This window comes from Grampus griseus (genome assembly GCF_964374135.1).
Source record: "Grampus griseus genome assembly, chromosome: 4".
NCBI classification, from domain to species: Eukaryota; Metazoa; Chordata; class Mammalia; order Artiodactyla; family Delphinidae; genus Grampus; species Grampus griseus.
This window is the reverse complement of record NC_138997.1, coordinates 109,434,069-109,506,157: the sequence shown is the minus strand read 5'-3', so window position 1 is coordinate 109,506,157 and position 72,089 is coordinate 109,434,069. Positions and strand designations below refer to the sequence as shown.

The 72,089-nt window shown below is 37.4% G+C and overlaps 1 protein-coding gene across 1 annotated transcript; it reads left to right on the top strand.

The window, feature by feature from the left end:
- Window positions 1-34,414: 34,414 nt before the first annotated feature.
- CXXC4 (CXXC finger protein 4) lies at window positions 34,415-53,927 on the top strand (the record flags this gene model as incomplete). Its single annotated transcript, XM_082653155.1, has 2 exons — window positions 34,415-35,488; window positions 53,413-53,927. 2 exons carry the CDS (start codon window positions 34,415-34,417, stop codon window positions 53,455-53,457), a joined length of 1,119 nt encoding a protein of 372 aa, XP_082509281.1. The 3' UTR covers window positions 53,458-53,927.
- Window positions 53,928-72,089: the final 18,162 nt, after the last annotated feature.

Sequence of the window (72,089 nt, the reverse complement as noted above, 5' to 3'; positions counted from 1 at the left end):
TAAACTTCCCTCTTAGAACTGCATTTGCTACATTCCATAGATTTTGGGTCATCGTGTTTTAATTGTCATTAGCTTCCAGATACTTTTTGATTTCTCTTTGATTTCTTCAGTGATCTCTTGGTTATTTTGTATCATATTGTTTAGCATCCATGTGTTTCTATTTTTTACAGATTTTTTCCTGTAATTGATATTGAGTCTCATAGCATTGTTTTCAGGAAAGATACTTGATAGGATTTCAATTTTCTTAAATTTACCAAGGCTTGATTTGTGACCCAAGATATGATGTATCCTGGAGAATGTTCCATGAGCACTTGAGAAGAAAGTGTATTCTGTTGTTTTTGGATCAAATGTCCTATAAATATCAATTAAGTCCATCTTGTTATGTGTCACTTAAAGCTTGTGTTTCCTTATTTATTTTCATTTTGGATGATCTGTCTATTGGTGAAAGTGAGGTGTTAAAATCCCCGACTATGATTGCATTACTGTTGATTTCCCCTTTTATGGCTGTTAGCATTTGCCTTAGGTATTGTGGTGCTCCTTTGTTGGGTGTGTAAATATTTATAATTATTATGTATTCTTGGATTGATCTCTTGAGCATTATGTAGTGTCCTTCTTTGTCTTTTGTATTAGTCTTTGTTTTAAAGTCTATTTTGTCTGATATGAGAATTGCTACTCCATTTTCGTTTTGATTTCCATTTGCATGGAATATCCTTTTCCATCCTCTCACTTTCAGTCTCTATGTGTCCCTAGGTCAGAAGTGGGTGTCTTGTAGACAGCATTTGTATAGGTCTTGTTTTTGTATCCATTCAGCCAGTCAATGTGTTTTGATTGGAGCCTTAAACCATTTATATTTAAGTTAGTTATCTCTATGTATGTTCCTATTACCATTTTCTTAATTTTTCTGGGTTTGTTATTGTAGGTCTTTTCCTTCTCTTGTGTTTCCTGCCTAGAGAAGTTTCTTTAGCATTTGTTGTAAAGCTGATTTTGTGGTGCTGAATTCTCTTAGCTTTTGCTTGTTTGTAAAGTTTTTAATTTCTCCGTCTAATATGAATGAGATTCTTGCTGGGTAGCATAATCTTGGTTGTAGTTTTTTCCCTTTCATCACTTTAAATATGTCATGCCACTCCATTCTGGCTTCCAGAGTTTCTCCTGAAAGATCAACTGTTAACCTTATGGGGATTTCCTTGTATGTTATTTGTTGTTTTCCCCTTGATGCTTTTAATACTTTTACTTTGTTGTTACTTTGTGATAGTTTGATTAATATGTAGTTACTTTGTGATAGTTTAATATGTGTCTTGGTGTGTTTCTACTTGGATTTATCCTGTATGGGACTCTCTGCACTTCCTGGACTTGATTGACTATTTCCTTTCCCATATTAAGGAAGTTTTCAACTATAATCTCTTCAAATATTTTCTCAGTGCCATTCTTTTTCTCTTCTTCTTCTCGGACCCCTATAATTTGAATGTTGGTATGTTTAATATTATCCCAGAGGTCTCTGAGACTGTCCTCATTTCTTTTCATTCTTTTTTCTTTTTTCTGCTCTGCAGTAGTTACTTTCACTACTTTATTTTCTAGGTCACTTATCGCTTCTTCTCCCTCAATTATTCTGTTCTTGATACCTTCTAGAGAATCTTTAATTTCATTTATTGTGTCATTCATCATTTTTGTTTGCTCTTTAGTTTTCTAGGTCCTTGTTAAATGTTTCTTATATTTTCTCCATTTTATTTCCAAGAGTTTGGATCATCTTTACTATCATTACTGTGAATTCTTTTTCAGGTAGACTGCCTATTTCCTCTTCGTTTGTTTGGTCTGGTGGGTTATTACCTTGCTCCTTCATCTGCTGCATATTTCTCTGCCTTCTCATTTTGCTTAACTTACTGTGTTTGGGGTCTCGTTTTCACAGGCTGCAGGTTTATAGTTCCCGTTGTTTTTTTTTTTTTTTTGTGCCCCCGGTGGGTAAGGTTGGTTCAGTGGGTTCTGTAGGCTTCCTGTTGGAGGAAACTGGTGCCTGTGTTCTTGTGGATGTGGCTGGATCTTTTCTTTCTTGTGGGCAGGACCGCATTCAGTGGTGTGTTTTGGGGTGTCTGTGATCTTATTATGATTTTAGGCACCCTCTCTGCTAATGGGTTGTGTTGTGTTCCTGTCTTGCTAGTTATTTGCCATAGTGTGTCTAGCACTGTAGCTTGCTGGCCGTTGAGTGAAGCTGGGTCTTAGCCTTGAGATGGAGATCTCTGGGAGAGCTTTTGCCATCTGATATTATGTGGAGCCAGGAGGTCTCTGGTGGACCAGTGTCCTGAACTCGGCTCTCCTACCTCAGAGGCTCAGGCCTGACACCCGGCTGGAGCTCCAAGACCCTGTCAGCCACACAGCTCAGAAGCAAAGGGAGAAGAAATAAGAAAGAAAGAAAGAAAGAAAGAAAGAAAGAAAGAAAGAAAGAAAGAAAGAAAGAAAGAAAGAAAGAAAGAAAGAAAGAAAGAAAGGAAGGAAGGAAGGAAGGAAGGAAGGAAGGAAGGAAGGAAGGAAGAAAAAAAGAAAGAAAGAAAGAAAGAAAGAAAGAAGAAAGAAGGAAGGAGAAAGAAAGAAAGAAAAAAGAAAGAGAAAGAAGGAAATAAGGAAAAGTTATTTAAATAAAAAATAAATTATTAAAAAAATTAAAATGTAATTTATAAAAAAGAAAGAGAGAAAGAGAGAGCAGCCAAACCTAAAAACAAATCCAACAGTGATAAGAAGCACTAAAAACTATACAAAAAAAAAAAAAAAACAGAAAAAACAGACAGAGAAAACCCTTGGACAAATGGTAAAAGCAAAGCTATACAGAAAAAAATCACACAAAGAAGCATACACACTCACAAAAAGAGAAAAAAGAAAAAGAAAATATATATCTATATATTACAAAAAAAAGGAAGAGAGCAAATCTACGGTTGCTTCCAAAGTCCACCCTCTCAATTTTGAGATGATTCGTTGTCTGTTCAGGTATTCCACAGACGCAGGGTACATCAAGTTGATTGTGGAGATTTAATCCGCTGCTCCTGAGGCTGCTGGGAGAAATTTCCCTTTCTCTTCTTTATTGGCACAGTTCCTGGGGTTCAGCTTTGGATTTGGCCCCACCTCTGCATGTAGGTTGCCTGAGGGCATCTGTTCCTGCCCAGACAGGATAGGATTAAAGCAGCAGCTGATTAGGAGGCTCTGGCTCACTCAGGTCAGGGGGAGGGTGGTGTACAGCATGTGGGGCTAGCACCGCATGTGATCACCACCTGTGATGGCAGAGGTTGATGTGACATTGCCACAGCCTGAGGAGCGCCGTGTGTTCTCCTGGGAAAGTTGTCCCTGGATCTCGGGACCCTGGCAGTGGCGGGCTGCACAGGCTCCCAGTGGAGTGTGGGTAGTGACACATACTTGCACACAGGATTCTTGGTGGCAGCGGCAGCAGCGTTAGCGCTTCATGCCCATCTCTGGGGTTTGAGCTGATAGCCATGGCTCACACCTGTCTCTGGAGCTCGCTTAGGCACTGCTCTGCCTTCTGTGGGCACACTGGGAAGGAATCCCATTTCTTTGCACCCCCAGAAACAATGGTCACTTGCCTCTTCAGCAGGTCCAGACACTTTCCCCAACTCCCTCACGGCTAGCTGTGGCACACTAGCCTCCTTCAGGCTGTGTTCACACAGCCAACCCCAGTCCTCTCCCTGGGATCCACCCTCTGAAGCCCGAGCCTCAGATCCCAGCCCCCACCCACCCGGGCTGGTGAGCAGACAAGCCTCTCAGGCTGTTGAGTGCTGGTCAGCACTGATCCTCTGTGAGGGAATCTCTCCTCTTTGCCCTCTGCAACCCTGTTGCTGTGCTCTCCTCTGTGGCTACCAAACTTCCCCCCACCCACCCAACCCCCATCTCCACCAGTGAAGGGGCTTCCTAGTGTATGGAAACTTTTCTTCCTTCACAGCTCCCTCCCAAAGGTGCAGGTCCCATCTCTATTGTTTTGTCTCTGTTTTTTTCTTTTTTCTTTTGCCCTAACCAGGTACATGGGGAGTTTCTTGCCTTTTGGGAAGTCTGAGGTCTTCTGCCAGCATTCAGTAGGTGTTCTGTAGGAGTTGTTCAGTTGTTGGAAGGAAGGTGATCTCCACATCATACTCCTCCGCCATCTTGATGATCCCTCTAATCCTCTCCAGAACACTCTTTGACATAAATCACAGCAAGACCCCTTTTGACCCACCTCCTAGAGTAATGGAAATAAAAACAAAACAAAAAAATGGGACCTAATGAAACTTAAAAGTTTTTGCACAGCAAAGGAAACTATAAACAAGACAAAAAGACAAGCCTCAGAATGGGAGAAAATATTTTCAAATGAATCAATGGACAAAGGATTAATCTCCAAAACATATAAATAGCTCATGCAGCTCAATATTAAAAAAACAAAAACCCAATCCCAAAATGGGCAGAAGACCTAAATAGACATTTCTCCAAAGAAGACATACAGATGGCCAAGTGGCACATGAAAAGCTGCTCAACATCACTAATTACTAAAGAAATGCAAATCAAAACTACATTGAGGTATCACCTCACATGGGTCAGAATGGGCATTATCAGAAAATCTACAAACAGTAAATGCTGGAGAGGGTATGGAGAAAAAGGGACTCTCTTGCACTGTTAGGGGGAATGTAAATTGATATAGCCACTATGGAGAACAGTATGAAGGTTCCTCAAATAACTAAAAATCGAATTACCATATGACTCAGCAATCCCACTCTTGGGCATATACCCAGAGAAAACCATAATTCAAACAGATACATGCACCCCAATGTTCATTGCAGCACTATTTATAATAGCCAGGTCATGGAAGCAACCAATATGCCCCCCAACAGACTAATGTATAAAGAAGATGAGGTACATGGGCTTCCCTGGTGGCACAGTGGTTGAGAGTCTGCCTGCTGATGCAGGGGACACAGGTTCATGCCCCAGTCCGGGAAGATCCCACATGCCACGGGGCGGCTGGGCCCATGAGCCATGGCCGCTGAGCCTGCGCGTCCGGAGCCTGTGCTCCGCAGCAGTACATATATACAATGGAATATTACTCAGTCATAAAAAAGAACGAAATTGGCTCATTTGTAGAGACATGGATGGACCTAGAGACTCTCATACAGAGTGAAGTAAGAAAGAGAAAAACAAATATCATATATTAACACATATATGTGGAATATAGAAAAATGGTACAGATGAACCGGTTTGCAAGGCAGAAATAGAGACAAAGATATAGAAAACAAAATATGGACACAAAGGAGGGAAAGTGGGGGGAGGGTTGTTGGTGGTGATGGGATGAATTGGGAGACTGGGAATGACATATATATACTTATATGTATAAAATAGATAACTAATAAGAACCTGCTGTATAAAAAGTAAATTAATTAAATTACATTAAAAAAGAAAAATTGGGTTTTCTTTTTTAACTTTTAATTTTATATTGGAGTATAGTTGATTAACAATGTTGCATTAGTTTCAGGTGTACAACAAAGTGATTCAGTTACAAATATACATGTACTATTCTTTTTCAAATTCTTTTCCCAGTCAGGTAGTTACATAATATTGAGCAGGGTTCCCTGTGCTATACAGGTGGTCCTTGTTGGTTATCCATTTTAAATATAGATCAATGAATTCTTTTTCAGTAAGATCATCTCCCTATTGCAGGGTGAGCTAATGTATGGGTTAATCCACCCATGAGCTCTGTGAATAGGCAGCACACCCTAAGGGGCTTTGTTCACCTGGATGTTCTTAACGATTAGAGAATCTACATCTAAACCATTAAATTCAGTATTATTCTGCGTTTTTAAGCAAGTGCAGCAAAAAGTCAGCACTCTTTTGGGGCCACGGATCCTGTGTCCAGACCCACTGTTTTGTCTGAGCAAACCTACCAACTCCACCACTGTAGTAATGGAATGGTGCACGCTTGCTTTTGTAAAGTGTCATCTTTCAGATACTTGGTGGCTATTCAGATACACATACGCTTGATGGCCTGCGTAGTTTCACAGGTGTTCTTAAAGTGCACACAAAGATTTAAAACTCTTGAAATGCATGATTTTGTGGGATTTTCTCAGTCAAGTGCATAGCAAACAGTTTTCAGATATCACCTTAGTCTACTTGCAGAAAGAGCAGGATGAAATATTTTTGAAAAATATACTTGTAGTATGTCATCAGAAAACTAAAGAAATGGTGTTCTGTTGAGAAGTCTTGGATAAAAATATGTTTGGTTGCCAGATCCTTGTGAGTCAAAATCCACAGATAATAATTGAGGACTAAAACTTCCTTTAGATCAAATGAGTATTGGGTATAGAATTTCTCAGACTTGTCTGTAAGCATGCTGAGGTGGGATCTCTTTGTTGTGGTCTCTTTTCCTCTCCTCTGGGTCTCACACATATTTCATGGTTGGCTCCATACTTCCTGCTCAAATCTGTTCTCTCACCTATTTTTCCACTTTCATTGAAGTACATCAATCCATTCAATCCATTCAGCTAGGAAATTCTGTCATCCATCTCTCCCCATCCAACTGGCCAAGTCCTAGTGATTTTGCTTCTTTTTTAAATTTATTATTTTTAAAATTATTTTTATTTATTTATTTTTATTGAAGTATAGTTGATTTACAATGTTGTGTTAGTTTCAGGTGTATAGCAAAGTGATTCAGTTATGCACATATATATCTATCCTTTTTCAGATTCTTTCCTCTTACAGGCCATTACAGAATATTGAGTAGAGTTCCCTGTGCTATACAGCAGATCCTTGTTGGTTATCTATTTTATACATAGTGGTGTGGATTCTGCTTCTTAAACCTCCCTCAACTCTTTCCTTTCATTTTTAGCCTCTCTATGATAGCTTTAGTTAGGCCCTCATTTCTCTCACTTAGATTTAGAAATTATGTTAGTTTATCTCTCTGCTTCAGTCTCTTTCTTTCCAATTCACCTTCCCTATTAGCATAAGTGTTTTCTTTCTCAACTACCTAAGTGATATGTCATTCCCTGCTTAAAGACTCAAATACTTGTATGGCTCCTTATTGCCTGTGAGAGTGCTGTTTATATTTTTTAATGTTACAATATGCTGTAATAAGGGCTAGAGTTGACACATGCAAGATATATCAGTGTTGCAAAAGTGGGTAAGATCAACACTAATCTGTTATGATGCAAAACTTCCTTTATCTTCTCCACTACTCAAAGGAGGGATCACACCCTTGGAATAGGGGATGATTTACAAAAAAACTGGATATTTTTGTAAAATTAAGATACTTAATTTACTTTTCAGTAAATTAAGCTGAACCTAGAACACAGGTTTTGGAGTCAAATAGTCATAAATTCAATTTTCTGATATACCATATAGGAGATGTGTATTTGGGCAGGTCATTATACCTTTCTAAGTCCGGTTTTTAACCTGTGATTTGAGGATAATTATGCCTGTATGAGAGTTTCTGTGACAGTTCATTAAGGCAATTGATTTAATGCCCTGGACACAGTGCCTAGTACATAGTATGTAACCATAAGTGTTAGTTCTCATCCCTGTAAAGACATGTAGGGATACAAGAGAATGCCTCACTGTGAAAAGTTATTTCAAGCAGGAAAAAGCACACAAAATGGCCTGTCCATGGGGAACAGTGTGGCCTATTTGAGGAACTCTAAGTGACAAAGAGGCTTGAAAAGGAAAAAAAACAGAAGATGAGAATTGAGATAAAGTAGTGGCTTGTTCATAGAGGGCCTTATGTTCTATTTTACCTTCTGTGCTTTCTTCTCTTTGATCTCTTCAATCAAGCCTCTTCAGTTTTCTTGTCATTTTCATTACCTTCATAACTAAGCTTATGAACTTCGTAGACCATATTCACTGCTTCTTCTTCCTCAACCTACTTCAGTCTAGAATCTAGCCCTATCACTCCACTGACATTATCATCATCAATGTCACCAACAAATTCTTAATGGTCACATCAAATGGACACTTGTCAGTCCACAGTTTTCTTGAACTCTTGGCAAGATTTTGATATATTATTCGCCTTTTGGAAGGTCACTTCCTTCTTGACTTTGATTATTTTTTTCACTCTCATGGTTTTATTTTGATCTCTCTGTACCTTCCTTTTCCACCTCTTTCAAGAGATCTTAATCCTTTGCTATCTCTTAAATATGTGATTCTGTCCTTGGATCTTTTCTTTCTTCATTCTGGATTCTCTCATCCTCAAAAGTGACATCAGGTATCCACTAAGTACTTATTATTCTCAAATCTAAAATATATCTGTCATCCACACCTCTCTACTTATAACTTCCATCTCCCTACTAGACTAAGTTTTATAACAGCCAAAACCATATTTTCCTTGTTCACTCCTTTGAACAACTATCTGACTGTGGTAGACTGTACTTCTCTTCTCAGTTCTTTGTCCCTTGCTGTATTCACATCTATGTGCCTTTACATTCCCTCCTTTAGAGACAGCATACTTTCCCCCAACAAACTGATATAAGACTTGGCCAAATGACTTGCTTTGGTCAATGCAGTATGGGCAAAGTGACACTATGTCAGTTCCAAACCTACTCATAAGAAATGTCATGTCCATCATTAAAAAGTCCACAAACAATAAATGCTGGCGATGGTGTAGAAAAGGGAACGCTCTTACACTGCTGATAGAAATGTAAATTGCTTCAGCCACTATGGAGAACAGTATGGAGGTTTCTCAAAAAACTAAAAACAGAGCTACAATATGATCCTGCAATCCCATTCCTGGGCATATATCCAGAAAAAAACTATAATTTGAAGAGATACATGCACCCCTATGTTCATAGCAGCACTATTTACAATAGCCAAGACATGGAAACAACCTAAATGTCCCTCGACAGATGAATGGATAAAGAAAATGTACATATGTACAACGGAATATTACTCAGCCATTAAAAAGAATGAAATAATGCCATTTGCAGCAACATGGGTGGACCTAGAGATTATCATACAAAGAGAAGTAGGTCAGAAAGAGAAAGACAAATACCATATGATATCACATATGTGAAATCTGCAATATGACACAAGTGAATTTATCTATGAAACTGAAACAGACTCACAGAGAACAGACTTGTGGTTGCCAAGTGGGAGAGAAAGATTGGGAATTTGGGATTAGTAGATGTGAACTATTATATATAGGAGGTATAAACAACAAGGTCCTACTGTATAGCACAGGGAACTATATTCAATATACTGTAATAAACCATAGCGGAAAAGAATATGAAAAAGAATATATATATAACAGAATCACTTTGCTGTACACCAGAAACAAACTCAACATTGTAAATCAACTATACTTCAATAAAATAAAGTTAAAAAGAAGTGTCATGTGTTCCCACCCTCCCTTCTGGGAGTTTTCAGACTCTGTCATGAGAAGAGCTTTCTCTGGGAAACTGGTGCCCCTTCAGCCTGAAGCCCAGAGTGATTCTGATGGAACAGAACCATCCCAGCAATCCTTCAGGTGTGCAGAGTGAAGCAGAGCAGCTCCAACCAACCCACAGTTTTGTGAATGAGATAATAAAGGAGTATTTTTTAAGCTGCTGAAATTGAGTGATTTGTTATGCAGTATCTTTGTAACTATAGCCAACAGAGACACTAGCTGCATTTCAACCCTTGTGATGGAAAGATAGGGAATATAGGAATAAATCAGATGGATTTATAGATTTAATGCTGTGGCATTGGAGTTTTTGCCTGATTACTTCTATTTCCTCCATGTAGAATGAGAAGACTCAGTTACTTGAGAAGTGGACTGGGTGCAGAAGGAAGGGTGAGAAGAAATTGAAATTATAAAATAAAAGTCTTAAAGCATGTGGAAATGGAGTATGGGAAAAGGAAAACTGTTGGTTCTTCAGGCAGTCTAATACTTTTATTCCTAAGTTTACTAGCTATACGAATTTTGACTTTTGTGACTCATTTTTTATGTTTTCTACTTATTTTTCAAAATCTGAGTCATAATTTTCTTTTGAATTTGTGTGAGTTTCTTCATGTACCAAGGTATTACGCTTTGGCATGTTTTTTATGTGTCTTTTTCCATTTGGGAGGTCGCCTTATATTTTTGCTCATAATTTGGGGCATAGAGAATATTTTATTTTATTTATATGGCCTAGAGAATGTTTTATTTTATTTGAGTGGTAAAATCTATCAGTCACTTCCTTTGTTTTATTTTCCATGCTTCTAACGAAACTTCTATAAAAAGTTCAGGAAAATAAAGATTTTTTTTTTTTTTAGCACTACAGAATTTTAGAGCTAGACGTCATCATTTTCACATGAGAATTTCATTGAGAAAGATGTGGTTTAGAGAGGTTAGAAGACCTCTAAGCAGTACAGCCTAGGGCAGAAAGCAGTTCTGCCTAACTCCTGGGCAGTTTATGATACTAACCGATGGTCCCAATCCCATCTCTTTTGATAATATCTAATATTCCAAAGCTAGGAAGCCTCAAATTTCACTTATGCTCATATGGCATAGAGATGATAACAGAAAGCTACTTTGTTCTCTGGATGGTCTAGAGCAGGGGTCCCCAACCCCTGGGCCATGGACTGCTACCGGTCCCCGGCCTGTTAGGACCCTGGCCGCAGAGCAGGAAGTGAGCGGTGGGCGAGCAAGCCAAGCTTCATCTGCCGCTCCCCATCACTCCCCATCGTTCATATTACCACCTGAACCGTCCCCCACAAAAAAGTTTGGAGACCGCTGGTCTAGAGAATTAGGCTTTTTGGGCTGTGCCTCTTTCCTAGTGCTGCCAGACTGCAATTCTCGTTTATGACACCTGTGCCTTGTTACTTTTTGTGTCTCTACGAAAGTGTCTCACGGATTCTTTTTAAGTTGAACCTCAAACTGGATCAAAGATACTCGGCTTTTGTTTGAACATGGGATGGAATTCAAATATTATTAAAAGTTTAAAGCATAACAATAGAGTGGGGTTATCTGCTGTAAACACAATTTTAATATCTTTGGCTGTATTAATGAAATTCTATGCAGTTTGTGCTTTTGGAGGGCATCTCCCCTATATAATAGTATTTTCCATCAGTTGCTAGTGCAAAGAGGAAGAAAAAGGAAAATCATTTTTGAGAATTTCAGCATGTAAAAACTAGCACAGAGAGGTTGGAACATAGTCCTAGGAGCAAGGAGGCACTTTTATTTAGTTGTATGGATTTCAAAATAAGAATTTCCCCCCAAAATCTTTCCTAGATGAAAATTATTCAGATGTTAAGAAAATTTCTAATTAACTAGTCACTTTGCAATGCGATCTTTAAGAGAACTGTTGAATCCGATGTTGTAAAGAAAAACTTTTGTATTCAAATTGGCACATCGAAAAGAGGAGGGGATCATTCTAAATATTCTCAGTTGTTATTTTCCACAAATCCACTCAATGCTAGTCAGAAAAATTTTGTTACAGCTGTTAATCCAGGCAGGCATAACTTTCTCCACATGATTATGTGAATATTTAAGTCTCTGTCCCACTAACAAGAGCACAATAACACTTTTACAAATAGCTAAAAACATTTTCAGTTGGCAGAAGTTCTTACCAGGCATGAAATTTTTACTAGTCCTGCTATGTACATTGTGATAATGATGACACATCTCTTAGCCATCAGTATCTGTATCTTGAGCATGCCCAGTAACATTCCCGTAGATTATTATTTACATTTTTATTAATTCCCTTCTTGGAGAATTTGTCTTTTAGTAAAAGTAGCCTTAGTCTTTGCTAATTTGCATAACAAGTTGTGTGTGGGTATCTGTGTGTTTGTATGCATGTGTATATCTGTGTGTTTTACTTAAAAACCTTTGGCCTAGGTGAGCTTTGTTCTCTGAGTCTCTGAGCAGCTTGTTTTCTCAGTTGTGTACATTTTCTTGAAAACAAGAGCCCTCAGCTGATGAGAAATATACAATATCTTAGAAAGGAGCAAGTCCCCACCTGCTAGGCTTTGTATTTTTTCTGATTTTCCATAGCAAGGGAGTATTTTGACTTTCTACCCCTGATATTGAGTAGGCCAGCTTGAATGCTACGGAAATTACTTACGTAGCCAGTTAGAGGTGATGGGTGTAGGAGTAACTGCTACGTTGTGGATTGAGTCCTACCAGGTAACATGTAAAACAGTGAGTTTATGAATAGCTTAGCAGCATGTCTGCATCTATATTGTTGTATTTCTCAGTTGGAGTATCAATGACATTTCATGTAAACCAATTCTTTACTAGACTGGATTTCCAGGAATACACAAAGGATATTTACGTCCTTGGTCACTGCCAACATAATGCAAGTAACACACCGCAGTCATTCTGATGATCCGAAATGCCCTCACACATTTTCAGATGCTTCAAAGAGTGATAGGTGACACCCCAGCTTGAGAAACATTAAATGAAAGATTTCATAAAGATATTATAGACACATTTAATAAAATGTTCCTGGCACCCCCATCTAAGGAAACCAGCTCCTGAAACAGAGGAGAGAGAGGGGAAATGACACGGATTTATTCTATGCTGAGGCTTCTGCAATGGTTCTATTTTAGATCTGAACTGACTCCTTGAACCAGGAGTGGTTTTTGTTTTTGTTTCTGTTTTGAAACTAACTCAATGTATCAAGTCCATAAACTTGTTCTATCTACCTCTACTTTTTCATGTGGGCAATGAACTGTACTTGGGTGACTTGAGAAATATAGGGAACCTGAAATTTTAGAAGAATATAAATGCATCTAATTAGATATCACAAAGGCCACATGAGATAGTATTCTTTAGTTTTATTAAACAGAGCAAAGGTGGCTTTCTTTAGAAAGAAATAACTTTAAAAAATGTGAGTATAGACTTTCAATACACACACATGCATACACACACACACACACACACACCCCTGCATGGAAACCCAAGAATATGAAGAAAATAAGTATAATGATTCATAGACCATCTTCTCTATGCCAAGCACTTTGCTAGGCAATGAACCTATAGAATCTTTACTTCTGTAAAGGTTACAGATCACTAAAAGTAAGGCAAGTATATTTTACAAATGAGGAAACTGAAGTGGAGAGAGTTTGAATAACCTGGATATTGGACATGCAATATTTTATACAGCCAGGACTCCAACCTAGTGTGTGATTTCAAAATTTATAGATTTTAATATATTTTTCAGTGCATGTGGATTAGATTACAACAGGAGTAAAGGTGGCATTATTAATTTTATGGGAGTGATTTATCCCAGTTAAAGAAGAATGTTGATAGTACTGTTTTTAGATATTTCACAAAATTAAGAATGACTGAGAAATTGTGGAGGACTTTGATTCTATAGATATCAACCAAGAGTTCCTTAAATTATTGATAATATTGGAATGCTCAGAAGGTAGATGAAGACATAAGTGGACTACTGTGGACATCATTAAACAAATAAAGGACAGTTGATTAGTGAAAGAAAGTAATAGGAACTTTGCAAATAATCATGTAATTTTGAGTTTAAATTGGTAGGGACATTTATTTCAGAACTTTTCATGTGGTTAAAAATAAAAATTGGAAACTAGAATCTTCTCTTGTATGGAAAGTTGAACAAATTGTGATACATGAAAACCCTGGAAAATTACACAGTCATTCAAAAGAAAGCATTAGATCTATGTCAATTGTCTGGGACAGAGTCCATGATTATAGTGAGGGAGAAAAGCAAGATGCAGAGAGGAATACATAATGTGATCTGTAACTCAGGTTGGATTCTCCAGGAAGCAGAAACTGAGATGGAATTTAGACTGTAGGATAATTATTAGGAATATTTAAGAATCAACACCTATGAAAGGGAGGGGTAAAAAGCAAGACAGGGCAGAGGGTGAAACTGAACTGTGAAACAGGACTGATGAGAATCTTGGCTGACCCAGGGGGACGGTCTAGGACTAAAGTGGGCCATCAGAATAATGTCCCTGCACTGGGACAAAATGGCCAGGAAGTCATACTCTGATCTGTATGAGGCACTTACTTGATGTGGGCTGCTCAGAAAATTGTGTGATCTTGGGTGAAGCAGCTCTCTGCAGCCAAGGCAATCCCTGAAGGAAATGAGAGCTGAAGGCATCTGCTGACAGCACCCCCAGCTTCTAGTCCTTCATTGAGGGGAGATCTGGGTGGTGCCTCCACCCATCACAATACCTGAAGCAAATTATGCCCAAACTCAAAAGGTGCAAACATATTTGTAAGTGACCACATATGCACAGGGAGAAGTAGAATATAAACCTTGGTGATGGGGAAAACAATTGGGCTGAGGGTAGTACAAGTAATCAAAACAAAATAGAAGATAAAAATATTGATAACAAAAAAGATAAATCTTATTTAAGTAAAATTAAAAATGTATTTATGTAATGCTGAGAAAGAAATATTAAAGAATGGTCATCTGATAGTATTTCTCTGGGTTGTAACATTACCTGAGCATTGTACTTCTCTATGATATTTGAGTAAAAATTATTTAGATAATTTGAAAAATTATAAAGCTATTTAAAAATTAATAGCAAATTATGTAATCACTAGATATACTTAAAATACAGTCTTCAATAGATTTCAAGACATTAGGTCACATCGTAAGATGGTCTAAAAGCTTTATTCAAATATTTCTTAAGTGTTTTCAATGAACCGGGATCTGTTCTAGGATGTTGGGTTATATCTGAAAAGAAAGCAAACAAAAATTCCCACTCTTATGGATCTCACATTCTATAGGAAAGAAAGAGAAGATAAGTAAAAACAACAATAAACGAGTAAATTCTATGATAAGTTTAAAGTTGTTGAAGGCCAGCTGCCAGGGAAACAGACTATCAGATTCTGTAATTTGCATTCAGGAGTGTTTTGGAGAATGCTCTTGGGAAGAACAGCTAAGATGGGGGAAGGAAATAGGCACAAGTAGCCCCAAATGATCAATTGGTAGCCATAGTTTCAAGATGAAGGCACACTCACTGTGACTCCTGTTAGAAGTGTTCATCTGGGAACAAGTCCACTAGCCTAGCAGAAGCTATAGTTAAGGTACCTTCAGACTATATATCTGGATTCAGGGCAGGAGAGTTATCACAGTGCTGGATCAAGACTGTGAAACTATACTATAGTCCATTTGAAGTGAATACAAATATATTCATGCTCTCTGTCCTGAAGAGGTGGAGAAAAAGCACTCTGGCCAGATCACTTACTCTATACCATGTAACCTGAGGAATTGTTAACTAACTCGAGCAAAGATACCACATCTAGCAAAGCAACTGCACTTGGGATTTCTAGGTTGAGTTTTCAGTCGGCAGTCCACTGTAAACCCAGGATCCATCTGAATTTTGTACAGACATGACTAGTGAATTAAATGGAAATGTAAAATGGATCACTAATCCTGAATCCATTACGTCTTTAACAGAGGCCATAATATTTGCTCACTCCCTGGTTTCAATATAATATATCTGAAGGACAAGTTTCAGAGACTTTCCCACTTTGATGGTTCTTAACCTAAAAGCCAAGCAGCCGATATGGGGTATTTTCAAAAGCTAAATATGTCCATTTCAACTGTGCATTCAGAGACCAAGTAAGTCTGAAAACTCAGTGGTCCCAGTGAACACTCTGTGAGCCGCACCTGGGACTTGACTCCATTGATTAAGTACCCTGACTCCTGTGCCAAATAAAAGGATCATAATGATGCTTTGGTCCTCCAGGTAGCTATGTCAACTTGAACCCTGTGCAAGAGATCTTGAAAGGTTTGGACCTTCTCTCTGACTCTAGTGTAAAATAAGCCAAGTAAATGGCAAGGTCCACTTGGAAGGGACTGGGCTAATAATTACTGTGTGAGTACTGGGTACCCATTCCATGGTATTGCAGGTTTCTTCTTTCTAAAGTACAAGTCTCTCCTTCCATTAAAAATTTCTAGGTCTGAAAACTGGCTCATGTCTGGAATCTGGGTAAGAGATGGAAACATTTTTTTATTAGGGTAACTGCCTTTAGTCCCCTGATCATCCATCCTTTATTTTCGTTGTACAGCTTGAGCAGAACCTTTGTTGGCTGCCCACGTATCTTGCCCTTAGAACCATCTCTGTAGCTCTCTGGAGGTCCTCTCCTGACCTCCACTCCGATGTTTCTGTTCATTATAGTAATTGCCCTAACTGGTTTCTGACAGTTTGGCACTGTCACCTTGCCTCTATTAACTAGAGAGCCTATGAGTCCCATTGCTGTCAGTGAGCCCAGTTATTAACAGTTATCTCCTACTGTTATCTCTACCCTCTAGAGAACATCTCAGTAATGCTCACATTCCTCTCACCAACACGTTGCGTATTCCTTTGGTAAGTGGAATTTTCTCTCCTGGAACTTAGTGGTCTGGTAGGTTTTCTGACCTATTTAGTGTATTCATTCAGGCATGCCTACCTCTGTGAGCTCTTTGATCCCTCTACAACTGTAAGGTACAGCAGTTCTAGCACTTCTGCCTCACAGAGTATAGTCCATCACTTTCTCTAAGCTTCTGGGAGCCATCCCAGCACCCCGTTTGCCCCCCTCCCAGGACTTTGCATGGGTTTTAAATCTTATAACCTGAGAAAGTGCTCTCACATCAAAAAACCCTCTTTTATTCTACATCCTCAGAATGGAATCCCACATATAGTCTCCTGGATCTAGCCAGTATATATTGATCAGTTCTTCCTTCAGCTTACAATCCTTTTGCTACTTTAGAAGATTCAGCACTACCCTAGATGACTTAGTTTGTGACTTAACCATAGTTGTTGGCTTAGGGCCTAGAAGAGAGGGAGAGGGAGAAGTGGAGGCATATACTGAGAAGAGCATATTTGGTCTTGCAGAGAAGACACCTCAAGCAATGGTAGTCTAGTCTATTAATTAACAAGGAGGAGTGTATCACTTTGACAGTCTCAGAGGGTTCAGGAGTATCTGGATATTTAACATGTGAAAGTTCTGCAACCCAGACATCCACATCCCAGTTTTCAGGGCTCTACTCCTTCCCAGTCTGGGACCTGACTTTGCCATAACAGACCTCCTGGAGTAGAGCATTCTACTTTCTAAAGAGCTCTACTCCTCTTTAGATAAATACTGAGCTGCCAGCTTTCGTTCTTTGCTGACCACAGGGTCAATCATAGTGTTGATAATAGACTGTAGGAGAGAAGGAGGGAAGAAAAAGACCAGTCATGATGGTCTCTAGGTGAGAGATGCTGGCGGTATGAACCAGAGTGTTAGTAGTTGAGGTGGTAATATCTGATTCTTGATATATTTTGGTAATGGGGCAAATAGGATTTGCTAATGATTAGATGTGGACTGTGAAAGATAAAGAGTCAAGAATGACACCAACACTTCTGATATGAGTAAGTGGAGTGATGTAGTCGCCATTAATTTAGGGTCAGTTTTGGTGGCATTAGGAAGAGAAATGTTCAATTTTAAATAATTTAAATGGAATTTTCAAGTTGTTACATATAACAGTCCAGATAAGAGATCTACATATTGGAGTCTTTAGCATATAGGTGTAATTTAAAGCCATGAGATTGGATGAGAACTGCATGGGAGTGAGTGTAGACAGATAAGAAAAAGGTTCAATGTCTAAACCTTGGATCACTTCAGTGTTAAGAGGTTAGCAAGGCAGGAGGTAAACAAGGAACATGGTTTCCTAAAAGCCATGTGAAGAAAATGTCAAATGCTGCTGATGGGTCAAATAAAAGGGAGACTTCAAAAATTTGTATTTAGCAAGGTACAAGTCATTGGAAATCTTCACAAGAACCCAACTGGAGTCAGTTCAATAGATAAAAAGGACATTGTGACATTGCATACACACCATTCTTTCAAGAAATTTTTCTGTCAAAGGAGAGAATAACTCTAGGTTGGGGGTGGGGAATGGAGTTAACTATATATATATATATATATCTTTGTATACTGATGGTATGATGGTAATGGTACATTTGAGAGAAATGTTGATAATATGATGATGAAGAACACAGGAGAATTGCAGGAGTGAGGTTCCTGAGTGGGGACACAGCAAATGAGGTCTAGTGAAAATGTGGAGTTTGACTTTAAAAAGGAACATTTAGAGTCTATTCTAATAGGAGGAAAGGAAAAAAATGTCTGTACAGACTCTAGGAGACGAGTAGATATGATGATGGGAGTTTATAGAATTCTTATTCTCATGGTTTTCATGAATTCAGTGAAAGTAGAGAACTGAAATAACGAACAGGGAAGAGGTTTTGGAGGTTTGAGAAGAATATGAAATAGAGAGGGAAGAGGAAAAGTAAAAGTAATACAATTATTCTGTATCATTAAATGCTCACTTGAGTAAATGCCACAAAGTTAAAGTGAGAAAGAGATTTGTAAACTTTTTTTTCCAGCCACATTTAGCAATTTGGGTACAGGAATGAAGGAGATATAGAGCTGTTTTTAACCAGAGTGAGGGTTTTGCTTAGCAAGTTTAGCCAAGAGAAAGCCAAGTGAATTGAGATCTATGAAAGATGGTGTTCAAAATAATTGATCATGTAAAACTGAAAATGTTTGAAAGAGAATGTTTGTAATACTTGACTAAGGCGAGCATATAGGGAAGCAAAAGCATGACGGGTGAGGGGTGGTAGGATCGGTGGATTATAGATCTGGTGGGAGGGGGTGCGTTGAATGATATTTGAGAGCCGAGGATTTGAGAAAGTGATCTGGAAAGACAGGATGTGATGAGTATACAGTGGGTCTAGAGTGTGAACATAGAGTTTAGTGACTGAGTCAAGGTGGAAGAAACTATCATTGGAGGGAGATGGTCAAGGAGGCAAGACTACTGGAAGAATTTCATACCTAAATACTGAAATGACTCAGACTCAAGGAAAGAGTTGTGGTGGAGTGAGCTGGGAGCTAAAGCTAAATTTCAAAGATTGAGGAGAACCCCAAAGTCCTTGAGATGAATGAAACAAAAAACAGAAGTAGATGGTGTAGCGTGATGACATTTATGTTAGAGCAGGAAAGGCAGGTGTTGGGGAGCATAGAATAGTATGTAAGTGGCAATGAAGAGCAAGGATGAACCTTCCTTACCTTCACCATTTGAGATACAGGGCATGCAGGGCCTCTGAAGGAACCACATTTCAGCAAGAACAAGAAGATAAAGGGAACTTGCAGAGAAGTTGTTGAGGACAATGGGGGGGTTGCTAATGACAATCAGTTTCAGAATTCAGGGAGCTGGCTACTGAAAGGTAGAGAGCTGTATAGAGATGAGAATGCGGAAAATGAACTATGTTCTGGGAATCTAGGTTGTGACTGGCAAAAGTAGTGATAAAGTGAATAAATAGATGAGTCCTGATGAGGAGGTGAGTGTTTGGAAATACCCAAAGTTTAGAATCTATGGACCTCTCTTCATCATCTTAATGGAGGTGTGGGGACTTCAATCAAGGGATGATCTAACTGCATAGTTATCCATATAACCATAAAGTCTTTGACTTTTTTCTTTATGGCCAAAAGTCCTTACTGACAAATATGTTGGCTTCTCTAGGGGCAAGCTCAAATACATAGCAGGCACCTCTAAGTTTCCATTTCCCCACCTAAAATAAATAATAAATTCCCATAAAATAAATTATAAAATAACCATAGTTTTGGCACATGAATGAGCAGAAGCCAATTGTGGTGTTGTACTCAGAGCAGTAATAGTAGTGGAAGTCGGCCATCTCTTCCCAAACCAATTAGTGGTGAAAATAAAACTGCTCTGAATACAACCCTAGGATTGCCCCTGGCAGCTTCTTTCAGGCCTTTCTGGATCTCTCAGCATCAGTATTTCTTTGGACCACTCGGCAATTTAAGAATACCTTTCCTTTTGTGGGAATTTCTATCGCTATCTCCTTTTTTTTTTTTTTGCGGTACGCGGGCCTCTCACTGTTGTGGCCTCTCCCGTTGCGGAGCACAGGCTCCGGACGCACAGGCTCAGCGGCCATGGCTCACGGGCCCAGCCGCTCCGCAGCATGTGGGATCTTCCCTGACCGGGGCACGAACCCGCGTTCCCTGCATCGGCAGGCGGACTCTCAACCACTGCGCCACCAGGGAAGCCCGTGATGACTCTTTCTTGAGTCACCTTCCTTGTCTTCTGAACCTCATCTGTCCCTTAAATAAACTGTCGGCATTCCTAAAATTTTCTACTTGTTCTCCTTCCTATTTTATTCTGTGGCAGGGATCTGAATCTTAAATGCCCTCAAGGGACAAAATGTCTCTCCTTCCGCCAAATCATCCTCTCCAATGTAAATCAGAGCGACTTTTTCGAAAACCAAAAACTGATAGTAAACATCCAGTACTCAAAACATTTAATGGCCTCTATTTACTACTAAGCAAGTCTTTTTTCCTTAGCTTAATGTTGAAGGTTATATGCAAATTTGACTCTGTTCTTCCTGGGTCTCATTTTCCATCACTTTTTCTCTTCTTAGGGGTCCCTTAACTGTCACATTTATCAACACACAAATTGTGGGTTCTGCTATACACTTGTGTTCCTTCAGTTTTTCTTACACTATTTCCTTTACCCCCAATATTCTTTCCCCTCTTCTCCATTTGTCAGTCAATCCAGTTCAGAGAAGACTTCTTTTGTGAGGTCTTTCGGAGGAGCATCTCAACTTTCCAAATTGCCCAATACTTCCTGTTTGCTATCATGACACTCTACTTACACTTGCAATATAGATGTTTTCAGAGTCTGCTTTTTGTTACACTTTACCTATTCATTTAAATTCTTCTTGTTAAAAAGAAGTGAGATAATTGTCATTAAATCTGCGTGTGTGTGTGTGTGTTTGTGTGTGTGTGTGTGTGTGTGTGTGTGTTTTCTCCCAGTCTGAGTACTCTCTATTAGATTATTAGTTTCTCCAGGGCAGTTTCTCATTCCCTCAGTACTTTATACTGTGCTGTGCATATAACTGGTGTTAAAGAAATGTTTATTCAATTAAAATATGACAGGGAATAATCGAGGCTGGCAAGGAAGAGTGAATGGCCATCAGCTAAATAAGGAGATGTCAGTAGAATGTGAGTTCCACAAAGATAGGGATTTTAAACTGCTTTGTCTTTTGGGAGTGCTGTAAAAATTCATTGAATGAAAAAGACTAATACAGGAGATTTCACACTTATATCTCAACACTTAACCTTGAACAACATACAGGAGTTATATGAAGGGTGAGGTTTGCTACATCCCGATTCAAGTGCACTTTTCAGAAATGATGTCTACTTTTCTCACAGTCAACCTCAAAAAAAAAAAAATCTGAATATACATAAAGGAGAAAAATGTTTTCCCAAGCATAATATTACAATAAAAGAATTGTTCTTTTTACCAAACTTTTAGGTTTAAGGAATGCTCCTTAATTCTATTCAATTTTTTAAATCAATCACTCTTGTGCTGGATATTTTTAAATGAATATGGCACTTTTGCATGGATCCATAAATAAACAAAACGTGCACAGCTTTGTTTATGTTAGGAACCTTCTGCTAAGTGTTGCTTCTATTTATTTACTTTTAAATTATGCCAGATTTCTGCAAATTTGAGTCAGTTTGGGGATCAACTTGAAATTTTAAAGACTGGCTATGTACTTTGCTTCTGATACCTTGCAAATATATTAAAGTAACAGTTTTAAGGGCCAGCAGAAGTTATAAGAGGAAATTATTCATGATGGACTTAATTATGGAAATAGATGTGTCATACTACAAAATTTTTTACCATTCCTCTTAATTTAATTTATTTTAACTTCCTCCTTCTTTTTGTTTCCTCCTCTTATCCAGAGTTTTTAGCCCCATCTCTTATATCTTAAGGTCAGATGTTACCTGATTTGTGTAGCATAATATACAATTTTGAGAAGAACCTGAAGGATTCTATAAGGGTATGTTGATATATCAAAACTTTGCCCAGAAAGTCATGTTGCTAAAAACAAGCTCTACTTGCAGACATTCATGGTTGAAATTATAATTCACTAATTCGTTCATGATAAAGAGCTGGTGTCCATAAACTGACTTCCTCTTGTCATGTGTAATTTGGCATGAGTCATGAGATTTAGAGCTGGTTAGCTTTTCTCAGAGAGCAGAAATGAGAAGATGGAGTTGAATAAGGCAACAATAGACACTGATACTTGTCTCACAAACATCCATCTAATCCCCCTATCTGCTTCTTCCTCTCTCTTAACTGAACCACCATTATGTTCAGGTATTTCCTATCCTCCACACTGGCATGTGCTTTAAGATGATCTCATCTCTAGCTCCAGGGATAGTACATACTTATAAAACTAAGTCAATCTCATTCTCTTTGAGAGTGGTTGGTTTAGGTGTGGGCATGTGACCTAATTTTGGCTAATGAGATCTTCGTTGAAGCCAACCTTAGTGCTTCTAGGAAATTTTATCTCTAGAGATATAGACAAAAAAACGATAGTCACTTTCTTTCCTTGAATGCTTTTTGTGCCTGCATATGTTGGCTGGAACTGCTGCAACAGTACCTGTGAGGGAAACCTGCCTGAGGGAAGAGCCAAGATGATGGGGATGACAGAGCAAAAGAGTGGGAAGAACCTGCACCACCCATGACACATTGAAGATTCAGATTGTTCCTGCCTGGAGCCTGCCCTACCTGGGACCTCCTCATTTAAGCCAGTTTGAGTCATTTTATCTTACTTGTAGTTAGTAGAAATCAGACAACTTTCCTTCTCGTTATGGTTAAAGAATAAATTTATATTATGTTTTGTATAACAAAAAGATACAGATACCTGGATTTCTTTTGGAAGTACATTAGTGGCAGTAACATAGCTAGGGATTAGCTTTCAATGGACAATGTTCAAATTTTGGATGCTTGAAATTTGGTAAGGAAAGAAGTGTAAATCAATTAGTGCTGCCATTGGGTAACAGAATTGTTTCTTTTTCACTAATATAAGGTAGCCGAAATTAAAGGAATAGAATCGTTTTCAAAACAGAAACACTCAAAAGGACATGCTATCAAATCATCATGCATTCTAAAAGAGCCAAGTTACAAATAGGTAAAAACAACTGCTCTTTTAAGCAGTGCTACCACTATAAAATGTTAGCAGTTAGCAAGAGACTAGGGTGTGAACAGTGGCCTCCTCTTTTAAAGAGTGGTTTTTCCCAGACAAAGAAATATAACATTATTATGACTATCCAATATACATTACTGTTCTAGTCATTTTAATTTTCAATTAAATACAGCTCCGTTTCAGCTGCAATGAGTTAAAACAATTAAAATTTTCATATTATGTTCATCCTATTTGTAAAATAGTTCATACTGGAATGTGTTTTAGGTGAAAAAGGGTCCACGACAAAAAGTGGGTAAGGATAAACTTGAATATGACTTTTAAGCTCAGTCTAGATATAGTGTTGTAGGATACAATTTCAAAAATTGGATGCCAATTTTTCAATACTAATTAAGGTAGCTGTGACATTCACTGCTCTATTTAATTGACTTATAGCTGGGATACCGACCAGGCCATTTCTGGTCCCTAGAATGCCTTTATGCAAATGAGACCCACCAGAACATGGCTTGGCAAGCAGAGCAATAGGCTGGATTCCAGCCCCTTCTTGTCCATTTGGCCAGGCATTGTTGTGTGGTGAACAGCCAGCACAAATGTACTCAGAGGCCCTGGGTTGCAAATTCCAGTGTTTAGGTGGACAAGTGTTAGATAATAGGGAGCGCTGAGAACGGGCAAGCTAGAGACCCCATCTAATCATGGCTCCAGCTACTGTTTTCAGGAGGGAATGTAGACACAGTGTTTTCACATCTCCCAATTTTTGAAAGAGGCTGGAAGTCTAATGCACTTTATTTAACACCATGGACACAAGCGAAAGGAGTGTGAGGCCCAAATTTAAATTGTGGACTGGATGCTTGTGACTCGGGCTTAAAGGAAGTGCATAGCCATAGCTGCTTACTCAGATACCATGTTTATCCTGATCCTGTCGGGCTCAGGAATGTTTGAGCTCCTGGAGGTGATGGTGCAAGTGAGGGATGTGGGGCAGAAGCCATTTGTCATCCAAGGTAAGTCTCAAGTAGGAGAGACCATAGATATAGATATGGAGGGCAGGGGAAAAGGTAATAAATGTGATATTAACTGAAGAAGAAAGAAAAGGAGTGTATAAAATTAAGTACTATGTAGGGAGGAGGAAGTTGTGATTTTCAGGTAGTTTGCCTTTTATAGTACTATGCTACTAAATAGCTCCAACACTTTGCTAACATTAATTAAACCTCACAAACCCTTGAGATAGGTAATGACTATAATTAAACTGATATTCTGGATCCGTACAATGAGATTTAGAGTGCCCAAGGTCATAGCCAAGATTGTGTGGCCTAGTTTGGCAGACAAACTACATGTTCTTACAATGTATTACTCCTCTGGAGAGAGCTTTCTAGCTCTCTCTTTCAATCTCTCTCTCTCTCCATGTTTAGATTAAGAAGATATAATGATAGGATAAATAAACTTGATCACTGAGAAGTTAAACTGCAAGTTGATTAGGGAAGCTTAAAGACAATATGGAAATATAGCTAAACGAACAATCCATAGTTCTAAACATTTATAATATGCAAATTCCAATTAATTACATTTATTTAAAATATTTCCATTTAAATTGCTGGTTTAGCTAAATGCATCAAGAAATCAAGAAATCAGTGCATGTAAAGCTTTCTTTATACTATACAATAGTTTAGAAAAGACTGTCATTAGTTTGAAAAGAGAACACAACAGACAGACAGAAGGAACTCTTCTTGTTGCTATAACTACAGCATAACAAAGGTCAGCACTGGGGAAAATTAAAAAAAAAAAAAAAAAAAAACCTTCCTGGATTGAACGTTAACTACTGAGGGATATTATCCTGAATTTTTCCTCCCAATAGAGAAAGATAATAATCCTTTATACTGAGAACGGTTAATTGAAGATAAACCAAACAATGGTAACCTACATTTTTAAAAATCAAGCATAAAAAATTGGCTTTGATTTGAAATCTTGGGAGTAATATTAGAAAACTGTGCTCTTGCAAATAGGGGCATCCTGGTTACTTTGGAAATCAAAATCTAAGCACAGGAGAAAATAATAAAAATCACAAACATTTTATGAAAAATCTTTCTTGTATTTAAAATGGCAAATCAAAAAATTTCAATTAACATTATTTAATAGAAAATAGTTTATGATAAATTTAATTTCAGAGTTGTTTGACAGAGCTTAAAAAGTATGACTTTTATAAGCCAAATTTTATGTCTCTAAAAAGTAAATTTTAGAAATAACTTTATTATTAAAATTCTTTGAGTTTTTTTGTTTGTTTGTTTTGAATAATTGGGCAAGTTCTATCCGGTAATTTGAAGATTCAGTAGCCTATTTATAAAATGTCCAGCTTCTGCATATAGATTCAGTTTCCACCTTTGAGCTAAGGAGAACATTAGTTACTTGAGTTACTGGGTTTGAAGTTTTGACTGAAAATAAGGAGAGGGATTGAGAGGGGAGACTCTTGTCACTCGCTTTCCAGTGTTCTGTAAATCCTGTCAGATACAACTTGTGTGCAGGGAGAATGGCTGAAAGCACAAGGAATGATGCTGCCACATTCTGGACTGCTCTCTTGGAAACAGGGATGCTGTGACACTGAAAGCATGTTGACAGAGCTATAGGAAGTGTTTTCTGGTCAGCTCTTAATTGTCAATTTCATAAGATTCCCAAGCTTCGTATTACTTTATCATTATTGATCTATCTTAAGAGATATACTTTAAAGAAAGCATACAGGTGATTATATGCCTAAGGCAAATTTTCCTGTGAGAAAGGTCAATGAAGGGTGCCTTGATACTGTCAGGCAGAGGAAAGAGAGACCGAAAGGAACTTGGGGCTCAAACTGCAAATTTGTGTTTATATCTGTGAGTGTCTGGAAGCTACTCACCGTGACTTGGTGGTTTTGTTTTGTTTTGACCAAAATTGGCGCATTATTTCCTTCATGAGTAAATACTTTGAAAAAATCTGGAATGTTATTGCTCGGGTTTCCTAATAATCCAATGAACAAAATATACCGAATATTTATGGTAAAATACAAGGAAGCCCGTATCTTATCAAAATCAAGCCAAATTAGGGAGCCTATAGAAGAAGTGTTCTTCTGGAGGCTTTTCATTTCTAGCCTATTGTTATTTCATTTGTATGGATTTCCGCATTTGGGGACAACTCCTATTATACTGCCATGGAGTATTAAAGATGTAATTTTATAGAAACGAGAATTTGTATAATAAGAAGGAGTGCCGTGAAGAAATAAGAAATGGCCTAGACCAAATTAGATCTTCCAAAGAACAATTCTAAAAATTAATGCTCAGGTTAGCATTTGGTAAATAGCGGTCTAGTGTCCAAATTGTATGTAAAAACAGATGAACGTATGTACTTGGTTAGCGTAGTTGATTTGAATATGGTGCTAATGAGGCCAAGGTAATGGGTTTAACCCTGTGAACCTATTATTTTCATTATCCTCAACAGTTACAGATTTTATCCCTAAGAGTGGTCAGCCATCCCATAAACGCATCCTGCTAGTCATTAGAAAGTCAAGGCAAGAGAGTGTACTAGCTTAAGACAAATTTGTTGTTGCTAGAAAACAGCTCAAAGCACATGACCTGCTGTTGGCAGGTTAAGAGTACCAGCTTCGAATATGAAGGTCAACACTGTGATAATGATGTATCGATATTTAATTAAAAGTGAAAGAAAATAACGGGTGTGAAGAATATTGATTTTAAGGACTAATTTAATCAAATTTCACTTTGTTGAGTCACTAAGAAAATCTCTGAAAATTTCCCTAAAATGTTCACTTAAGGGATTTAAAAATATTATTACATTATAAAAGAATAATTCATTATAAGCAAAAAGTCTCTTTTATGTAAATAATAATACCTTCATCTTAGCTTATGGTTCTTTATTAATTACTTTTTTTTAATCTGGTGATGGTAAGGTGATGGACATTTTCTCAGTAAAGTGGATCTGCTGGAGTAGAGAGTTCTTGCCAGGTGTAATAGGAGACGAGATTCAAAACATGGGGCCAATTGGAGAAGAGCTTTGAATGACATTTTACGAATTTTCCATTTTTATCCTAGGGACAATGGGGAACTTACTTCTACATTTTGTATATGCTACTTTCTTCAATGAGCATGGCACAGAATGTTAGAACCTTCCACGTGTCAGGCAATGTATGAGGTGGGACACGAAGCTGAATAAGACACAATCCCTGATATCAAGGATCTCCAGTTCTGGTAAAGAAGACAAATAAAAAATCCCAGATAGCTATAGTTAGCGAAGAATTGAAGACATTATTCTGCATTTGTCTTATTGGCATATTCCTCCTGCGAAGAGGGTAGTTATTGTATTATTATCTACAGCATGAATTACTATGGAAAGAGGCAGTCCTCAGATAGTGTGAACAGGAATTGGGAAGCTGGATTCTAGGATGTTAGGTGAGAGAGCTTCACACACCTTTCCTAACCTGGACAGTGAGTAGTTTTTATGACTAACAGGGTACACATTATTGGTGGAGGGATTAAAGCTTACCTCTGGGTTTTGAAAACACCAGCAGACAAGCTGCTAATGCCTAAGATTTATCTCTAAGTCAGTTTATTTTAGATTTACGGTATTTCCTCTGCTTGTGTTACTTCTGCTTTCTTTATTCTTTAGTAAATTCTTGTTTGACTATTTTATCCATAGCTTGGCTGTCCTACAGGTATTTAAGGAAACATAGTTTGTTCAGAGTTGCCAAACTGTCCCCAAAGTCATTAAGACTGCTTTTAGTGGTAATCTCTAAGGGTGGTAATCAGCAAAAGTGTTCTCAAGGGAAGAGGACGCTTACAGTCGATTCATGGCTGTGTGGGCCAACTTAACCTCTCCAGCAGGTTATTCTCCTTCCAGTGTTACTCTTGGGGGAAAATGCCAGCTGTCCACCAAAACTCTCTACTACTCCACAGTAGTAGAGTTTGCATCTAGGAAGTAACTGCCCCGCCATCTTTGCAGCTAGTCATGGCATGTGACTGGTTCTTGACAATTGTCAGTGAGCCGTGGTGCTGTGGGTCACCTCGAGACCAAGTCTTTAAGAAGGGATCATGCCCCATTCATGCCCTTCTGGTCATTTGATGTAGTTGATGAGCAGTCCCTCAGGGATGGCAAGGTCCCAAAATGAATCCGTGGATCCATGAATGACTCATAGAGGAGAGCCATCCTCTGATCTGAAATTCCCACCCTGGACTGTGACATGAACAGCAAATATACTTCTATTTTTTGCACTGACACATTTTGAAGTCTATCTGTTACAACAGATAAACTACCTTTTTAGAGATTCTGGATAATGATGACAATATTGATCATGATCATGATGAAAGCAGCCATGCTTTAGAGATATTTCACAGCACAACACAAAATTTCTGCAGAGTGGGGACACTTCTTCAAGTGATACTCAAGTTGATCTTTTCCATGAAGGTATCAATGAAGCCCCTGTGCTCCTACTTCAGGTCACAAAATATACAGAGTAAAGCACAAACCATTTCCAGGGAATTGGAAGCTGTAGCAGGCATTTTGCAAAGAGAATGAACCTTAAGTTTTAGTACTTTGTAGAACTATGAATTCCGAAGTAGAGTTAATACAGGACTAAGTGTCCTCAACGATTTACCTAAAAAACCTGACACATCATTCTGGAGGACACAATGGAGAACGTGGAGTAATGTGAGACATGGTAGATATGCAAGTGGTAAAACTAGTATATATAAAAAAATAAAGGATATGAGGTATCCCAGACCAGAAGAGAGATGTTTCCCTTTATCACATTTGGCTAAGGATGTAATCAACTCCCTAGCAGAAAGGCAATGGACGTTATATCCGAGGTATGCAGTATATTGTCTAAAATATATTCTGTATGTCATATAAATGAGGGGCTTATGATCATAATTAAAGCTAAGGTTCTAGTATGCAGAGAGGGTTATTGATTAATTAATTGTTGATAGTAAGACTAGAGTAGAGGTTATAAGCATAAAGTTTTGGAGATGCTGGATTGGGTACAAACTTCAGCCCTATTACATACTAACTTTTTGACCCATCTAAGTTATCTGATATCTATGGACCTATTATTTCCAGTGGAAATAATACTAACTACTTCATAGGGTTATTTCAAGGACAAAATAAACTACCTGCAAATTACTTACTACAGTATCTGACACAGATGGGTCATTAATAGTTGCTCTTATTAATCATTAAGACTGAGTGTTCTGAGTTTTCCCTTTATCAACTGGAAAATAAAATTCTTTGGAATTTAGAGCTTATTTTCTCTCATTTGTTTAACGTTTCATCTTGAAAGTGAGCTTGAAGCATTCTGAAAAGAAAAGCAAGTTTGGCATAAGAAATCATGATATTTTTATTTGATTTTAAAAATTGTTTATTTACAAATTCAAAACCTCTAACATTGGACTACTTCAAATATTTTGAAAAGATGTTTAAGAATCTACCATCTTTCCAGTATAATGAGTGTAGGCGCTCATTAAAAGGTGCCTACATTTTGCTGATAAATTTCTTATGATGTTCAGCTCAAAAAAAAAAAAAATCCAATAGAAAATTCCTTTCTTTGCTTTCACAAAGCATTGACAAAAGTATAAACATATCTTACCAATGAACTTAAGTAATTATTAACCACCCAGTTTTTTGGCTATAAATGCCAAATAACTGATTTGATTGATTTTATAACCAACTTATTCTATTTTTTTTAATTACAAAACATGCATCTTAATCAATGAGTCACAAAACAATTTGCCCCCTATTTCAATAGTTGCCCACTCTTGGTAGAGCACCTGCATTTATGCACACCACGGTTCCTAACATCTTATCAATAATCAGTCCTCCAGAGTTGGCAGAATCTTGATATCGTCAAGGTCGGTCTTTTGAAATTCAAAAACAAAATGATTCAAAATGTCTTTTCAGCATGTTGTTATTATAAAAGAAACAACTCATTATTATACTTTTCTTCCCTCTCTGAAACTATATTATTGTATTATTCTAGAGTACAGTTTTAATTTTAATACAGAACTTTTACTTTGCTTTATAAGACCAATTTAAACAATCTGAATTTTTTTCCTTCCTACTTCTGTAGCTTATTATGAATCACTGTTTTTTCTTTAAAATTATCCAAAAGATTCATATTTTTAAATATTTCAGATAACTATGAGCACACTTCATTTCAATAGTAGGATAGCATGTAGCCAGGAATATCTCATTTTCTTTAAGGCAGCAGTGAAGAAGTTAATTCATAGCTGCATTTATGAGTGAGTTTTATTTATTTTTGACCTGTGGTAAAAAGATTTATCTTTCAATTATGAAACTATTTTTCCCAAGTGTCAAGAAGTCATACTAGTATAAAATAGATTAATGTAGCTATAAAAGTAGTTTTTGTTTAAGTAAGTTTGTAATTAAAAATAGGGTAGTAAGTTAAAAATTATATTTAATCACTGGAACTACCAGATGGAATAGTAAAAGAATGGGGTTGGGGAAGCGGGTGGAGGAGAGAGAGGAGAGAGATTGAGATTGATTTTGAGATCGGTCAGACTACACACATCACCAATTTTTTTTTTGCATTCTGGCATAATAATATTTAAAAGATCCGGAGAAGCAGAACACCAATCCGTTTTCCCTTACTTTAAAGATCTAAATGATCATAATTTTTAAAAGTCTTCCTGGGTACATCAGGAGTATTATTTAAAAGCCATGCGGTAGGGTGTGAAATAAGAGTATTCTTCAAACAAACACGACCTTTTCTGTTTCTTGTACTGCTCTTCTCAACCCAGCCAAAAAACCCAGACAAGTTTATTTACACACACACCCGCACACGCACACACACACACACACACCCCACACGTAGAGAGAGCAGAGAGAGAGAGAGAGAGAGAGGGAGAGAGAGGCGGAAACGCCCTCTTTCCATCCCTTCCAAACAATTATCTCCGAGAGCAAAAGAAAATAATCAACAGCCCTCTGTGCTGGGCTGGGCGGCTGAGCCGGAGAGCGGGGCGCCAGGAGGGAGGGCGATCGGCAGGCGAGCCGGGAAACGTGGCTCCTCCGGCGAGGAGAGGATTTGTGAAGGGGAGCGCCGGCCCGCGTGCGCCTCTTGTTCCCCGTGTAATTTGCAGCCAATCATCAGTAGGTGTCCGCGTCGCTGCGTCCTCCTCACCTCGGCGCCGATCACCCCCCCGCCCCCGCCCCCGCCCCCAGCCTCCCACCTCCTCCCTCGCCTTTCTGTCTCTCCCTCCCCTCCCCCCGCAGCCGCACACACGCACACACACAAACAGAGAGAGAGAGAGAGAGAGAGAGAAGGGGGGCAGAGGGAGAGAGAAGAGACCGAGAGAGAGAGAGGAGAGGAGAGGGGGAGAGAGAGAGAGAGGAGAGACTCCCCGACTCCCTCCCACCCTCGCACACAGCGACTGGAGACGGACGGAGAGCAACGCGCTGGGAGAGGAGAGACCACCGAGAACAGCCCCGCGCTCTCACACATACACTCACACTCGGCTCTTTCCTCTCCCCCCACCTCCTCCTCCTTCCACCCCCACCACTAACACCATCTCCTCCTCCTTCTCTCTGCAACAAGAAAAAAAAAAGCCATTTACAGGTATTTTTTTTTGATCCGCATATTTATTTATTCCCCCGTCCCCAACAGTTTGTTTACAAGTATTAAAGTTGTAATTGGGAGCTGCCAAGACACATCTGGATTTGTGTTTCTTTGTGTTAGGGGGTGATGTGCAACTAATTAAAGGCAGACTGGCAGCGTCTGCAAATTCTAAGGCTCCCCAAATAAAAAGAGACTGGTAAGTGATTGTTCTTTCTCTTTCTCTGGCTTTTTGCTCTTAAATGTTTGCTGTCCGTTGGGATTGTAAAAGTAGATTATTAATGCTGGACTCCAGCGATAAAAGGCGTCGCTGTATTAATTTATTAATTAATCTGCACCCGCCCCTCCTCCTGAATGTTAAATATGACCTTTGATCTCTATGTCTCTGGTAGACCAGACATACAATATTAGGCATGTACAGTCACATTGTTTAAAGGCAAAACAGGATCATGAAGTATGGATGTCTAATTTAGCTTTGGAATAGGACTATAGTTATTTGTGTGTGTTTTATTTCGTTTTTTAAAGAAAATCCAAACAATAGCTGTGGTTTAGTACCTTTTTCATGCTCCAAGATGCATTGATTAAACAATAATGACCTGGATGCTGGGCACAATCATTTTCTACAGTTTCTGGTGGCATTAAACCTTGAGGAGGGAAGGGGGAGGTGATGGTAATAAGGAAAGCTTCTTTTTGGAGACACCACTCTGATACTTGGAAAAAGGGACATTAAATTATTTCTTTATTTGGAACAAGGTCAAAAGACTAAAATGTTGACATTTTTCCCTCCAGTCAGTGTGCTGGTATCTAATGCATGGTTGGCATAACTAGTTTTTACTGAGTAGTAGTTATTATGGTCTTGCAGTTACAATGTGATTCGCAGAAACTGAAGCTATATGCATATTCTTGCTGTGTCTTCCCCCACCCCCTTCCCAGCATCAAGAATATTTAGCCAGGAGCATTTTGGGGGCACCCTTTGTATTGCCTTCAGACCTCTGAAGGGAGCAGTTTTCCCTAATGCGAAACCACAGAGGTGGTTCCTGAATGATTAGGGACTTGCTGTGATTGAAAGATGCCTGCTAGCTTCTAATCCAGCCTGGGGTGAGGTTCCTTATCTTGATTTACTTTGCTTAATAGGGATTTGTTTACATAAACCCCTCTTTTTAGGGTACCTCATCATCAGGTCTTGAAGTTTTTGCACTTGGAGTTTGGGCATAAATGGTTCATTAATCTAATTATAAGCATAATTGCTATAATTGATATCCATTTTGAACTGAATATTTGAGACAGACTACTGGGCCCCCATTTAAAATTCCCTGAACTCCACATTCTAGACCAATATGTGGGCTTCAGAAGATGTCACAAAAAGATATTCTGCCCCCCCCAAAAAATCTGGAAACAAAGAAACTGGTTTTTTAGGTTAATATACACTTTATGTTTTTGCTTTACTTCTCAAAAGGCTGTGATGTACCTCTCCCTCTGTGATAAACAACTAAAATACCTCTTCCTAAGCATAATAATGGCCTGTAAGCAAAGAGATGAATGCAAATACCCAGTTAACATTAAACTTTCCTGTAAAACAGAGCAAAAGAAAAAAAAATCATTTTAATGATTATTTCTTCATGGAACACCTTAAATGATTCCCCCCTACTTTTACTCAATGTAAAAAAATCAGTGACTGTGAGAGATCCTCAAAAAGTCCATGCTTTCTTCTTGTCTTGGGAATAGACTGGAGTCTCCATTAGGAATTATTGGGAATATTCTTACAGAGACTGCAGGCACTTGGTTTAAAACCTTTGACATTTTTCTGTATTATTAAAAAAAATTTTTAATCTAGTCCATCTTTCTTTTCTTTCTTTTAAACAAGTAGAACACCACCCTCTTACCCCCTCCAAGCCCCACCACCAAATGGCTTGTACAATTGAGACCCGTCCTTGGTCCATTGAATTAAGACCCTAACAGAGCCAGCTGTGCTGGGATTCAAACTAATGACCGCAGACACACAAGGACACTGTGGCAGCTGGTAGTTCTTTTCTCCCTGCCTCTTTAGTTCAGATTGTATGTGGGCAGTCTCTTAGCTCTCAGTTGTATTGTGTTTGCTTACAGTTTATACTCGGATGTATTGCAGACTTTCTCAGTACTTCATTTGCTAATTTCCTGTTCATTTTCCTCATAGGGCCATAGCAGTTTTCTACTTCAGAGCATTTGCATGCCCAGGCAGCACTTGTTCATACATTTCAAAATGTTTAAATGCCCTCTGCTTATAGGTAGTATCGCCCTCCCACCCCTGATTTGCATGTCTTTAAGCACTCCAATTGCCCTTTTCCCTCGGCATTTGTCACCCCTGTCTTTCCTCTTTCCCTGGGTATCCTGGCTATTAATACATTTTCTCAGGAGGGTTATAAGAATAGGGGGGAGGAGCCGTGGTGTGCTGTGGGGAGGGAGAGAGCGGGCCTGGGAGCGTGGGGGAAGGATGGGAATGGGGGGGGGGGTCACGTCTTGATGATTGTTATGCAAACGACCTGACGAAGAATGTGGGAGCTTTCAGCGTCTGCGGTGGGGTGGTGAGGGAGGCTGTTTATTTATTTGTCCATCTTTTTCCTCGTGCTGCTTGTTGGAATGACTTTCTTTATTTTAGTTGTAACAGTTGGAGGATAATGCAAAGGAAGACGCTGCCTGGGAATTCACCGTCTGTGGAAATGCGCCCCAGAGAGGAATAAAGCAGTCCTCACCTTGCTCTCCCCACCCGGACCCACTTTCCCCTCCCGCCTCGGCCCCCACCCCGGCACCACCATCACCCCCTTCCCTCCCCCCCACCTTCCCCCCTTTCCCACCCAGGTGTCGGACCAGACGGTCCCCACTTCCACCCTGCACCCCTTCTTCCCCCCCTGTACCATGAACACCAATGTCTGCGTGGAGCCCGGGCCGAGCCCGGAGGCCCCGGGCTTGCCCAAGGAAAGCCACCTGCCCGAGGGGGCCCTGAACAGCCTTGTGGATTACAACTCGGAGATGGAGCGCTACCGCTCCTTTGCCACCTCCTTCTACAAGACCAACGGGGGCGCCTTTCCGCAGGCGGCCAAGATCGCGCGCATCACCACCCCCATCTTCCCCAGCAGCGCCGCCGCCGCCGCGGCCGCCGCGCGCATCGGCATGTCCCCCTGGAACTGCGACAACGCGGCCACCGCCGCCGCCGCCACCGCCATGCTCTGGGGCAGTGGCGGGGGCGGCGGAGGCGGAGGCGGCGGCGGCGGGGGCGGCGGCGGGGGCGGCGGGGGCAGCAGGAAATCCTCCTCCGCCGCCGCCTCCTCCTCCGCCGCCTCCTCGGCGATCCTCCCCACCGGCGGTGGCGGCGGCGGCGGTGGTGGCGGTGGCGGCGGCGGCGGCGGCGGCGGCGGCGGCGGCGGCAGCAGGACCAGCATGCACCACCGAAACGACTCCCAGAGGCTGGGGAAAGCTGGCTGCCCGCCAGAGCCGTCGTTGCAAATGGCAAATACTAATTTCCTCTCCACCTTATCCCCCGAACACTGCAGACCTTTGGCGGGGGAATGCATGAACAAGCTCAAATGCGGCGCTGCTGAAGCAGAGATAATGAATCTCCCCGAGCGCGTGGGGACTTTTTCCGCTATCCCGGCTTTAGGGGGCATCTCATTACCTCCAGGGGTCATCGTCATGACAGCCCTTCACTCCCCCGCAGCAGCCTCAGCAGCCGTCACAGACAGTGCGTTTCAAATTGCCAATCTGGCAGACTGCCCGCAGAATCATTCCTCCTCCTCTTCGTCCTCCTCGGGGGGAGCTGGCGGAGCCAACCCGGCCAAGAAGAAGAGGAAAAGGTGTGGGGTCTGTGTGCCCTGCAAGAGGCTCATCAACTGTGGCGTCTGCAGCAGTTGCAGGAACCGCAAAACGGGACACCAGATCTGCAAATTTAGAAAATGTGAAGAGCTAAAGAAAAAACCTGGCACTTCGCTAGAGGTCAGAGGAGATGATTTCTTGTTTCCCAGTCTCCCCCCCTCCCTCCTCCCTCCCCTGTCCTCTCCCCTTCAGGGCTTCGTGTCTGGCTTCAAGATGCAGTACCCCTTTCCTGAAGCTTCATTCAGGTTGTAAGATACAGTTGTAGGTGGTTTGCGGAGGTCATGGCCTCTCCGCCACCCTCCCCAGCTGCACTTCGCCTGGAACCGCCCTCCATATGGGGAGGGCGCCCCTCCTTTTTAGCTCCGGGAGGAAAACTAATGTAATTGGTTTGAAAAATCAGAAGTTTCACATTCAATATGGTCAGAAATTTCCCTTGTTGGTTCAAAATGACCCCTCCCCCCTTATTATTTTTAAAAGCATCTCTGCCCAAAGGGTGGGACACATCACATTCTATATACTTTTATTGGGCGAGACTTATTAGTGGCCCAGTTGTAAAAGTGAGGACACAGTTTGTGGCACACAAGCCTACATTCCCATTAACACACACACACACACACACACAGAGTAATCATTGAAACGGAAATACATTAATTCAAAAGGGGATTTTCTACCCTCTTCTAGGATAATTTTCTCCTTACCATGACAAAATGTTTGTTTCCTCATTTTATTTTCTGCATACTTGGCATTTTTCTGGAAAGTGGATATAGTATAGAAAGCTGAACACCATTTGCAGTTTTTAAGGAGAGATGACTTAGAATAGATACAATTTGTAGCAGGTGATGGTAATTTTATTTAAGACTGTCTTACATAGCTTAGAAACAAATGATTCCTAAAACTCAGTTATAAAAAATATAAATTTGGGGTTCTGCATTTAGCAGATTAACCATTTTGTAGTCACAAAATTGTTCTATACACCAAGCACTGTTTTGTTGGACACCCTATTTGGTCAATAATAGTTTCTTTTTCCTATATGCCCTTAAAACAGACAACGTACAGATTATCACTAAATTACTTGTTAAATTAGGCTTTTAATTATGTTAAATACAAAGATTGATGTGTTTGGTGGAAATTTCGTATGGTGACCTGATCAAAACAAAAGGGGAAAAAAATGGAAAATCAGAGGTAAATGGGTTTGGTGGTATATTTAGTAAAGAAATATGAACAGGTAATCATATTTAGCCTCTTGATATAATTTACAGAGTAGATGGCTAAGTGTTCATATATAGGTGGTGGATGTAGCATTAGGGAATATTCAGTGGGCTGGATTGTAGGCTGAGAGCGGTTCTCACAAGTTAGTATCAGAGGGAAATCTGCACATTCTTTTAAAAAATTGTGAACGTGGCTTAAAGGAGTTTTCTCCAAGAAGGACTGGTCTTTAAAAGGAGAAGGGAAAAGAGTTAAAGATCTTTGCGTGTTTGAACACAAGTAAGATACAGTTTGGTTTTTTTAAGTTGTATTAATATAAGTCAAAGCAAATAGCACTTTGGAATTCCCTCAAAATCAATTTATATTGATATCATTATTGATTATGATCAATTCCATCAAAATATTGCATTGATTCCTCTTTATAAAAGAACCCATCTCTGTTGAAAGTTTGACTTTACTCCAGGGTGGTTTATTACATTTCCTTTGGCAACTCTGCTTACGCAAAGATAACAGCAATTATAAAGGCGTAGGTCCATGTGTTTTCTTAGGTGGCAAAAATTAGTTTTTAGCTTTGAATGATCTTCTCTGGATTAATATAACTTCTCTAGGTCTCTAAGGCCCATGGGCAGTTAAAATTCAGTTCATACTAAAGCCTCCTGTTATTGCCCAGTTGATAGCACTACATAGCTTTTTTTTTTTTTTTTCCTCTCAAACTATAGTATCTAGGATTATAAAATCTAGAATTATAGATTTGGTGTTGCTAAGTGGCCTTCAACTTTTGCTAGACTCATGCACTGCCTTCATCCCAATTTAGGGTATGTAGTAGATAGGACCACTGAATAATTCTCATTTATTTAGTAAGTAACCTCTCTGAACGAGTTTAATGTGAGTACCAAGAGGTTTTCTGCACAAGTTTCTATGCTGATTTATTAGTCTAAACAAATTTCATAAGTTTCCTTTTTTCTTCCTTTTGATAGTTTTCCCACAAACTTATCATGATCCTTAAGTTTCTTAGGCTTTTTGATCACAAAATTCCATAGTACTACTTTTTCTTCTCTTTTAAAATTCTGTTGATCTTCAGAAACTGGGGTGTGGATGGGAGGGGAAACACATTTCTCTCTTTGTAGAGCTCTCTGAAGATGTTCTCCTAGCTATACACCCCTTCCTACCAGAGAATTGTTCTTGGTTCAAAGCTAAGATTCTTAATGGAATGCAATTTGGCAGAAAGAAAGAAAAAGTTTTGTTTTTTAAAAATTTTAATTGGCTAACATTCTAACTAGGTCATTTTAAAGCGGCAAAGGCAGCATGATTGCCTTAAGCACATGTGTAACCACACAGTTATCGTTGTAGGAAACCAGCTGGATGCATGTCAGAGTGACAGGGTTTACATGACTGAACCAAAGCTGGAGCAGTGGTTGTGGGATGGTGAAAAGTACCCCTGCTGACCTGCTTCCCTCTCTAATTTGGTTTCTGTAACTTATCATCATCTGTGGAGATGTTTTAGATGTCAGGTAGACTCCCTGGCTAAGGATAGTGATTTGGGGATTCATTATGGATATCACCTGTGGATTTCAGGTGTAAGTTCAGTAGCGAATATTTGTTGACTTTAAATTATGGACACCAATTAATATCTGGATCATAGTCATCACTACTATTCTTATTTATCACTTCAAGCCCCATGTGCTCTTCTTTCCCTTTGACTTATTCTCATGCCAAATACTGGAGGCGTAATCAGATTCTCAGGGTAAGGAAACTGAAATTAAGACAGATTCACATAGATGTGTTGGGATTCTTGCCCACATTTTTTAAAGCCTCCCCTCTGGCATTCCTTTTAAAACTGCTTTACTTATTTCCACGTTTTCCTGCTTAGCCTCATGTTAAGAGCATCTTAATTCCTTAAAAATATATTAATAAAATCACCCCTTTATAGTATTCCATATGATAACAATGCACATAAAACAAACTTAGTTTTCCTATGATACTGTGCACTGTATAGTTGCATATAAGACTATTCATTTAGTCAATTACTCTACTAAAAAAATGATCACTGGTTATTCAAAGCAGTCATTACAAATTCTGTATGCCCCTGTGCAACAAAACTTATCTTAAAAACTTGTATCCTCAATGATCAATATTAAGTTCCCATATATTTTAAGAAATGTGATTACATAGTATGATAATACATTATATGACAGGCCTTTGTCTCACACAAAGGTAATCTCATACAAAGGGAATCCTGTAGTTTTTATATTCACAGCAGTTACATTTCTGATACTAAGATCTAACTTTTTTTAAATCTCCCAACCTGATATGACTCAAGGGAGAAAATTGTCCCGTGGGTAACCCCAGCCTCGTAGTCCCTGAACATTGTTCAGGTGACATGATTGATATCTGTGGGACAGCATTAGAGACCACACAGATCTGGTTTCTCTCCCATTAGCTGATTTATGGAATTACATTAGTAAGCAGTGCCTCGGGAGACTTCCCTGCCCCCGCTCTTGGCTCTCTGCTGAGCGTACACACCGCTGCCACCCAGGCTTTCTCTGAGCTAGAGGCAGGGGTTGGAAGAACATTAGAGTGAAGAGACTGAGAAACTGGAAAGTCAGGAAAAAGGATAATCTCATCTTCTTTCTTTTCTCTCTCTTAAAAATTTATCTGCTGAATGAACGGGCCCCAAATAATTTTCCGCAAGTTAGGTTGAGGTCCTAAGAGGTCTCGTGGAAAGCATCCAGATATTGCCCCACTCTTGGTAACTGGATTTCGAAGAGTGTTCTAAGGGAGGAGGGACACATTTCCTATATACGACGTTAAGTTCTAAGAGCTTCAACCACACAAATGGCAATTGTAAAATTCTGGACAGAGCATTGTCTGCGATTTTTGCAGGAAGGTGGCACCTGCTTCCCCACCTTTTCATTTGTAGACCACACATGAAATAGGTGTGTCACTCAAACTCAGACTCTGTATGGTTAAATAACAAAACCGGTCAACAATTGAACATGTCATATAAGATTTGGAAGTTTGTGACAAAAAAAACCTACAGGTAAAATACAAATGTTTCGTATCTTAAACTGCAACATACAACAGTTTGTCATTTTATATCATAGTTCAAAAATGAGTTTTCAGTTTCAAGAATCAAAAACATCCCAGTATAAAAATACACATTTTTGTTTTAATCAAAAGGAAAGAGGAAACTTTTCAAGAAATTCAAACCAAATGATAGTAGATTAACACTAGAATGTAATATAGAAATAACATAGGGAAAAGAGTCTGAATTTCATAAATGCTAAGGAAAAAAGCTCAGAAAAGTTCAGCTTTGACTAAAGGCAGAAAATAGATTTGTTGCCAAGACATCAAAGTGTAATGCAAGTCCAGTGAGATTCTTTCCATCACTAGATTTAATACAAGTTAGTCAAAGTTTTTTAAAAGAACCACACATTTTAAAATAATTCCTAAATGAAAATCATACCCCTTCTCATCCAAACATCATGCAAATTCTAACCAGTCTTTTGGATGGCAATTAGGAATAGTAGAATAAAAGCAATTAAAAGCATTTGTAAATTATCCTATAAGAATGTTTGTTTGAAGTTCAGCCATCATTAAACAAAATAAAAATAAACAATCAAAAAGCCAGTAACAACAAACTTTAGACTTTAATCATATAAAAGTATTTGGATATTTTAAGTGAGAATGGAAAGTATATCTAGTGATGAAGGAAAGAAAAGTTACTTGATTTTTAAACTTTTTAATGAATTGATTACTGAAGCATTGCTGCATATTTTGGTTAGTTTTAGTCAACTGTTCTCCTGGGTGAATAATTAAGAATTTTGCGCAGTGCAGACTTACAGATTGACAAATACAGGACAATTTAGTAAAATAGTCTGTAAGACTAAAAACTTAAGGTGTTTAAAACGACATGGGCATTTCATCCATATTTGTTCTAGAGTACAAGGTTGGAGACTGAAGAACTATGGCAGGGTGATCCTGGAGACACTGGTAGAATATTCCCTCTGGATATAAACGTAAACCAAAAAACTACTGGAGTGTTCCCCAGGAACAGGTTGAAGTGTATCTTAAAAAAAAACTCATCTGAAGTAGTTGGTGCTCTTAGAACTTACTGTTCAATCTCAATTGGTCAGATTGAATATGTAGTTTACTTTTACCAGAAAACAATTCACTTTTTAATTTTGCTTTGGAAAATTGTAACAAAATGTCCTACTATCCAATAAGTTTCACAAGCCTGGATATGCTTCAGTCTCTTACATTTATTTTTATTCATATTTTACAAATATTAAAAATGAGCTCATTCATCATATAAAAATATCTACTTAAATTAGTAGGTTAAATTCAAGATTTATTGAAAGGCCCATGTAAATATGCAAGTTGGAGAAAGGACTACTTCTCTTTCAGTTTTCCTCTTTATTTTATTTTATTTTTTATTTTTCTATATTTTTATTTTTTTGCGGTACGTGGGCCTCTCACTGTTGTGGCCTCTCCCATCGCGGAGCACAGGCTCCGGACGCGCAGGCTCAGGGGCCATGGCTCACGGGCCCAGCCGCTCCGCGGCATGTGGGATCTTCCCGGACCAGGGCATGAACCCGTGTTCCCTGCATCGGCAGGCGGACTCTCAACCACTGTGCCACCAGGGAAGCCCTTCCTCTTATTTTTGGATTAGTTTTTTAAAAGCAAAAATGAGCCCAAAATAATGGTAAAATCTTTCATCTTTATAAGTGTGATTTTTCAGTCACCAATTAGAACGTCAGATGATCTTGGCTGGGGAAGTAGAGCACTCTAGATAATATCATTTTTTTTTTTTTTTTAACAAAAACCTGTTTTCAAGACAGTACTTTCTTTGGTGGGATCAGTGTAAATTTTGAGGATTTTGTGCATGCATAATTGTATTCCTTCATTTGTGCTGCAATGCTTCTGCTCATTCTTAACATACTTTTTCATCTAGCATTTATGCTATTATCCTTAGTAGTTTCAAAATATCGAGGGAGGGACACACAGGTGGTTTTATCCTTCAGTCATATCTTGTTCCATCACATGCAAACACCTGTCCTGAAATTGAATTATTCTGCAGGGTAATCGAAAAGTCTCCCTCTATTCAGCATCACATGTTTTCTGTTGTTTATTGAGTTATGTTGCAGCATACTTCAGATGCGACAGACATTTAATAATGTTGAAGACTTAGCTCTGCAGGGGCTAAAAGGATCCCAGCAGGCTTGTTAACTTCTACTCTAAAACATTATGAGAAATATTTTTTTCTCTGTGAAACTCCAAGGCTTTCTCTTAATTTATTTCAAGAACATAAGAATCCATAGCCAGGTATGAGAGCGAACCTGTGAAATTTTTTTGTTTTTCTATTTTTTTGATCTTTAACCTATCGATATCACGTTACATTTCTTACTCAGAAGACAGTGGCAAAGCAAACAACTGCTTTTCCAAAGAACTAATAGCTAAAGATGCATTTCTTTGGCTGATATAAAACCAAATATAAATTATATTTAGAAAAAACAAACTACTAGTTTCTTGGCTTTTCACTTATTTTATAATTAAAAATAATATTTGGGCCCTTGTGGCTACATTTAGGTGATAGATTGTGGGAAGAGCCACTAGTTTCAAGTAACTTACCAGTTGAACAATATTAGCTCCATCAGCATTACTTCTCTGAACTTTATTTCCTCAACTGTGAAATGGACATAGTAATACCAACCTTCACTACAACTTTTAATATTGTGTGTAGGTTCATGTTCTTTGTATACTGATAGATGCTATACGATTTCTCGTTCCTAATTTAAAGTCATCAATAAAAAGTAGAGGAGAAGACAATTACATTTACAGATAATTCAGTATACCAACAAGTTACTTACAGTTATCAGAAATTAAAGCCCATGTAGACTATTTTGTGGCTTTGAGTTTTCTGAATATTTGTCTTAATCATCCAGTTCACCAAAGATCTGGCATGATTTCTCCTGGAAAGAGATAAACCTGATAAACAAATCCTCCTTCCTCACCAAAGGCACACCACTACCATAAATTTCTGTATCTTTTAATAGATTTTGTGTGTGTGTGTGTGTGTGTGTGCATTTCAACTCAATACCTTTTTTTGGCTACTATTTCCTTTATTTGGACAGACACAGGAGTTGATCTAAATGTGCCTTTGTGAGTTTAAGAAAATCATTGTAAGAAATGGTTAAATGCTCGTCACAGATTCTGGTTGGAGAAAGTATTTACAAACACTGGAAAATTGTAGAGTTACTCTTGTTTTCGAAGATGGGGTGTGTGTGTGTGTGTGTGAGTGAGTGTGTAGGAAGTTAAACAGGTAGATACACATTTTGAGATTAAAAAGTGAAGTGACTATGCAGAGCTTTTTCTTTTTAATAAGAAGAGAGTATTTATGAAATGAAGAACGTTAGTGAGCAATAATAGAAAATGTTGTTGGTTTTCTGGGAGAAAATAGTGATAAGCCCTAAAAGATTTGGAATACTAACCAAGAAAGCTTTAAAAATGAAAAAGAAAGAGATATTCAAGCCAGGGTGCAATGCAGTATCTAGAAGAAGTTCTGTCAGGATAGGGTATGGAAGTCTGCTTTGCTGACTATAACTGCTGAAGCAGTTATAGAAGTTTTGCAGAGAATGGAAACAATAAAGGGGGGAGATAATGTTTTCATGCTTGACTCAATACATTTGGTTAGGGAGTCAGAGCTGAGTCTAAAGTTCAGTGGAGTGGCCGCTGAATTAGAGACAAGGAAAAACAGATTGTGTTTTAGCTGGTGTTATTATGTTTACTTATGCCTTTGAAACATTTGGTAGAATAACTCCCGAGTGGAACTGAATACTTCCAAGATGGGTGGAAGATGGGATTCCATTTAGGTGTCATATTCATCTAAACTCATATTTCAGAGGACGTTCTGGAGCAAGTGAAGAAAAGTGTCAAACTATGGGGGAAACTGTGGTGAAAGTGCTGCTTCTTGCTCAAGGACTTAAAAAAAACCTCTGGATGATTGATAGTATCAAAAGGATAGAGATCAAGTAGGATGAGAGAAGAAAGGGATAAATGTTTATAGAGCAGGAAGAGTCATGGGCATTTCTGTGTATTTCAGCAAATCTGGCAAATTCTGGAGAAGATGTATTTTCTTTAAAACTTTACAGAGTGAAAAGAGATGAAATAAATTTTTAAAAGAATAATAGGCTATATAGATTTAATTGGAAATGATGATTATGAGTGATGGTGAATCAGTGGCAGAAAAATAACTGTGCTGGGCAAAGACTTCTCTATGGGAAATGTTTATAGGTTAAAGGAGATCAGGGATGGTTTTAATGGAGTCGAGAATAAGGAAAAGAGATAAAATTCTCAGTTGTATGTAGATGAATGCAAAGTGAGATGTGGCATCTTCTCAGAAACACTCAGTGTGCTCTAATTGTCAGTCATGAAAAACAAAATAGAGAACACTAGCCTTTAAATGCCAAAGGATATACATATTGGTTCTTCTATGTAAGGCTGCTCTCCATAGAGTTAAATGCGCTATGAAGTGGAGTGGTTTTGGATTTTCCTCATGTGATGCTTTTCACATGTACATGTTATTTGTATGGTGTGAAGCTGTGTTTTGCAAACTGCAGGAGACAACACATTAGTGGTCCATGAAAACCAATGTGTTGGCTTATCGCCAGGATTTTTAGAACATAGAATAGAATGGAATGCAGCAGAAAATATACGTGTATCACATGTAGTAAGAGTACATATTGTTAAACTTTTGTTTCAGTTATGTATGTACACATAAATGTATGTGTATGCATGTATTAGGCTGCTATGTAGAATGTATTTCCAACTGTTGATTGCAGTCAAAAAAGCTTGAAAAACACTAGTTTAGTGACAGCCACAACACTATTGAACAAATCTGTAGTGAGGAAAGAAATTACATTTGTAAATGGAACAATGTTACCAAGATAAAGAGTAAAATGTAAATGTGTTTCTATAAGCAGTGTGTCTTTACTTCTCCTAGGCAGGTCTGTACCTAGAAGGTATATTCATGAATTCATGGTATATGCTAAACACATGGTAAACCCTTGATCAATTCAATTCAATTCAACATATCTTTAGGTAGGAACTGTTATTTTCTGAGATTTGTAGTAAGTGCTGTGGATACATACACACATCTTCGCTTAAGGAACTCAAACTTTTCCTTATTCCTAACTGCCTTTTTAAAATACCTATGTCATTCCCTAATTCTACATCTTAATCTTTCATCCAAGATAATTAGCTCCCTACTTACATTCTTAATTCTCAGCCCCCCAAAATGGACGCATTTCAAGTGATATAATTGTATCTTTAGAAAACTCTGAAAGCAATCTCACACCTATTTAAAAGCCTTGGGATTCCTTAATTCATCCTTGGCCTAGTTGTTCCCAGATCTAGATAAGAAACACATACTGCTATCTGTGATTTCTACTTGGCTACCTCATGTGGTTATGTTGTGTAGTATTAAGTTTTCTATTAGTACTCCAGAATTTTTCAAGGAATAAGAAAAGAAAAAGGAATTCTTGCCTTGAACATACTGAGAATCTACAGTATGACTTGTTATATCAAGCATATTTTACAGAGTACTGGAAACCCTTGTATGACCTGAATAAGAGAAAGAGCTATATTGAAAGAAAGAAATAAAGGAAGGAAGAAAAGAAGAAAGGGAGGGAGGGAGAGAGGGAAGACAGGCAGACTGTAGTGTTATAGATTAAAGAGAAATGAGAAAGGAGCATGTTGGCAGAAAGGATTGTCATGTTCAAGGTCATCTTTTTGAGTCTGGTTTAAATAAGAAATTAGTAGAAATGGTTAATGCCTCAAATTTTATTTGAAAGATGCCATGAGTCTGGGTTTAGATTCACTAGAACCACTCAGCATTTTTTCTTTTCATTTACCATAGTGGATAAAATAGTTTCATGTAAACTAACTAGATTTTTTTTCCTTCTAATTTCTCTTTAAGAGTAATTTGCTCAAGTCTGTAATTAGAAACATAGAAATGCCAAGATGGGAAAACTGATGCTAAAAATTGATGATGGTGTTTAGGGAGATAGAGGCCATCAGCATCTATAAACAACTAACTGTTCAAAAATATCAGTGTAATTTTTAAGGGGTTATACAGAGAATTTCCTGGAAAATACAGAATTGCACATATAGAAAAGAGTCCAGAAAAATGATGAAAAGAATATTAATCACTAGAGCTTATAAATCCTGTGCCTGAAAAAGGTTAGGCTTATTAATTTACTCTACTAGTTAGTTAACTATGCGATTGTGACTCTGTTTGCATGAAGATGGAGTACATGATACACATAGAAAAAGAAGTAGTACATGGAAATTCCCTGCGGAGAAATTTGACTCTTAAATTAAGGACTTGCTCTAGAACAAGATATGGTGATACCATGTTAATGCAGACTGCTTCACAGTGTATGCCCTCTTAATGAGGGAGATTAACCAAAATACATTTCTAAAGAGCCAAGTAACATGTAATAACTTGATTAAATTAAAATTGTTGACTATATACCTTTTAATTTTATTATTTAAACAGAAAATTAAGGGAAGAAACCAAGAAGTCAGCATGACTGTGAATTTAAACATTCAGTGTAATGGCAATTGCGGTTATTAAAAAGTTTTTTTTTTTAAAGAAATACTCCAAGCAACATGTGATTCTCAGAAGTATAGTTTTAATCAAGTACATTATTTTGCTGATAATATCTAATGACTGTGAAATGTTTGGAATTTTCTCTAAGTTCCTCCAAGCAATTAATGGACATAAAACATGCTTTGGTTTCTAGGCTGGGTCTATCTCAGTGGTTGGCTTTTTGTCATAGAAGATACTGAACCAAATGAAGTTCAGTGACTACATTCAAAATATTATAGAACTTAGCCCAAGAGGAATTTTCTATTAAACTTATTTTCACTTTTTATGTAATATAGAAAAAAATGAATATTTCTCAAACTCCCACATCTCTAATAATCAAAAAGAAGCACCATAATTTGAATTTCTTATAGAGATTAGGTGTAACTATTGTATTTTATTTGAATAGAAGTTAGAGGCTGTCCAAATCATGGCTTTGATGGTTTCAAAAATCACCTCAAAAAAAAAAAAAAACCTCAAGTTTTTTAACTGACCTCCCATTTCTTCACATTTTATGTGAATATTTCTTCTCTTCAATAAAAGGTGACAGTTCACTGTCTGCTTTAAAAAAATAACCAAAATTTAAAAAAATTGTCCAACAACTTGGTCATGAAAAGAATGCTGGTGGTGTTTTCAATAGCTAATTAGCAATGATCTCACCTAAAGGTATTGTTGTAGTCAACAGGAATCAGTAGAGTGACTTTGAGGGGAGATAGAATTATTTAACTTGTGTCTGCCATATATATATATATATATATATATATATATATATATATGCATTCATACATTCATATATATGTATGTCTATTCAGATTCATTATCATATAACCATATATTTTTTCATAAAGATTTAAACATATTGGCATATATAAATAAAATTAACTCTAGATATTTTAATCATTCTTGACAGTATTGATTTTATTAACCTGATTTTTGCTTTTTTAATATCAATTTTACTTTTAATTTCCTTTCACACTTCCTCTTATACATAGGTTAAAAATAATAGATAAAATATTTTTTCAAAAGCATCTTTTAAATTTATGGATTGTTGAAAATTTTTTCTCTTTCTGCTTATCCTGGTACCATCCCTATTATAGTTTATTTTTATAAATCCAGGACTATTTTAATCACTAAACTACCCATGTGTAACACAATAAATTTGCTTATTGTTGGAAGGATGTGGTTTGAAGTGTTTTTACCAAAAGCAATTGAAATATAATCCTATATAGCATTAATCAAGACACTTGCCTAAATCAAGTAGTTACATTAGATACTGAGGCCAAAAGTGGGTGCCTTTTTTGGCCACTTCTGGACCAGTGGGAATTTTGGTGTCAACCTGTTACTTCTCTTCCTACCAACCCACTCCTTCCCCATATACACACACACCCACCTTTGGACAGTTGTTTTCCGTACTGGCTCTACCACCATATTGACTTGATTTAGCACCTTTCCAACATAGTATATAATCTCATCTTTCCATTTACAAAAGTTAGCTAAGTTTAAAGTCATGCCATCACAGTGGTGATGGGGAGGGTGGTGGTATTCTCATAGGAGGGGGGAAGAGGAAGAGCCCTCATATTTGCAAGGCAGAAGAAGTAGCAGGAGCAATAGCCCACAGGGAATCAATCCTAATGAAAAAGCCATCTCTAGTTCCACCATTAATCAGAGAAATCCTGGCCCCAAATGTCAGTTTGGAAACCAGAAAAGTGGAATGCTCCTTATAATCATATTTAAGACCTCCAAAAATGTGGGTCATAAAAGTTATGCAGTTACTTATTTGGTGCTTTCTCCCTTTTAAAGAGGGGTCTAATATTCCCATTAGTGGTATTTGATAGGTGTTTTTAGTTTACATCTGGATCATGGCCAAAATAAGGTGTGAGTATACCAAAGACTTGTACAGTTATATGATGAATGAATCTGAATTATGAGAAAAATTAATCTGGTAGACAGCACATATATGATACATGTAAATTACAACAGGACAGAATGAGAAAGTAAGTTAGGTGTACTTTGAAAAGGGGAAACAGTGTATACTTATATTAATCCATATATTTTAAAATATTGGAATTGTTAAAATATGAAGTTATTTTTTATTATAATAACAGTAAATTATTGGGCTGTGAGTTTATCATTTATCATAAATTAATTGTTCTCTCAAACTTACTGAACTATGCTATACCTGTGCTTGCTAATAATTCTACTATAGTTATTGGATTATAGTTTTTAAAATATACTATTTGTAAATAGGATATAGAAAAATATTTTTGCCTAAAACATCTTGAGGAGTCTCTAACATTTACTAGGTATAATTTTAGACCATAACTACTGATCATCCAAATTTGTAATAATGTGCATGTGTGTGTGTCTTCACATTCACAATATTGTACAGTATATGTAATACAATTTTCCATTTCTCCAATTAGGTTTTGAAATTTTGTTGGTACAAAAATTAAGAACCTATATAACTTGATATTTTAGCATTTTTTGTGAATCAAATCAGAAAAAAAGTAGTTTTTTTTTTAACCATGAGGAATCCTTTTCCTTTTGTTCAGCCACAATACCCCAAAGTTTGAAAGTTTCATATGAAGCCAAAACAAATATAATCAAATGTCTAAAGGCAAACAATGATTCCTGCTATTCTTTTTTTGTCATATTTATTCATGTACTTCCTGTTGCAGAATTTCAGTGATTCATTAAGGTTTTCAAGTTCTAGTGCAAAGAGGTAAATCAAATGCGGTGAGGGGTTCCAATTTCAAGGACTTAGATGCTCAGAAGTCTAAGAAACTTATAGTGGAGCTTCTCACAGTGAAAACAAAAGTTTTTATTTGAAATATATGTATTACAAAAGAGTTTATAAGAAGCTGTATTGGCTAACTACAATTCGAAATTGCTTTGCTTTTGGTTGGAAAAAGCATACTTCCCATAATTATATGGGGATCGGAAAATGATCGGTGTTTATGTTTCTTTAATTAATAATAAATGGGGAAACAGGAAATTATTTTTTGATTAATCTAAGAATAATGGTACCCCAAAATACTGACTTCAGCTTGGGAAGTATTGTATTAGAGCCATCCTGTTTCACAGTAGAATTCTGAAGGCCTATGTGAATCACTGAGACTTTTGGATTAGAAACTACATGAATAAATATTGGAAAGATATAGTTAACTTTAGTTACAGAATTTGCTAATGTCTTAATTATTATCTCAATTTATAACTTTTATGCATTCTGAAGTGAATTTCAGCATCGAGTTGTCTTTTATTTGCTCTTTAAAAACTCATGTCTAGCTTTATTAAAAATGATTAGTTTTGTTTGGTGTCCTGAATACTGCAACATTTTACATATTGTATCTAGCTAGACGTGAATAGCCAATCCCATATAAATTCATATGTAGGAAAGTATAGATACCCAATTTCAGTTTTTAGGAGATGAGTTTTTATTAGGCTTGACATATTTTAAACAAGAGTATGTAGGTGCATGCCCGACCTAAAGATACCACAGTTCACATGACTGCCTACCAAGCACCAAAAGAGAAAGTTATGCTCAAATTCTTAAGGTAGCAGATTTGGGGATGTTTACTGATTTTAGGTCATTTAATTATTTTTTCATTGCTGATTTAATGAAAATCAAGCTGAAATACATTTCTGCCAGAGACATATTGATAATTTTTGTATTCATTTTTTTAAAGAAGTAAATGTAAAACGTACTTAGATTTGGATTATATAATTATTTTATTCAATAATTTGCCTTTTAAAGTTATTTAGGAGGAAAACAGAAGGCATTCCTTTAAACTTGAAGGTCATTCTGGGTCTGGCTCTTGTAGGGGTGAATTCCTTGGAACACCATGCTTTACAGCAGTACCAGGAGAACTGGGGGCTGCAGGTTTCTCCCCAGGCCTCCTGGGAGCAAGGCTGCTGTTTGCCAGTGTTTGCACCGGTGTGAGCGGTGAAGACTGCCTTAAACAATGCTGATCAACTCAATTCTATTCTTTACCTCCCCACCCCCTTCTCTTCCTGGGGAATCTGGCTTCCCTGTCACTCAGGATAACGATTTCCTGCAAGCATCACTGAGATCCAGAAAGTCACTGTAATCTCATCAAGAATGTGATTCCCCAGCTGGGACTCTTGAATTTATATAACCTGAAAGTAGCTGGTTAGGGTGCTTAATCCACCACATTGGTGTGGTGAAGCCCCCCAACCATTTAAAATAGAAGGCCTCTTACAAAGACGACCTCATTAGAGAAGATATGTCCCCAAATTAGGACAGACTTAATTAGAACCCATAATTTAACCCAATGGTTTACATATGAAAACAGTGTTGCTACCCCCATTCTGGCTTAAAAGAATCAATCCAGGCCTTAAGGAAATTTCCAGTGAGCCCAGTGAAAATTGGGCAGGAGATTGGATATACATCTGTTTTGTGTGGCCTGTGGGATGCTGAAGCGTTTTGTTTCTTTTTTTAACCCTGGAATAAAACTTAGAGAATCCTCACTTCAAGTTTCTGGTGAATGCCTTGAAGATTTGTTCCAATTAATGCACCAGTGATTTTCCTAAATCTTCTCACATATTTTAGGTGATTTCCCAACTAATCATTTTTAGGGTTCAACCTCAAAGATCTTAATATAAGGGAGAAATAATTTTTAATAGGTGCATCCCTGCTTACCTTCTCCCTTTCCCTGTAGCAATAAATTGTCTGTATCCTTATTTTTGGAGATACATACTGGTCTCAAAATTGTATACATACTAATATGTACACATCACAGTGCAATTTTGTGACAGGTCATGACAGTAAAGAAAACTAGCTCTCTGCTTTTCTCATATCGTCATTATCTAATTACTATTTAGTGCTAACAAGCATTGAGAAGCGATTATCTTTTTCCTTACAACAATGACCTTTGATCTCGGGTGGCATTTTATAAAGCTTGCTTTTCCTAAATATTGCAGATGAAATTGAGTGGTGGAAAGGGGCACAGGAAGAGCCAAGAATTGGAAGAGAGATTTAAAAATGAAACTAAGACATAAGGAGTTCATCTCATTTAAAAAATGTGCTCCATATATTTCTTCTGTTTATCTTCATAAACATATATGTTTATCAGGATACAAGATATATAAGTATATACTTACAGTCTTATTTCCAGTTGGCATCTGAGAGTAAGTTGGCATCTCTTTGTCACATACTGTACACATAAATGTGAATATATATGGATATATATGCACATGTTTATTTTTCATGTGTGATTCTGCAATGCATGGATATGCTTAGATCTAACTTATCTTGTTAAAAATGACTACATTTATATAAGTATGCATACTTATATAAAATTTATTCTTAGTTGGCATCAAGCAGCAAGTTAACATCTGGTGTAAACTAAGTTTTCATTTACTGCTTATATATATATGTGTGTGTGTAAAGCACGAATATTAAGATGAATGAATATATTTTCTTATTATTTCATACAGTACTTTTAATAATAATTAAATAAGTGTAATGAGCATATATAATTATATATATCATTTAAAAGTTACTTTTTTAGAAGTAGTAAAGGGGTTTTTCTCACCAACCAAGTCAAATGATGGGGATCCAGGTATGCGTAGTGAACTGGCGAGAAGAAGACAGATTAACCCATGAGGAGTAGGGAGTACAATATTAGTAAGTACTATTTTTATGGGAATAATGGAACTTTTTGTTTGTGATTTTAGAAAATATTCACAAGTTTTAATATTTTTTGTATACCTATATGTAAATTTGAATTAGACAGCGTTAGTTTGTTCTTAACACGTTCATTGTGAAATATATCATGTTGACTATGAGCACAGTTTTTTTAAACTTCTATTTAAAGAGATAAGCCAAAATGGTTATTTTATTCATTTAAATTTCATTTGACCTCTCAATTAACACAGTTTTATTTTTAGATGACATTGCTACAGTAGGACGGTGTCAACCAAATAAGTCATATATGAGAAAGTAAATAAAAGCTAACCTCAATTATTAAAGAGTGTTTGTAGTAGAATTTTTCATGTATTTTCTGAAAATTCAAGTGCTGTTAACACTGTCTTAAGATGTGTTTACAAGGGATGTGTGTGTGTGTGTGTGTGTGTGTGTGTGTTCTTTTATACCTACTCAGTATTTTGGTAATATTCAACATCCCAATTTACATACTTACTAATCTATAGCAGCTGTTTTATAGGCTACACAGGCCTGTTGGACAGGTCTAAGGAAGAAAATCAACTTCTTTTTGCCCTCCAGGAAAATTTACTCTTAGCTTGTTTTTCCTCATGTATCATCAATATGTACTCATGTGATTCTGTTTTATAAAGAAGAGTATGGCATGATGAATGACTGTAACGTTAATATATAAAGGAAAATTTGATAGCTTAACTACTGTTTATCCAACGAAAAACCCCACAGTAACTGTAAGCTTCTCGTTAAAAGGATTGCTCATACATTTAGTGCTGGCTTATTACTCCTTTGGAAAACTATAGTATTTTTCTGGTGCAAAAGGATCATTATGCTCCACTGAGTATCATTGGTTAGTTACAAGTTTGTCTCATATGTATGACATTAATTTGTTGCAAATGCAGACATTTTAAAATAGTGGTATATTTTGTCCGTATAGTTCTCATTCCATTATATGTAGGAATGTTTAGCATTAGTAGTTATTAAATATAGACGTAATATTGATGTTATATTTGTTGTCCTGTCGTAAAAGAAATTCTCCAGAATAAATAAATTACTTCACTGAATTCTGAACATCAGCCTTACATAGGCTGCATATGTATGTAGCAGATACAGATTTTAAGTATGCTTGCTGGCTCTAGCAAGCGTACTTAAAATGCAGCCTATGTAAGGCTGATGTAAGTATATACTGTATCTGGTCTTCCTACTATTGGCTAATAGTTTGAACCTCCCCCTTTCTTCTGATTGCCATCCATGTTCTAGGCTGTGTGTCCTATATTTTTTAGACCAATATGTTTTAATCATTATATTTAGTAAATTATCATTAAATTCAATATTCTAATTTTTGTAATATTCTAAGATTAAACATTTGTTTTTTATTAAATGTTGAAATATACAAGTCATTATGTTGTGTATAGCTGACTGAAAATATTACTGAAGTGTAAAGGAGAAAAATCTAATTTTATATTGACATAGAAAGAAAGCTTAACTTGTTTTCTTGCTCTTTTTTTATAGAGAACACCTGTTCCCAGCGCTGAAGCATTCCGATGGTTCTTTTAAAGCAGTAGTATATCTTATTTTCAAGGCATTTGGAAGTGAAAGGCAAACTAAATGTCTTGTTTTAAGAAACTGCTTAGTCCACCACTGAAGAAAATATCCAGATATTATTTTCATTTTATGTATAGGGGTTTCTTCAAAAAAAAAAAAAAAGGAAAAGAAAAGAAAAAAGACATATAAAAATAATCTGGGAGCTTGGGGAATTGGCCAGTCTATTTACTTTCAATACCCTGATTCTTTCTTTGATGTAATTTAGCTATCCTAGTGAAGTTGTTGTCTATTTTGAAAGTGGCTGTAAAAAATAAGTTTGGGTAAGCCCCTGCTGTAAAATCATGTATCTTTGCAAAGTACATATCTATACTTCATTTTCAAATATATGTGTTTCAGTACTGTAAACTGTACAGATAGCAGCTTGTATTTTGTGTGTTTAGACACAAGGAGACAATCATCTCTGAGCATCTATGGAGATTAACAGTTTGTACACAACAGTCTGGTTCTGCGAGTTAAATCTGGAGCAATAAATTTTAGCTTTAAATATTTTTTGCCAGTTGTTTCTAGGAGCAGCAACAGCAGTGGCATGTTTTGCCATGCATCTTTCCGTAGAGACTTGATGCCAAGTTTTATGAGACTAAAAGATGATGATGCATCCAGCAATTACCTTCAGTTGTATTGTTCTAAGAGGGGAAGATGTTAGGAAAGTTTCAATTAATCTTTTGAGCACTATATTAGAGTAGTGGTTATGCACTTGCATTGCTTACAAACGAGCTGTACAGAAGGGTATACCTCCCAAATCCTTAGTGTAGTTGACTTGTCTCGGGTGGCACTGTAAGGCGGAGTACTCAGAGTAGTTGGAACATGCAGAATCAGTTGTATAATTTTTTTTTTCTTTAAACTTTTTTCTAGGATACAGGATAAAGTATCATATCTTAGGGGAGAAATTTATGACTGACTTTATTTTTCCCCAGCCCAACATGGGTGGTATGTATTTTTTTGTTTGTCTGTTTTTTGCTCTTTTTCTTTTTTGGTAGAAAAAAAATAAACACTTAATAAAATGTACCCAAATGTTTAAATTCCATGTATGATATTAAAAGGGTAGTTTTGTTTTAAAATTTGAATACGTAAAGGCCTCCTGCATGAGGCATGGCTAGGTACATTTTTAAATTCAAAAGAATGAAATACATTCATGAAAGTGAGGCTTTTAAATCGCTTTTTATCTCCCTTTCTCACAGCCTCCTGGTTGCAGTGGTAGCCTTCCCCTAGGCCCTCAGTGGAATGTTCCATTGCTTCCATTCCCATTTTTGTCACTGGATGCTTTCATTCCTGAGAAGGCAGGACCACAGTCTGTGGAATTCCATAAATGCAAACAGCCCCTAAACAAAAGGAGCTAATGCTTCATAGGACCCGTGCTACCTTTTCAGGTAGTGTTTGGTTTTCTTCTGGCAGTCAGGGTTCTTAAGGCTGTCCCATTAGGACAAATGTTTGAGATGACATGATCCCTAAGAGTTTTCTTCCTTTCTTTCTTTCTTTTTTTTTTTTGTTTTTTCTTCTGCCAGATTAGAAAGACTATTTTCAGCTTCAGGAATAAAACAGAGTTTAGCAAAAACACATGGAGTATCCAAGTTGCCATGTTACTGTAACTTTTGTCCTCTAGTCATTAGCCACCTATTGTAGCCCGTGACATCCATAAGCCTGCTGAAAAGTTAGCAACGTGGATCATGTGAAGAAAAATAACTTGAGAAGAGAAAGGGTGATGAAAAGGACTGTAAAGTTTTAGAAAAACTAACAGATGAATAATTTTAAAAGGCTAGTTGTAGTTTTGAATGGGAAATAATACGGACAGAGGAGATTTTTTTAAACTCAGAAAGAGCACTTCATCGTTGGGTGTGGAGAAGGCACTTACAAACACCAGTGTGAAAAACAAGGTGACTTAACTTGCCTAGGGTCTGAATGCAAGGTCTACAGTTACTGTCAAGTAGCCTTGCTGAAGAAAATTCATTATGTATTACACTTATCCATGTTTAGAGAAGAGAATTATCACAAATTCAAACGTGATGTATATTAATTTTGAGATAGCTTTCTACTTGATGTATATTCGTTTGAAGGTTCTAGTTGGAATTTCTATATCTGCTGTGGGACCAATGAGAGCTGTATGAGTTATTTCTTGTTCCATTTTTTATTTTATTTGACTTTTTTTTAACCAATTTGCTAATGAATTACAAGTAAGTGGAAACTTACTTTCACATTTGAATGGTAAGGTTGCCTGGCTTTTTGGAAAATGATGATGGTTATTACAGAATTGAAACAAACTTTTATTCAGGCTGCATTAGGCATACGGTAACATATAAAGATCTCATAGCAATGTACTGTGAGTCTAAAATACATGCTAGTATTGCATGTCTGATGTGTTTTTGTTTGTTTTCTTAAAGAATTAATGAATCTGTATATTGTAAAATGTGATGTTTTTACATGTCAATTCAATTTTTTAATGAAAGAAAATCTGTTGAGTATTGATATGGAGAAGTGCAGCTTTTCCTGAATTCTCTTATGTGTTTTTATTCTTGACATTGTTCTTTTTTAAACCGCCCATTTTTTTTATGCTTTTGGTTAAACTGTATTTATATAATGTAGGGTGCATATATGGTTCTCTTTGGTGATGTTGAAAGATATTACTCTTCCAGCCTCCCCTCAGTTATCTCCCCTGTAAGTCAATGTATCGAGAACTTGTAAAGCATATCATTACAGCCCTGAGGGATTGAAAGATTTACATTTTTCGTGATTCTAAAATACCAATGAAATGTAACTTTTAAAAGTTCCTCACTGTATGTTTCATATTCAGTATCAAGAAAATTCAGAAGATAGCAATCAGATGTAGATCTGATTAAAAATTACATCTTACAAATTACATATCAGATAAGCCAAATAAAAAAACTATGTACGAGAGGTCTCTCTGTGTACACAGGAGTCTTGCCTTCTCTAGGTGTAGATGAGGAGATGCCATATTCTGTCAGGATTTGGGGAGACCATGGAAAGTATTTGGGGTGTTGGCATGTAGTACAGTGGACCCATTCCTTTGTCAGCTGTCACTCAGCACCCTAACATCACAAGAACATCAGAGTGCAAATCTTTCTCCTTCCAGGCCTTCAACCCAAAGTGGCCTTCTGATGGATTCTGCCTGTCTGTGCATAAGTAGAGGCATATTTACAAGTAGAAATGTGTCCATCCTTGGGAGAAAAAACAGTAATAGTCTTTCCCCAGGGTAAGAGTGTATAAAAATGCCTCCTGGTTGCTTAATTCCCAACACCCAACTTTCTTCTTCTAAATACATTTATAGGGAGCAAGAGATGGTAGGCTTCCTATGAATTAATATGAAGCAATCACTACAAGAAAGGAATATTCCCTTCCTTTCATTCAGAACCCCTGGCATGTAAGTTGTATAATTAATACTAAAGCAAATAAAGTCTTTAAGCTGGTAGTATCTGTAATCAAATAATGAAAAAAGGAAAGCAGTTAAATGAGCACACTATTCAGGGTCAAATATGTTCAGCAAAAAGCTGTAGTGGGTCTTTGATCATGGCTAGATTCACAGTGATATCAAACAGTTGGTTCTCATGTACAGCTAAATGTTTCAGATTTTGTTTTTATTAAATTTGGCAGTTTCACACTGAGATCTGTATTCCTAGTGAATAAAAGACAGCTACTTTGTTAGGAGGGATTCCATTTTCACAACTGTGAGGAAGTCAGAGATATTTCAGGAACATGGGCCACAAAATGTACTCCTTTCACAGTGTTCTCCTATTCTGAACTGTGCAGTTATCTATTAAATTTTCTAATAGATATTTGTGTAAGGTGTATGTATGCTTGTGCAATTATTAAAAAAGCAGTTTTGGAAAACAGTGTATTTATTAAAGAAAATTACTTACGGGGCATGTACAAAACTGTAAAAAAAAAAAAAAAACTTAAAAAAAAAAAACACATTCAATTTGCCCAGTAAAGTTGTTTTTGTGAAATTTCTGTGTTGTTGAATAAAGGACTTTAGTATTCAAAAGATCTCTTTTTCCATGAACAAATTGTTATTTGTGAGATTTTAAGTAATCGGCATATAATCCTGAGATCCTGAAAGTCTAATTTTTTTATGATAAAACCATTTTTAATTCTACACTTGCCCTTATGTCAGCAGAATGAATACTGTATATAAATTTTTCATAAAATATTCCAGTTTTGTTCATTTTTTTTCTTCATATATTTTGTCTTTCTTATATATTTTTTAAAAAGGAAAACAAGAACATGATGCTTTTCATATTTCTAAATGATATATTTTTGTTGAAAGCTTTAAAAAGTCCCCTTAATAGAAGAAGAAATGAACGTATCTAAACTTTTTTCCTTCCTTCTTCGTAAGCGTGCCAGGAGAAAGCATCCCATGAATTCCTTGTGCTGTGAATGAAAAGTCCTGGTGATAATACTTGAAAGCATTAAGATGCATGAAGAAATGTGCAACACTGGAATTCTACCTTCAGCCACTCCCAGAAATACTCTGAGTTACTTTTTTTATTGTGGAATATTGCGGTCCACCCATGCTGCTTATTAACACTTTTTTGATGCTTCATAAACTACAGGAGACGTAGAACACAGTATTATATCTTGGAAATCATTAATATGGTTGCAAACATGGAACATTAAACAATTGAAAGAGTTCGTGTTCACAGAAAAAAGACCACATTAGAAGATTTTTGTAAATTTTATAAATTTCAGGATGTGCTCTGTTAGAATAATATCACTAATATAAAATACCTTGGCCATGGCAACAGAATTGGATTACATAGTGTGAGAAAAATGAATTAGGAAACTTGAAACTTGAGAGTTTCTGGATACTCAGCAATTTTGCAGGTGAGTTGCTATGCTTCTTTGTTATATTTTGGTGTAAGCAACAATATGGCAAAAATATAAAACTGGATTTTCAAAGATAATACTTTCCTTACTTGACATCTTCAAGGACACAAATACTTGGAGGTTTATATGTAATGATAAGAGAATAATTCTTCAAAATAGTTTGAATTAACCAAAAAGGGAGGAGAGGGGAGTTCTATAACTTATTTAGACATTGAACCAGATAATAATTTCATATGGTTTCTGGAAAATCATGCATTTTTTTCAAGTATGTTTATTGGTAGCAGTTGTTTTAGTTGACATGTTTTATGCAGAGGTTATTCCCCATTTTGTTTCCACTCTTTTTTTAATGGAGAAAGAATGTTATTTGCAGTAAACACAGTGAACACAAATTGAAGGTTTTGTTTGCGTACACTCCATAAGTATCATAGCTATGTAGGACATTTTTGCTTATTTGGAAATTTTGTTTCTAATCTTTTATTCTAATATCTTGGCTTAAGATCTATCTTCGTGTCCTATGCAATTCAGTTTTTTTTTTTTGCCAGTTTTTAAGTCAATATTTCTTATTTTCCATGTATTTATATAAAATGAAATGTCAACTATCTTTTTAGTCTAAGTCTGTGCTTTGTTTATAGTATGTTCCTTATGACAAAAATCATTCTGGTTAACAGGTGTTGTAATTTCACAAATTGGAAGCAGTGTCCATGTCTCTTTCCAAGAACAACACTTTTAAAAGCTATTCTAATTATGTAAAGACTACATGTAAAGCATTTTTAATACAGGACTGAGTTACTGACTTCTTTGATAGTTAGAAGTTAGGAGAATCTGGTTGCCTGGTTTGAATTATGATCTTCTGCTTATGACTTTTCTGAAAAACGATCTTCTATTTAAAATTATATGGCTTCAGGAAAACTGCACAGTTGGAAGGGAGGTTGGAAAAGAACAACATTTAAATGGCACTGTTTAACCTTTGATGCCATCATAAAACATACGTAGCTGAAAATTCTTATTCATTGTAGCCTTCAAGAACTTTTCTCACCTTTCCATGAATTACTATATAATTTTATTTATAATTTTTATTTATATTTATAATTCTATTAATATTAAATTAACATGTGGGGGGGTGGAGACAGATAGATTAAACTGTGTGTGCATATGTGTGTGTTGCTTTTAGTTGATAGAGTTTAATTCATGCCCCCAGTAGCTAAGGATCACTGTAGGTTATTAAACATCTTTCGTGTAAAAGATTCTGCCGCCATTGTACAGTTGCAGTTGAATTTAGTGACTCAGCATCTTCTAATACTTAACCTCTTCTCTGGGAATCAGGGAATTTGGGGAAGCTACATGGAATCTTTTGAGCACTTTAGGGGCTCTTTTAATAAGTTAATAACACTTCACTCTGTCTTACTTGCAGTCATTTAAAGGACTGTTTTGAAAATTATGTATACGAGTTGCTCCCCAAATGTATTAATTTTCTTCATATAATTTGAACATTTTAGCTATATTTACATATTATTGAGATGTCTATTTATATGTATGTATATTTGAGCTTCAAGTGTACGTCCAAGCACTAATAGATGACTTGATCTATAGCTTATATAGTTTGACCATATGGAAAAGGCCTTTATCTCTCCAAAATGTGTGATGTCTACAGAGCAGCAGCAGGAAGAACATCATGAATAACTTGTGTTGGCAAACCAGCAATTGCTTTAATTTCTCATTTATTCAATAAGTATTATTGTTATTTTCAATGTGCCAACTGCTGGGGATATCAAAATGAATAAAACATTGTTCCTGACACATTTACCATCACCATGGAACTCAACCAAGTAGTTGAAATAAATACACAAATAAATAAAAACAGTGGAAAATGTTTGTTGTGAATGGAGCAGGCATCATGTGAAGGAGTGGCAAGAGATGGTGGAGTGAAGCTCTTTAATGTCAAAGTCTTCCCAGCTGAGAGAAGAGGGCAAGACTCTTGCACCCCTGGGTTGTAAAATCTGAGGGTAAAGTAGTGAACCAAAGAGACTGGAATGGCAGAAGAGAAAAACAGGAAGGTTCAAAAGACCTGAGACATGCCACCACCCTAGTCCAAGTTGCTGTCATTTCTCATGGGAGTCACTTTAGCTACCACAGTATTCTCTTTCCATCCATTCCTATCTATCTTCAAACATTTTCTATGCTGCAGCCTGAGCAGTTCTTTTAAAACACACACACACACACACACACACACACACACAAAGCTCATGTGATTCCATGCTTATTGTCAGTGATTTCCTATCACTCTTAGAATAAAACCCTAAATGTGGTTGCAAGGATCTTGTGGTCTGGCTCTGCAGTCCCATCCCATATCATGTCATCCCTTTCTCTCTGCTCCAGCCACTTTTAGACTTTCTTCCAGTCCTTACACTTGCAAGATGGGTTTTGCCTCTCACCTTAGGACATTTTGTTCATTTTGCTATTAATACTTGGAATCTTCTTGCCTTCTCTCTTTTCTTGGAAAATTCCTCTTTATTCTTCAGAACTTAGCTAATGCTTCATACTTTAAAGGACTTCTACAACTTTGTCAAATTCACCTATTATGGGCTCTCAGAGTAACTTGTACCTCTTCATAGCATTTATTAATGAATTAATTTATTCAATAAAAAGATATTACACATTTATCATGTGCTCTTCATTCATCTAGGCAACCAGAATATATTCACAAGCAACTAAGACAAAAACCCCTGCCCTCATACAGTTCACATTCTAGTGGAAAGAAAAAAGTCATAAACAAAGAAGTAAATAAATATAAATGTCACATGGTAATATATAATATGGGTAAAATTAAGGAGGGAAAATGAGATTACAAATGCCAAGTGGGGTGAGAGGATGAGGAAAAGAGTTGGAATTTTAAATGGGTATTTAGGGAAAGCCTGATGGAGAAGGTAACATTTGAGGTATGGCCTGAAGGAGGCAAGTAAGTAAGCGATGTGGCTATGTTGGAACCAGCCTACCTGGCAAAGGGAGCAAGTACAAAGACCTTGTGACAAGAGTGGGCCTGCAGTTTCCAAGGACCAGCAGGAAGCCCACTGTGTCTGGAGAGCAATGGGTAAGAGAGAGAAGAGTAGGCAATATAGTTAGAGAAGGAAGAGAGATACGACTGTGCCGTGTTATGTTAAGGACTTTGACCTTTACTCAGAGTGAGAAGGGAAATATTTGGAGTGTTTGACTGGAGGGGGACATGATCCAACTTATATTATAAAAGAGAAAAGAATACAGAAAGTCAACAATGGAGGAAGGGAGACCAGTCTGGGGAGGCCATTGCCGTATCCAAATGAAAGAAGATGGTGGAAACAGAATGGTAGCAGTGGAGATTGCGAGAGAGAGACATGGACATATATACGCTACCAAACGTAAGGTAGATAGCTAGTGGGAAGCGGCGCATAGCACAGGGAGGTCAGCTCGGTGCTTTGTGACCGCCTGGAGGGGTGGGATAGGGAGGGTGGGAGGGAGGGAGACGCAAGAGGGAAGAGATATGGGAACATATGTATATGTATAACTGATTCATTTTGTTGTAAAGCAGAAACTAACACACCATTGTAAAGCAATTATACTCCAATAAAGATGTTAAAAAAAAAAAGAGGTTGAATTCAGCACATAGTTGGAAATAAAGGAAACAGAATTTGCATGGATAGGTAGGGCTTTAGGTATGTAAGAAAGAGAAATTAATAATAACCCCAGGGCCTTTGATGTGAATAACTGGAGAAGTGAAGTTGTCCTTTCCTTAACTGAGAAAGGGAAGACTGAATTTTGGGTTTAGATGTACTAAGTTTAAGCTGCTTCTCAGACATTCAAGTAAAGATGTCAAGCACACAATTGGGTATATGGACTTGGAGTTCAAGGGAGATTTATAGGCTGGGGATATACATTGTATTTTTTTAAAATGAGCCTAGATGAGATTACCAAAAGAGTGAGTGTGGATAGATAAAGGAGAGGAAGGGCAAGGACTGAGATCTGGGACTCACCTACAGCAGTTGTATTTTCACCTTCATTCTAAGCATTATTTGATTAGTACCCATCTCCCACACTGACCAGGGTAAAGAAGAAATGGAAACCCAAGCAAAACTTTTATAAGTGAATTCTTCCATTTTCCCCTCTTCCCAGTGACCCATATTTTTTTTGGCCTTTAGTTACCCCAGCCCCTACCTTTCATCCACAGGTGACTGACTATTCATCCCCCTCAATTTATCCCATCTTCACTGCATGCAAAAACTTATACTTATTATTTATGTTTATCATAAACATTCTAATGCAGCAATTACATATGGCAATCTTTTCTCCTAACACAAATATAAATACATTAAGTTCAAAGTTTGATGCTGACCAGAATTAGTGCACTAAAAATATTAAGCATAATTCTGTACCTGCTATAACACAATGTATCTGTCCATTTTTATATTCTTTGTGAGCAATTTCATCAAAGGAGATAAAATCATTCTCTCTTATTTAACATCTCTGGGAACCAAAATGTTTGAGCAGAAAATGGATAGATGTTAAAATTACAAATCGAGAATTGAGATTGTTTAGTTGACTCCCAGTCACAAAAGGAATAATAAGGTTTTCAGACTTGTCTAAACTTTCCTTCATGAGGAACAAGTTGACTCATGACTATAAAAATATGAGAGTACAAATTTCTTAATATTTATTGTTTTTCTTCTTTACACTTGATTCTTTACAGAGATAGCCATGCCCATTTTCATTAATAGCCTAAATGCATTCCAGAGAGCATGGTTAGAAGTGTTTCTTCATTATTGTATACAAGAGAAAGCATTTTGTACCAGAATTTCCTGAGACCCGAGTTGCCGTTTCAAACCTACCGTTTGACAGAAATCTCTACATACCACAAGTTCCCCTATTGAATCCTTACCACCAGAGTTTTGAGGACTAAACACTGAGCAGTTCCAAATCTGAAAGAAACGAATGATAATTATTTCAGTCCATTAACATCCCAAGGACCCGCAATATATCCAGAACAAGAAAACAAGAAATGACTACAACAAAAACTGAAATGCTTGATTTCACAGTTTGATAGAAAATGTTGAGACTCTTATGAAATGTCAAGAATAAAAAAATTGAGTTGAAAAGAATTTAGCAATAAAACTACAATCTACACGTTCTTTGGGAACTTGGGCACATTGTCCCCATGGATGGCTATAGAACTTCTGAAGTTTATCAACAGATTAATCATTAAGAAAAACATCACATAAATATCCACCGTCCTCTATCTGCTGCATCAAGGAGGGGTTAATTTACACACTGAATTATTAAATGCATTCTCACACCATGACAGAATTGTGAACCTGAGAAGATGTAGTACTTTCCAGTTTTATAATTCTGGCAGAGACTTTCTTAAATGGCTAATTTAAAGGAAGCTGGCACACAATTTAAAGATGTAATTTGAGTCACGGCTGATGATATACTTTTACTTGTTTAGCCTTTTATGCAGCATGTTTGCATTACTTGAACAGATTTGCTGTTTCTATTCTAACTGCATTGTGTATGGCCTGAGGAATGCTGATTAATTCTTGTCGGTAATCATCACACACGCTGCCAATGTTGAACGTTTATATCCTCTATTACATAATGTATGTATGCATTCCTTATGTTATTAGTGGAAGTAACATGTAATAGGTAAATAAACCTGTTCTAGATTTAGATTAAAAATCTCTGTGGATCCTTTTCTGTCTTTAAAAGACAGAAACTGCATTAGATGGAGGAATCTGGCATAGGCTTTATCCACTTTAAGTAGCTTTAATTAGAATTCTTTAATTGTCCCTACAGCTGCCACCAATAGTAAACTCTAAAATATCAATTGTAATTGGAAGATAAATTTGCATTTCATTCATGACATAAAGTTAATATGTCTCACTTTGTGAACTTTGAAACAGTGAGGCTATTCACTGCCTCTGGAGTATCTCTGAATAGCTCTTTTGATCATTTTGATCCTTATATTGTAGGTGACTCTCTCATCTACTTACTTTTGAAAAGAGAATTAAGTAAACAACGACTTCTAGGTGAGCCTCATTTAACAGACTACTTACTGGTTTATTCAGAGACTAGTGGGTAAACAGGTTTTTAAATGATGGGTTATAGTTTGAAAGAGGCATTTCACTAGAAGTCCTAAAGCATTTAAAAGGAAGTAAAGTGTGTCACTCCTTACTTTATGCTTATAGTCAACTTAGGACTTACAGCAGAGTTGTATAGAGAAAGGATGAAAAAATAAATATCAGATAATATAAAAAATCTAGTGTATCCATATCCTCATAACCGTAGTCCCAACTTTCTCAGGCTTTTTCTGAGTTGCTAAGTTGGAACCACAGATCAGATGGTTAGATTCAATATCATTAGTATTCCTGTTTTCTAGAAGAGTAAATGAAGTGCTGGTTTCTATAAAAATGGCTCTAGTCAGAACTTTTTATGTCAGTAAGTCATTCACACCTTAAAGAAGGTAAAAAGTGTAACTACTCACAATGGTGTAAACAATGAAAGGAATTTATTATTTCAGATAACTGAAAAGTCCTGAGGAAAGACTAAAGCAAGGATCACACTATTTTATGTTATTCTCTCTGTCTCTATAGTACTCTCAGTTGGCTTTATTCTGAGGCCTTATTTGTTTATGTTGTGTCCACTAGCGCCTCTAAATATTTATTTTCCGTTGCTAGGAATGCTTTTATAGGGAAAATTTTTCTTTCCTGACAAGTTCAGCAAAAATCACAGAACAAATCCTTGGCCTATATTGGATTATGTGCCCAACACATTAACTAGTCACTGTAAAGAGGGAAGCCTTGGTTTATCTTACACAAATGCAAAATGCAAAATTTTGTTTAATCTTAACCTACCCTTAAGATCGGGGTGGAGATAAGCCTCTCCCTACCACATTTACTGAGAATGAAAGAATAGTAATCCAGGGAAAATCAGGGTATGATAGAATCAAAAAAGGAAATTGATACTGGGCAGGAAAAAAAAAAGAATGACAGGAAGGAAAAGAAGCAAGAAAATATTGAAGAAGGGAAAAGAGAAGAAGGAGAGAAAGTAAGAGAGAGAAAGGAGGGTTAAGAGAAGGAAGGAAGGAAGAGAGGGAAGAAGGGAGGGAGAGAGAGAAAGAGAAGGAGGGAAAAGGGAAGAAAGAAGGAAGGGGATCTGATGATAAATACCTACTACACTATGTTTTATTGAAGGGTTAATGAGCTAGGAAGCAGCAGGAGGGAGGAGACAGAAACATCTTCACTGGAATTCCAATAGGATAATTAATTTCTGTGTAATTGTATGATAACTCTATTTGGTTAACTTGAAAGGTCCATTTTTATTAATTAGTCATGTAGATGCGTAAACACACAACACAAAAGTGCACACAATACCATTATGTCTCTGATTGGATCTACGTGAGCACAACACTGCTGGGGTAAAGAAGACACTTTACAATGAGTTTGATAGACTTACCAGCAAAGTTCCATTCCTTATAATTACCCCATTACTTTATAGAAATGGGTACAAATGTTGATTGTGCAGAAGATTAGCTATAGGATTATACATGAGAGGATTTGTTTCAGGGAACTAAGAAAAGATCACAAAATTTCAAAATACGATCCATATTTTTGCCACCAACTCTAATGTGCATTTTGCACAGATTCTTCAAGTTGTATTTGCTGCCTCATTGTTGAACCTTCATTTCACTGGATTGGACCCAATGAGAAGGATTGAAGCCAAAGGTTTACTAGTTTCAGCACACTTAATGTTTTCATCTTGGACTCAATTGCTTTATGCTCATGAGAAAATTCTTATTTGTTATTCTTAGGAACAGCAAAGTCATATTTCCCACTTTATGGTATTATCTTATCAAATAATAAAACTACATGTAATAAAATACTTAAATGATTATAACAACATTACTCTGAAGACAAAGATGGCACAATTGAAGAAGCTGAACCATGGGTGGTAGTGATGCTTAGTATGTTTGTTGAAAAGGAAAGTCTAATTCCTGTACACCGGACTTCCACTTAGAAATATAGAGAGCTAGAAAATGTATCACTCTCAACTGTACTGAGGGGAGTGGAGGATCAGTGTAGGAGGAAAAGAGGAGTCAAAAACCACAGTAAGGGGAAGTAGATGCAGTGCAGGCAAACGCAGTAACTGTCCACTGCATAGGGAAATGGACACCCTCATCATTGCCAGCATTTAAATCTCTTAGCTAGAGAAGAAAGAAGTAAGTGGGGTCTGGGACATTGTTGGAGAGACATGGTGGTATTCCCAAGTGTTTGAATCTGTACTCAATTTGGGGCCAACATGAGAGAGACCCTTCTCTCCTCTCTGTCCCTGTGGTTCAGGTAGACTGATTTCACACCCTTAACATTAAGGGGGAGGAGGGAGCCCACGAGCCCATTTAGATCAATAAATGTGTGGACCAGTGATTCAGGGATGAGTACAAACCAAACCAGATTAAAATACATATGTATAAAAGTAAAACACCTAAAATAGGTAATGCTAAGAAAGAATAATTTGTAAAATCCTGAGTTAAGATTCTCTTTATATTTGAATAGTAAGAGACAACTTTTTGATTGAAATAGACCTTTATTACAGATATCAACATGAGAAGTCTGATCCAGGGACACTGCTGTGAAATCTAAGAAGTATGACATTTAAGTATGCTTATAGGAAATTTAATTATGCTCATAAGAAAATGCTGGCTTTTATTTATGACAATGAATGCTTTCAATCGAATTGGAATACCTTATTTAAAATAAATGGTTAGACTTCATAATGACTCTCTATCCATATTTATGAATTTTCAATTTATTTGTCATTCCTGAGTCATTAGTAGAATGTATACACATACGTATTAACAGTGATTTTTAAAAAGCAGATGGTAGTCATTCTAAAAACAAGACATTTATGCTTACAACATTGATAACATTGATAAATTCACATATATAAAAGCCTAAATGATAGCTGACATAAAGAATTCTTATATAATTTGATATTAGACAATTCGTATATAATTACTGCTACTTTTATTTTTCTGTAATGTTTCACACAAGTTATTGTTCAATTACGTATTTGCATGTCTCTTCTTCAGGATGAGGAAGTCAACTAAGTGGATCCAGTGCTCTTTTCAGTCCTAAAAAGGTAGCTTCTTAGAGTTAATGTCACAAATAGCTCACGAACTTATATAATTACATGAATATTATATTTCTCAAAAGCTTCCACTAAAACAAGTATACAGTTAAAACTAGATACCAAACGGACATACATTTTAATAAGCCTCATCTACATTTGATGTCCATATCAGTATGACATTAATTTTAGTTTATTTTGCTTTTTTAAAGGAATGATTGATATCCTTCTATATCATTTTCTATTTTGTAAGCAAGAACATATTTCAAGAAATGGAAAGTACTGAAAAAAATCACTAAACAAACTTTAGCAACTTTAAAAGAAGCTGCCTCTGTTGAGGTCTCCCTCTTACCCCACCTTCAGCCCTGAAAACCCTCTTTCATCCAATGACAAATAGTCCCATCTTAACTACTACTTAATGATTTTTTTTCTATCAGACATCAACACATGTGTGGTGATTAATTTTTAAATGAAATAATTCATTCTTAAATGTATTAACCTTTCATATACAATTAGGTACACTTTCTCAAATGGATGCTGCCCCATCTCTTACTTCACCAGAGCTCTGCTAAGGGTGAATGAAAGGGCCTCCTAACTGGGCCTTGGGGTTTGGCGACTGCTCCAAGGCAAATTGAAAAAGGGGATTACTGACCTCCTATTATTTCCCATTGGTTAGTCAATCATTTAAACATAACTATATTACTTATCTATGCCAAGGTATATGCATTACTACCTCAAGTTTTGAAAAAGTTTATATGATTTTCAAATGTCTGATTCCTAATCCCTTTTTCTTTTCTCACCCTGACTCCTCAATTATTATATTCCCAGCAACCTTTGTTTATGTTAAATACTTGCTATAAATCACCAGTTCTCACTAAAACACATCACTGAGGGGTGAAGACATGCTTTTAAGGTGAATGACCAGATCTGGACCTTAGTTTCCAGCCTCATTTCCTATTTTTGCTCCTATAAAACCTTTGGCTGACTGTGTTTACTTTTTGTGTTAGTATAGGTTCACCTAGAAGCACACAATAATACAGGATGAAAGCACAAGAAATTTATTCCGGGAAGGATCAGGAGAAGGTGGGGAGAACCTTTAGAACACAAGGGATGTGTGACTTGTATAAGGAAAGTGCAGGATTAAAAACTGGGTAGCATGAGTATTGGCATGTAGTGCAGTTTCAAGAAAGATCTGCTTAAGCTGATGCATGCAAGCAGTGAATTTGCCCATTCCCTGAGGGCCTGTGTCAGGATGCTAAACCTGGAGAAGGTTGAATCTGGAGAAAGTGCCCCTTCCCTCCAAGTCAATGAATTCTTCCTTATCCAGTCTTACATTCTGGCCCTCTTGATTAAGCACTTTCTAGATGCAACCCCAAGGCTACTTTCCAGGCTCTTGCTGGTACAGGCTAGCTAATTCTTACAAATACATTGAAATATAATCTCTGTGCTCCCTTATCAAGCCCAGAAACACCCAGCTGGATAATTCTGGGATTGAACTTTAGTTAAGGTCCTGGAAGCCAGGAGAGGAGGTAGGGGTAGGTCCTTTAGGGGATACCCATTACCATGCAGAATTGTGGTCTCTGCAGCATCTTCTAACATGGGGTGGGGGGAGTGAAGCTGTAGGCCACCTTTGTAAGTTCTGAGGGGTCAGTGCAGAGCAAACATCCTCAGCGGCAACTGTCTGCACGTCCGCATCCCATATTTCAAGATCCCAGGTTTCCCAAAGAGAGTCCTGAGTTTAGTGTAACAGCTCTTCCTCTTCTGAGCATACTAAAGTCTGTGGAACTCTGTGACTTAACAGATCTTTGGTCTGCTACTTAGCTGATCTGCTCTTCCATTCTAGGAGACAACGGCTTTTTGTAGGTTACTAAGAGTCCCTCTAGTTCTTATACTTATTAACTACTTATAATGGCTCTTAGTGTCTCACTCTCTGTAGGGTGTCAATATCAGTACAATTTTGCAGTAATCAGCCAACTCCACCCTATTTTAAATGTCTGAACCATTAGAGTTGAAAGGCAAATCATCATCCACAGTGAAATCTTTAGCACTTGGGCCTTGTGCCTGGGACTTTCTGCAACCCTCCTTCCACCAGAATGGGTGGTTAGTGAGACATAACCAAATTCCCATATTACCACTTGTTTTCTCAGACCGCACTTTGTACCACGTGCCTTAGTTGGGGCTCACAGAAAAGCAAATGCCAAAAGAGGGTTAGACATGGAAGAGGTTTATTGGGGGAAGAAGCAACAGAAGGTGAGGGCAAGGTTCAGATCATGATATAGGTTTGACAGCTGTGGTAGAGGCAAGGAAGGGGAATTAAGTAGAGTCTCAGACTGTAACACAGTTCGCATGAAGATTTGGTTAGGCCAATGGGAATCCTTGAGCCAAAATCCCCGCTGGAGGAGCTCCATATGTAGCTTTGCCATGCTCAGTCATTTCATGGGAGCAACTAGTAAGAAGTGTAGCATTAAAATGAATGCAGAGGTGGACCTAACAGGACAGTAGTCATGTTGGGGCATCAGTCAATCATGTTGCCCACAGGAGATGTAAGCAGTGCATTAGCATGGATACCACAGTTGCCATTTCCTGTAAAAGGATGGCATAGTGACTGGGAACATGGATTTGGGAGTCAGATTGCCTGAGTTCAAAGACAACTGGGCCACCTACTCACTTTGGTAGCTTGGCCAAGTTAATATATATGATCTTCCAGGTTTTCATATTTAAATTTATAATTATAGTTGTGCTCATAGAGCCATTGGAAGATTTGAAGGAGATCATTCACATATAAAGCTCTCATTATTAGGGAGATTATGTCCACAATTCAGTCATGCAAAAAAATGTAATTTTCTTTTTCTACAACTGCACTTGTTTTCATGTTGATCCCTAAACCTAGCTGGGGTTAGAATCTAAGTCTTAGGTAGCACAGTGTGTCTTCTTTAGATAGCACAAAATGATTATGAGCCCTATTTAGAATCAGACTACAGATTCAAATACCAACTCTGCCATTTCTAATGGAATGACTTTGGGTAAATTACTTAACCTCTCTGTAACCTACTTGTATCATCTATAACATGGGAATACTATAATGGTCAGTCCCTCAAAATCTAGTTATGACTCAAAATTTGGTGAGAATAGTGCCTGGCCCTATTAACTGCTTAATCAAGACTGGCCCTTATTGTTCTTATTTTTGGGTTTGAATTAGTCCCATCCTGTTTTTTAGTATCTCAAGCCTAAAGGTTTAATTATACCTTCCAAAGTTAAGGTAGGGCAGAGGGCAGGGTCCTTTTCAGGAATCTAACAATATCTAATCCCTAGCTTCCTCCTGGGTTATCTTCCATTTTTTTCAGTCTGTGGAATATTTATGTAATCTGAATGGGGAGGTACGGTTCTTTATTCCTTGTTTATGGCATAAACTTTATACCTTGAATGGTTCAGGGCTTAGTTTCTTTCACTGCAAAAGCCTTGCCTTTTGAGATTTAAAAGCTTTAGTTTTTGAAAATCAAAAGGTTTTTCTTTGTATATAGTGATATTCTGTCTTTCCCCTAATGTGAGAGGAGGAATACAGGGCAAAGAGTAAAAGGAAATACATTACAAGAGGCAAATCTCAGTTAATATCTCAAAATATTATTCCTCTACAATGTTTCTATTTAGGCTCCTCTCTGTTCTTGAAATTCCTTTTTGTTACCAATTAGAATCCTATATATTCAAGTTGCAATTTGGATGCCTTCTCTTCTTGGAAGCACTCTTTAATCACTCCAGTCTAAAGTGCTTTCTTTTTATAATTTTATTAATGCAGTCGTTGTCACATACATTTGAAATGGGCTGGTGCATATGCTATTTTCCCCACTATACTATGTGCTACTTGTGATCTGGGAATAAACCCTATTCATTTTTTATACCTATTCTCTCTTTAGTACCTAACATAGGGCTTGACACATAGAACTACTTAAAAATGTTAATACAATTAAACAAATTATAAGAAGCTTTTATAGCAAGGGCTTACATTCCTGACTGAATCTCTACCTATGTTTTCTCGGTCTTTTGAACAGGCCTACGTGCTATGGATCACTGATACCTATATAACTGTTGCAGGAAGGGGGACCCCTTTCAGGGCCCCAGAGTGGAGTCTCGTCTAACACAGGGAAACGAATTGTCCGAGGAGACACGTGCTGACAAAGCAAAAGACTTCATTGGAAAGGGGCGCCCAGAGAGAGAACCCAGGAGAAGGAACCCAGGAAAACTGCTCTGCCATTTGACTCGCAGTTGCAGGGTTTATGGTAATGGGGTTAGCTTTCTGGGTTGTCTCTGGCCAATCATCTTGCTTGGCCCATATTTGGTTTGACCTCAGGATCCTTCCTGGCGGCAGGCCCATCTCTCAGCCAAGATCGATTCCAGTGTGAGCGTTTCTGGGAGGTCGGCAGGACAGGTGGGCCGGTGTCTCCTCCCTCCTCTTATTGGCCCCTCCCAAATTCTTCTCCATTAGCTTAGAAGACATATTATGGGCTGGCGTCACCTCCCTCCTTTTGGCTCCTCCCAAAGTCTTCCGGTTAGCTTACAAGCCATATTATGGGCTGGCGTCTCCTCCCTCCTTTTGGCCCCTC